Source organism: Strongylocentrotus purpuratus, unplaced genomic scaffold, assembly GCF_000002235.5.
Source record: "Strongylocentrotus purpuratus isolate Spur 01 unplaced genomic scaffold, Spur_5.0 spur5_scaffold_20, whole genome shotgun sequence".
NCBI lineage: Eukaryota > Metazoa > Echinodermata > Echinoidea > Camarodonta > Strongylocentrotidae > Strongylocentrotus > Strongylocentrotus purpuratus.
In genome coordinates, this window is record NW_022145606.1 from 17,069,192 (window position 1) to 17,141,280 (window position 72,089).

The 72,089-nt window shown below is 37.6% G+C and overlaps 1 protein-coding gene and 1 long non-coding RNA gene across 2 annotated transcripts; both read right to left on the reverse strand.

Moving 5' to 3' along the window:
• Window positions 1–12,591: 12,591 nt before the first annotated feature.
• LOC115927613 lies at window positions 12,592–58,964 on the reverse strand. The gene is made up of 17 exons (XM_030993710.1): window positions 58,949–58,964; window positions 58,305–58,427; window positions 54,422–54,544; window positions 53,115–53,309; window positions 48,235–48,432; window positions 43,920–44,042; window positions 42,613–42,807; window positions 37,732–37,929; window positions 30,701–30,819; window positions 27,336–27,493; window positions 22,288–22,451; window positions 20,543–20,631; window positions 19,532–19,698; window positions 17,052–17,173; window positions 16,369–16,451; window positions 14,814–14,962; window positions 12,592–12,719 (listed from the first exon to the last, which is right to left on the reverse strand). The coding sequence occupies exons 1-17, from the start codon at window positions 58,962–58,964 to the stop codon at window positions 12,593–12,595; spliced, it is 2,349 nt and encodes a 782-aa protein (XP_030849570.1). The 3' UTR covers window position 12,592.
• Window positions 58,965–66,891: 7,927 nt separating this feature from the next.
• LOC115927260 lies at window positions 66,892–68,629 on the reverse strand. Its single transcript, XR_004065530.1, has 3 exons — window positions 68,520–68,629; window positions 67,576–67,730; window positions 66,892–67,081 (listed from the first exon to the last, which is right to left on the reverse strand). It is a non-coding gene; the product is annotated as an uncharacterized LOC115927260 (long non-coding RNA).
• Window positions 68,630–72,089: the final 3,460 nt, after the last annotated feature.

Sequence of the window (72,089 nt, forward strand, 5' to 3'; positions counted from 1 at the left end):
CAAATGGTCACTTACGTCACTTAAAATTGTTCCACACCAAACTTCTTCTAAATTATTCGTAAAAATATTATCAATTAAAGTACAAGACCTGTCAGTTATTCGGGTTGGACAATGAATCATGGTATATAAAAAATGAGTCATCAATAATTCTAAAAAATCATTAACAGATTGACAAGAGTTAACATCAAATAAATTAATATTAAAATCGCCCATAAGATATATGTCTTTATTTTCCTTATGAACAACATTCAAAGTATCTTCTAAAATATCTAAGAACGATTGTACTGGTTGATTTGGAGGCCGGTAAATAACACCAATTAAAACATTTTTCTTTACCTTTTCAATTTCTATAAACATTGACTCAAAACATTCATTATTTACATCTAAATCCTTACGTTGTTTATATTTTAAATTATTATTTAATAAAAGCCCTACACCTCCTCCTTTCTTACCTTGTCTTACATTCAATAAAAAAAAATTTATTAAAATTGTAGAATGGGTCAGCCTCTTTAATCCAAATGTCAGTAAAACCAATTGCAGAAAATTGCACATCAATAGCATCTAAAAGCGAACATATTGCACTATAATTCTTATTTAAACTACGACAATTTTTATGAAGGTAACTTGATGTAAAATATACTTTAGAATGAGAATTAAAAGTGTTTAAACGTATAACAAAAACTATTTGGTCCATATTCTTCATCCTCCCCTGTAGTTGGACTCAATAACTGATGAATATCTTGGGGTTCTATAGGCATTTGTATTTCACATTCATTCCGGTCATTTTTACTGGCATTTTGACATAAAAAATAAAGAGATAGTAAAAAAACGTGTACTTGACACAGATAATATAAACGAACATTCAAAACTAAGGTTTACGAAACCAAAGCCTAAAACACACACAATTAAAACCAATAACTTAAAACAATTCTACAACTTAAACAAACTACACAAAAGTTCAGAGATTTAAAATATTGTTGAAATAAAAGAACAATTCATAAATGGAAGAAAAAATGAACTCAAAAATTAATGACAACAAGTAACATTCAAAATTTACTTATAATAAGAATACAACACGAAATATTAAAAGCAAATCAGGACTAATTTAGTAAATTGTGGGGAAAATGCTAGTCAGAGAAGTGGAATGTATCATCGCATGCATGTGTCCATTTATTTATTGTGGTAGTTTATTCAGATCATGTAATTTCATTTATTATTAGAGAAAGAAGACGATTCGTTGTACCGTTCTCGACTTGTCAGAATTTCCAAAAATGTTGCTTTGTCTGCTCCTTTTTCGTCCTATGTCCTCTTACTGCCCCTACCGCCCCTAGCTACGCGCCTGCTTTAAAGGGAAAATGTAACAATCATGATTGTGATAGCACATAATTAGGTTAGTAAAAATGAAAGAAAAAAAAAACAGATCTATTACACCAACCATGGATAAATCACGGCCCGGGAGCGTTATACCATAGTTTTGTGTTATCGGGCGAGGGCCGGGGGTATGTAGCGACCAAGCGAGATTTTGCAATGTTGAATGCTGAAATCATGCATTCTAGAAAATCCCTAAGCCCAATATGTACGTCCTTTTTGCTAGATTTCTTTCTAGCTATATTTCTAAATTTCCTGGGGGACGTGTCCCCCTATCGGGTCCAGGATTGCCGCCCCTGTCCATGATTACTACCAACATGAGTTCAAATACAAGCACAAGCGAGTTGGTGTGAGCTGAATCCAAATGAAGGGCAAAATAAGAGTTTTGAAAGCGACCCTACCGTTAATTAAAAATTTGACTGTTGAGTATATAACTTCTATTTAAAAGACATCCAAAATATTGTGCCCTTTTCAAATTTCTCACTAAAGAGTGATGACCGCAGGGGCTGTTCTTAACGTTTAACTTTGAATCCGCGGCTCGAGATTTAATGCGGCCGGCCCCCCCTCTATTTAATAACGTTTGCCAAGCCTTCTGGAATGACCCCAAATCTCCCGATTACAGTTTTCCCTTATTCGTCGTTACTGTCACTTAGCGCCATTTCCTTGTCTTTCCCCCTTTCTCACCCGACTTTTCTTTTTCCCCACCCCCCCCCCACCCACTTAGTGTTATCTAGGGTACGCACATGTTCCCTCTCTCTGAAAGCACCCCTCTATCTCCGGTTTGTAAAGTCAGTACGGGCCGGATTTTTGTGTATTACGGGCCGGACTTTGTTGCGTGAAAAGTAACTCTTTATCGGAAATTTTGGGAACACAAATTCGGTTCCTCCGACCCCGGAGTGGGAGGGAGGGGGGGGGGGGGTGGAGGGGCTTTCTTCTTTATCTTTTCTCTTCTCTTTTCTTTTCTCTTCTTTTTTTCCTCTATTTTTTCTTCCTTTTTTGCGCCGCCAATAGGGGGGCCGCGGCCGTTTCGGCCCCCTGGATCCGTCACTGCTATGACAACGGAAAAGGCGCAATTATCAGAAGGAAAATGGTACTAATTAACGAGGATATTAAATGGGCACGTGTCAAAAAAGAAGGGCAAATTATCATAGGAGAAAAGGGGCACTTATCACAGAGTTAAAGGAGGCATCTCTCAAATTTGAATAAGGGCACTCATCTGGACTTGAGAAATGGTGGAAAGATGCCCCAGATAAATATGATGACAACCCCAACCAAACAAAACCATGGTTAGGAACAACAGTCTAAAGACTGAATAATCCTGGATCAAGGGAGTAAGATAAATAGGGGCACTTATACGAGAAAAAAAAAATCCCTCGCACAAATTATGTAAAAGCGGTAAGTAATAGCGTCCCGCAGGACACAACAAAATTCCCAGGTTGGTTTCCGGAAGCTGGAGAAGAATCATTTTCGCATTGTTTACTGATTATATCCATCTTGTTTAACAGTAACGACCCATATGTGACACTGATAAATGATATGCATGAAACTAATTTTGTTAGGCATAATTTTGCAGATTGAATGCGCAGATTGAAAAAGAAAAATGTTGACTGACAGTTCATCTTCTGAGCACCTGTACAACTGAATGGAATATTTTTACCCAGATTCTTGCGATAAAAGTGTGTAATTTTTTGAACAAATTTGGCTTTTACGATCGCCTTTATGGAACTGATTTTATGAATTCACAAACTGCCGAACTCGAAAGCTTTGCTGACGTCCTTGACGATGCCCCACTTCTAACTCGTTTTGTTTTACCCTTCTTTCTTCCCTTTTCCTTTCCTTTCCTTTCCTTTCCTTTTTTTTAGAGGGGGGGGGGGGTGCTCCTGGACCCGTTGTCTACCCCCACCCCCCGTGTATCCGCGCCTGGTGACAGGAGTAGTATAAGAAGTCTGTTTAAGTCTGTTAAGTCTATGTAAATACAGGGTCAATGACAACGAATGTTTAGAAAACAGGATTTCGTGTAAAAGTGGAATATATGACAAACGACTGACTTTTAATGTATAACACGTGTGTCTGTGGGATTTTGACGTTTTTAATTAACATAGCGAACTTTCATTATCCTCTTGACATTGTTTTTTTAGAGCAAAAAATGACTTTTCACATGTGTGTTTCCCATTTTTCGTGTGCATGTATGATTGAGAAAAAACACGAGGGAAAGTCGAAATTTCAGATATTTTTCTTTATTACATGCAGAGGCCAAAGCAATATTATCACAGAGTTGCCAATTTGTGTTTGACGGATTGCAACTTAACAAAGTCAACTTTCTTATTTTTAATCCGCGAATTTTTTCATAACTCTTATTGATCTGTCCCTCTCATTTTTCTGTCTCTATTAAATTAAAATCAACTTAATATCAGGGTGGACTTCCCTTTTAGTGGATCCTAATTACCTAGGGGTTTAAGTATTGTGTAATATAGTTATGGGTTGTAAATAAGGAGGAATTTGGCCTTTTAAACATTTTCTTAGAGATTTTTCATCCTACGGACTTATTTTTTTTTCTCGAGCAAATAGTTACTTAAAACACGTATTTCTATGGGAATTTTAACGTTTTGAATTTCACTCGTGTGTTTTTTTATGGGAATATTTGACGTTTTGAATATTGGATAGGCATTTTCTTGTAGGACTTAATTATAACACATGATTGTATCTATGGAATTCATTCATCAAATATCATACCTCTTTTCATTCATCTGATTTTAAACCCTTCTCCCTCTCCTTTGAATTCATACCTCTATATTTCTTCATCGAATTCATACCTCTATTTTTCTCAATCGAATTCATATCTCTATCTTTCTCAATCGAATTCATATCTCTCTTCTACATCAAATATCTTACCTCTCTTCTTTCATCGAATTTCATACTTCTCTTCATTCATCGCATCTTTACCCCTCTCCCTCTCCATCAGATTCATACCCCTGTCTCTAGTCTTCCTCTCTCTATCGAATTCATACCTCAGCTTCATTCACCGAATATTATACCCCTAGCTCTCCCTCTCCATCGATTGAATTCTTACCTCTTTTCATTCATCGCATAATTACCCCTCTTTCTCTATCAAATTCATACCTCTCTTCATTCATCGAATATTATACCCCCTCCCTTTCCATCGAATGTCTATACTTTGTGTTTGACTTTCTGAGGAATGTTTACGCCGTTGGAGGTTGGACCAATATCTAATGTTCGATCAACTAAATAAAGGAACAAAGGGTATAGGTCTAGGTGTCTTTTGTATTTACAATACCTCTTTTCAGACTCATTTCTCTCTTAAGACTTCTGCCCAGTTTGATTTTTCCAATGTATGACGACGCATTGACTCCTGTCTCCAAGGACGCTCTGGATCCATCTCAACAGGTTTCCGCTAACGCCATGAGCTCTGATCTTCTTGAGTAGTCTCTGGTGCGGTACAGAGTCGAAAGCCTTGCCACATCAACGCCACCTTCTTCATCAATCATGCCAGTCCACTCATTTAACACTTCTATCAATTGTGTTACCCACGACCTGCTGGGACCGAAGCAATGATGGTGATCACTCAAAAGCTGATTAACATCCATAAAATCCATAATCTGGTCACGTAGAATAGACTCCATCATCACCTTACACACAATTGAGGTAAGGCTTACAGACCAATAGATTCCCGGAGATGTAGTTTTTCCTTTTTTTGTAGATAGCCCTTACATGAGCAACCTTCCATGAACCAGGAAGTTTTCCCTCCTGGAGTGACTTGTTGAAGATGGTGGTCAATGGATCAGCGATACTATCTGCAGTCTCCTCCAGTACTCTGGGGTGTATGCCATCTGGTCCAGGAGACTTTGATAGGTTTATTTTTTTTAATTTCTTCTCCACTTCAGTAATACTTATGTCGTATTCTTCTAGGGCTGCACCTTCAAACTTTGATTCGACATCATTATACACCACTGCATTATTTGCACATGCCATTAAGTAGGGTCGCTATAGGCACAATCAGGGTGCAACTATTTTACCTACAATGTTACGCATCTCTCCTGGAAACACAAAGTCATTTAATCAAATGTTTGTGGCCTGAAATGTTGGACCATATGAGTTTTCATCAGGCAGCAACTTTTGTTGGAATCATATTGCTCCGATTGTCTCATTTTCGCTCGCGTGAACATTGCCAGCACAAACCACTGACCTCTACCTCCTGAACGGATCATCGCCCATTCCCATTCACTATACGTTACGTACTAAAAGGCTGTATTGTCTGACCGTTCATGAATATTCATGTTTTTGCTAAACTCGGCAAAATGTTTGCTTTTACTAAATGGAAAAATTACGGTGGGGGGGGGGGGGGGGGGGGGGGGGGGGGGGGTTGGATGAAATGGACATAATGAAATAGGCAGAAGTGATCCATGATAATTCATGCTTTTTATGTTTCGTGTGCTCGACATGTGTATTATAGGCAATGACGAGCTTGCAACCTATTTTGAAAAATTACGGTGGGTGAACTTTCAAAAGTCAATGAGACATGAGGGCTCCAATGAAAGAGCTAGTGATAACATACGTCGGGGTGGATGTGCTTTTCGTTTAAAAAAAAAAATGAATTTTTAACGATTTTTAAAAAGTCCATAGGCTAACATGTTAGGCTGCTGACTCTGATCATGCTCTGACGATAGGGGGCGTTGTGAAATGAGACTAAACGGAGCCATATGTTAACTTGTGTTAGCTGTGGAAATAGAGGGCCAAAATACCACTTTTTGGCTGTTACCCATTTGTACTTTGAAAATGGGTCTTTTTTCATCAGTTGTTAAATATGCTATGTCTTTCCATGTCTATGACGGCTTGAGAATTGACCCAAGAAATTGCGATACAGTGGTTATTTCTGTAAAGAGACAAGCGTAACACTTTTTTGAAAAACAGCTAAGTGCATAATTTTGCCTCTATGATTAATATATTTCAGCTTTATATTAATTGGTTATTGGTTATATTTTCTGGGTTACATATTGTCCTATCATCATCAGAAAAAAAAATCGAACATAGATACAAACTTTACAAAAATATATCCCCCATTGCGAGCATAAATTTTGTCCGGAATTTCCTGTAGTGTCCGTAACGGTGTCATTCCTGCTATATGAAAATGTTTTCAAAGTTCTTATATAGTTTGCTTCGTGTAACTACCCCGGGGACTAGCTGTGGTAGAATAATATTCAAAATATATTGCACCCTGATTGTTGCAATACCGAGTACGTACACAGACCCCAAATCCAGAGTTTCCATTGCCTAATATTGTTTTCCATTTTCCTTTCTTTGTTTTTTGTTTTGTTCTTGTTTATCATGTATGTGTGTGTGTGTGTGTGTGTGTGTGTGTGTGTGTGTGTGTGTGGGGGGGGGGGGAGGGGGTACAACTTAGTTTTTTTTATAGTGCTTGCTATATTCCTAAATGTCTCTAAAAGAATTGGCACCATTTGTATAGCTTGCAGTGTGAGGGTTTTATGATTACAGTAATATATAATCACAAAACGAAAAACAACGTTGTGGGTCACAGAAAAAGCTTTAGTGATAGCCACTTCAACTCTTCCATGGTTTTGAAAATAATAAAAGCAACAACAGTAGGCCTACTGGAATACATAATTCATTTTATAGATATAAGAAACGATAATTATAATGATAATAATAAAACAAATAATAATGAAAAATATGATAATATAATGATGATATTTACGAAATGATATTTACAATTTCTGATTTTCAAACTGAAAGATATAGGCCTGCATCGTCATCACTATTTATATCTCGCTCTCCCGTCTCTCCTTTTCCCTCGTCCCCTCTCTCCTCTCCTCTCTTTCACACACCAATACATAAACACCAACTCGGCCCTTTCCCCCTTCCCCTTAAAGGTACTATGTCCCATTTGCAGGCCAAAAAAATGAAAAAGTTAAATTCCAACTGCATTTGAAAGATAATACTAATTTAGAACTTCCCTAAAAAAGGTGGGGCTTGAAAATGTCTTCAAGTGGGAAAATAACGACTATTAGTTGTCAAATCGACTTTAGGGCTATAGAGCCCAAAAGTAATAGTCTTGATTTTTAGACAATTGTACCGAATGGTCATACGTTTTATGCTGCGCAAAGATTTAATCAGTTTAATCTTGGCCATCACAAGAAGTGGATTATTGATGTAGACAAATGCTCATGTACCCTTTACAACTCTTTTCATATATGTTATTACCAAAGAAGAAAAAAGCCAGTCAGTCACTCAATAGTCTCTGACAGTGAAGTGTAGCAAGTAAACGGGTTTCCTTGCATAATTTGAATATAAGGACACTGCTAACGTTTAAATTTCACAGATAGGACATACATGACATATTCGTAATTCCTGCAAAGTTCTACAGAATTTGAGGTTGGCTGCAAAAGGGACATAGTACCTTTAACACTCTTCATTTCCAGTCATATTTTGTTCCCTTCTATGGTAAACCAAGTCTCTTTAGAATAGTACTACAATAAATCATTATTATTATTGTCATTATATTGGTTTGGTTGTTTGTTTGTAAATGTGTATTTCTATTGTACTTTGTTTTTCTGTCTTGCTTTCTTGTATTGCCTCTTATTGGTTTTGGAAAGCATATTTCCAGATTTGTGGACAAGAATAAATAAATGATGATTGATCAATGAATCCAAAGGGTTCTTGCTATAGCCCTGTTTACTGGCGACTCACAAATATGGGTCTTACTCGAACTAGGATGTCTCTACCGGGACCTGGGGGTGTTTCACAAAGATCCTAAGTTGATCTTAACTCCATGTTGGACTTAAAAATTATGGAGAGCCATTTGTAGCCTTAAAATTTAATATATTCAAAAGCAAAAGTTATTCTAGACTTTTTATAAATTGCACATTAAGAACATGAAATCTCCTTGATATTAGAAAATATGAATGATTTGAATCAACATTTTATGCCTTTTAAAATAACTTTTACGAAATATTTTCATAGATGCTAACGGCTTCCCATGACTTTTAAGTCCAACTTAGAGTTAAGTTCGACTTAGAATCTTTGTGAAACACCCCCCCCCCCTGATCTCATATGTCCCGGTAAACCCCAGTGCTTTCTTCGTTAAACAAATATATATATATATATATATATATATATATTATCTTCTTGTTACGTATAAAATGTGATAACCAAAAAGTGAGAAGACTAAGAACTTTTCTTATTTTGTTTTGCTTAAATTTGTTATTCATTTCAAAGAAGAAAAAAAAAAGCAAAAAAAAAAAGCAGAAATTACAATAATCTGAAGGAAAACAATGCCGCAGTTTCCCGAGGCATATTTGAGGGAGCCGTTATTGAAATCGAAATGAAGTGTATGTACTATTAGTAAATAGTGATATCCATTGAAAAAAGATGCTATATAATATTGGATTTTATACATCTACCTTGATTATAAATAACATGAATACTGAAAATGAAACTTCAAAGAAAAGCAGAACCATGATATTTGTTTAACACCAAGAATTAAGTTTATTGCACATTGCCAAAAAAGTTTTATAATGGTACATTTCAAGTAATTTATGACTGTCTTGTTTTACAGTAGAACATGTGTTAGAGCCTTTCAATTCTAGATAGATGTGATCATCTTTCCAACTATTTGAGTTGAACATTTCTGCCGCTCTTCACTATGGCAAATAACCAAGATTAATGCTGTTTAAATTCGTTGTGACGGCAAACAGAACGGGTGGCACGTAATAGAGATAGCTGACACAGTGGACAAGGTTGCTGGTTCTATACAAGTTTGTGCTAAACAATGGCGTGGTGATCACACCAGCGCTAAACACTGAATTTGCCCCAGTCTAGTCCGTTGCTTGAATGAATGAGTTCGAAGTTTTATAGAAGTGACAAGAGTATTGCCTCAAAATATTGATGATTTTATGAGCAGCATACTTTTTAACCATAATGCTATCAATGTTTCCGATCAAGATCATGTTAATGCCTTTAATATAAACACATTATTCCTTTGCTTCTCGTCGGTAATGAATGATTTTTATTTAAATTACTGAATTGGTTGAGATTTTAATTTCGGAGCAACAACTCCAATGGAATGTGCACATTCCGGACCAGCCAAAGATATGTGCAGATTCCATGCGAGAACTGTTGCTCTATCCAATTAACTTAAAAGCTCTTGAGTTATTTTTATTTTTTCTTGTTTAGGGATGGCATCAAGTACCATCTTATCATTGCGTGACATTTGAATCAATGGAAATACTTCAATCATGTAAAGGAAGGAAAACGTAATGGATGTCAATTATATACATGATTAAGCATTGACATAATTAAGTATATGACATAAATATCATAAAATAGAGGTTGAAGATTTTTCCACCAATTAACACATTATAATGACTGTGTGCTTATAGATATATACAACAGATTCAAATTCCTTCGAATAGAAGGTTTGTTGAAAAAGAAAAAGGAAATTTCCCCCACATTCAGTTCAATTTTAAAAACGGATGTCAGTAAAGATTGCTTTGAATGTTAAGTTTATCTCAGACACAATGTTAACCAGATTGAATCTATAGTTTACAGTTTAATAGTGTGTATATTGCACAATAATTGGACAGAGTTCCAATAGAAAATGGTAATGCTGATAACTATACAACGTTCACAGACCTCCTCAGCGAATCTTCAAATAACATGAAGTGCTTGGATGCCAACGTAATTGATTCTTTGTCTAGAAAGTATAATTGAAGTTTACAGCATTAATACCTTAAACTACATAGCGACAGTAAAGTATACTTTAGTGTGATAGTTTCTTCAAAATGGCGGCAGGTGAACCAAAACGTAATGACAGATATTTGAAGATCTTTGTATTATCATTCCAATATAAACACTATGCCCTTTTGCGAACAGAGATTTCAATTTATGTGTCTAGTTTGAGGAGAGTCACTTCCGTTTGTATATATATATATATATATATATATATATATATATAAGGTGACGAGAGTTCATAGGTCACAGGTCAATTGTGGACAGCTTTTCCCCGCTCCTGCGTTGAGGTTGAAAAGGGCCATTTCCATATAGGCGTCAAAGGTGAGAAGAGTTTAAAGGTCATAGAAAAGAGTCGGGTCTGCACACCAAAGTAAGTCAAGTGTTTCAAATGTCAGCTGGAAAAAAAAAGAAAAAAGGAAAAGAAAAGGCAAACACTTTGGTTAGAATAGAGTAGGATACTGAATGTAATAAATATTTGTGAGCTATCCATTACTATTTTTCTTTATTTAAGTGAACCGGTAACATTGTAAAAGGTTGAACAAAGAAGTGCGTAAGTATTGTACGACATGTTATTTTTATATTCCTTTTACTGTACAGGCCCTCTAACATAACAATTATTAATTATAGGTATTTCTATAGCGCCGTCTATCTAGAAATTCTATTCCGAGGCGCATTAATTATTACCCCGGCTTTAGCCTAGCTGCCATTACAGCGCTCCAGCATTTCAAGGAATAATTCTTGCTAGGTACCCATTTACCTCACCTGGGTCGAGTGGACATTAGTGCCGTATCGGGGATCGAACCACGACCTTTGAATTTCAAGTCAAGTGCTTAAACCACTCGACTACAACACTTCTACAACATGCAAAAAATCCCGAAAACAATTATTGAACCCCAAAGATATTTATGGTTTTCTTTGAAGGCTTAACAGTACATTCCTACCAGATTCAACCTTTTTCCAAACCGTTTTTCAATGAAAAAAAGAATTAATGCAGGCATTTAATGATCTTGTTCACACTTTAAAGTTTGAAATGGTATATAGATGAAATTCAGTGCTATGTGACGATTTACATTAACCTAATATTAATTTTATGTGAAGTATAATAATATAGTTCGAAGAATTTAGGAATCGATCAGATAATTGTTTCCAATCGTTATCAGTGATAGTGGTCTGTTTTCACTTAAATTGTCAGATTATCTTTGATTGTACATCTAGCACTGAAGTCACTACCTTAGTACCACTTTCTCTTATCTGAACAATGTTACCAAATCCCTTAAATGATAGAACAATCTTTGATTGTATATCTAGCACTGAAGTCACTACCTAAGTACCACTTTCTCTTATCTGAACAATGTTACCAAATCCCTTAAATGATAGAACAACGTTAAAGCAATGCACATTATAAGAATCTACCTAGCAGTGGTATCACAAAAAGCCAGTTTGTAAATACATTATGCGCATGAGCACATAAAGGTCATTTGTCCAAAATTGTAAAACCAAGCGATACGAATACTGGATACGTGCGCATGAAAGATTGAAATGTATGTACTTATTATTCATTAAAGACCGTCAATACTACTTGACCAGAAGGGATTAGACCACACAGCGAGGTCACTGACAGGTGGCTATCTCATTAACTCAGCTCTCAACTAACATAAGAAAAAGAGGATCATGGGGGACCAACAGGCACCGATTGGGGAAATTTTCTTTATAGAGGGAGCAAGTAGCTACAAGTAGGACAGTGGGGCTTTAAGCACCGACAGTACATGTTTTTGTACACAGGTGCATAGAGTTGGACTTCTCTATGGACGTGTAAAAGATCTTTGGATATTTGGGGTCACTTTTACTATGTGCTAACTGTTAGCAAGGCATAATATAAAGGAAGTAGGATAGTCCACATGGCAGGATTAAATATTCAGTATTCACAAAGTACATGCAGGTTCGGATAATTTTGGCCGCCTGTTTGGGTAGTTTCTTCCTGACTATGTGCATTCATTTTTTTTAAATATAAATAATGCAATGTTTTTGTTAAGAGCCAAACCGTGCAAAGGTATGCCTATATACATGTCTATTAAAAAAGCGACGTGCTTTGTACATGCTAAAATATTTCCCCATTAATTCTTAAGCTATATTTAAACACTTTAACGCTTTGTTTCTCATCACATTTGCAAGACATTCCTGGTGGATACTGCGGTCCTTTTAGGGCGCAAATACTAGGGTTTTACCACCCAACACTATAAAATCGGTAAAAGATAAATGACTAAATAAAAATGAAAGTACCTAAAAGTGTTCTATATGAGACACTATATGTGTATGCTTTCATAGAACACACAGCAGGTTTGAAACAGATGATTATACAAATGAAAACAAAACTACCTAATATTGCTCCCTGCTTTCGGGTCGGGAAACATGGTTAAACAGGTGAAAATGAAAGTACCTATTGTGCTCCCTGGGGACGCTACTTCTTTAATGGCAAAGAGCATATAGCACGTAGCTTCTCGTAGCAGCATTCCATGGAGACTCCATCGGAATTCAGAACGCAGCAGTCTCTCTCTGCGTTATTTCTGTTGATCTCAACGCCGAGTCTAAGTAAACAATGAGAATTGAGAAGACATGTATTTCAAAACTCATAACTACAGATTCATATTTGGGAATATTTCCTACTTTTTTCATTAACGTACACTGTAATACACACAAGAGTACTATGATGTTTATTTCTAATTTGTCTATTTTTTATTTTTTATTTCAACAATAATCTGGGTTTAGTTTTTTAGGTCACTAGTGCTTAGTACGGGAATGATGTGTAGGAAATCAGCCGCAGGAAAATTATTGCTGAGCTTGTGTCATTCAACCCCAGACGCAAGTGCACGTAGGCGTGTCACAAATATTACTACTTCTCAGGCGCGTACACAGGGGGTGGGGGGGTTAACCCCCCAAACCCCCCCCCCTTTGGTAATTTTTTGTGTGTAAACCCCCCTAAATTTCTCTAAAACCCCCCCCCCCCCCCCTTTTGGATTTTTTTATTTTTTTATTTTTTATTTAAAAAAAATAAAATAAAAATAAAAAAAATATTCCCATGGTTGACCTAAAAAAGCTGACCTTACCCCCCCCCCCAACGGAGCAAAATGTCAAATTTTCAAATTTCGAGACCAAAAAAAAAAAAAGTGTCCCCCCCCCCCCCCCCCCCCCCCCCCCCCCCCTTGAAAAAATCCTGCGTACGCGCCTGCTACTTCTACTATTAATACTAATACTACTCGTCCTACAACTACTACTATTACTATTAGTACTACTACTACTACTACTACTACACTGTCGCTTATATAGTTGGAATATTTTTGTTTTACCCCAATTTACGGAATTATTTTAAAAATAATTTATTCCTAATAGATTAAGATAATAGTATACATTCTCAGATTTTATTGAATAATAATTTGCCAATAATAATAATAATAATAATAATAATATTAATAATAATAATAATAATAGCCTAATAGTCCACTCCAAACTTTATTAAACCGAAACGGAAATTCTTTTTGCCCAATTGATCGTGAGCCCGGCAGCCACTGACGCGGCCGGGGTTCGAACCCACGACCTCCCAATGTGTGTTTTGCGTGACTGCTAAAGCATGTGTATGCTACTATGCTTATCAACTAGGGGACCTACGCCCTTAAGTCATAAATGACAGTAATGAGGATTAATGCCCCACAAAAGGGCACTAATATAGCACATCGACACGGTTTTGATCCTGGGGCCTCACAGTTACGAGGCCATTGCTTTGTCACTGAACCATGACTGTACGCATCGGGGGACTAGGGTAGGGGGCAGTTTCCATAAATAAAACAAAACCAAAGAAAATGCAATACATTTTCAATAATTTATTGCATGTTACCCCGGTCCCCAACATAAACAAATCCTCTGGACGTCATGCATTATGGCTCAAGGCATGGGCACACAGAGGATTTTGTTATGTTGGGAACCGGGGTATAGTATAGCAAAGCGCAATTCAGGCATCGATTGCAACAACCCCTACCTCCTTCACACACACACACACACACACGGACACTCTCGCGTTCATGTACATGCACATTGCATGGCATAGGCCTATATATGGTTGTCTTTTCTGAACTGAATTGCCAATTTGGGTCATTAGCATTTTGACATGATATAATGTAGTACAGAAGTTGTTTATAAATTGTTCATTTTCACAAAGAGGGATTATTATTAAGCAAGTAATTTATTTCATTTGTCACATCTCTTTAATCAATTTTGTTCATGATACGTTGCTGCCTAAAGCATGTGAAATGCATGCCGATATCTTTCGGATCCATGTCCAATTGAACAAAAAACAATGCTTTACCTTTGTCAATACATTTCCTTTCTAAATTCCTAATTCAGCATCAACAATATGTTTCTCTGGCCTTGTGACTTTTAAGATGAATTAGAAATTTAAAAAGAAAACCTTTTTTGTTGCACCTGCACAGGGTGGTAATTACCTCGAACGTTCTCGCAGGTAAGGGGGTAGTATTTTCTTGAGGAGAATACAAGGCGGCCTCGTCGCAAGTCCATCGTAAGAAGGACGTGTGAATCGCAGGAGTTGGCCTACAACCCGACCGCAGCTGCGGACCTGCACTTGCAAAAAGACTCGCGGCGAGTTGTGACTGTTTTACATTAATACTTACTCCTTTAGGAATGGTGTTTGGATGTTCTCTTCCTCGACCTGGTCATGACAGCCAATCCAGGAACCTGCGCTCAAAAACTTACTGCCAAGAAGTTCTTCGAGTTGGTCGTCTCCATCTATCACTAAGCTTGCCCCGTCCTTGCGGCATTTCTGTTGGGTACATATTGAGCATCGGTTTAACATTCATTCACTTTTATTAATACTCTTTGTACAAGTTATAAATATATATATATATATTTCAAAAGCTAATAGTTATATTTCTTATTAGCGGCATATTTCTTTGTAATGATACTTGTTTGTTATGACATCTTGTATTATATATTTTATCAAGATTTTTTTCGGGGTTGCAAACGTGTAAGAGTTCTTAAAATATTTCTTTTCTCAGATATGTATTCTTTTATAAATGAATACAAATCTTAATTTTGTTGTTGATTGATGCATATTTCATTATGATTTTAAATTTATCATAAAATGACCCAAAATTAGAGAAACTTGTCTAAACTTTTGGAGTATTGCAACCTCAACTACATCCTCGATGGACAGTCACCTTAGACGTATCTATGCATTTCACGTATTTGCAGGGTTCGTAACTTATAAACCCTTGGTCATAATCTCTGGAGTTGAAACTAGCTAGGGAAGACTTTGACCCTACATTCATCAACGCTTCTAGTATAACGGGAGCTCTTTGTCTGTGCACCTCAAATTTGACTTGAAATTATACAGGATTTTCTTTTATATTCATGTATAATGCTGGATTTGATACAATTCAACATTTTCTAAAGACTTAAAGTGTGCCAAAGGTTCTGTCATTATTTAAGTAAGAACAATTTCATTTTCACAAGAAAAGGCAGTGTGACCATTCTGACATTCCAAAAAGACAGGTTCCCTTGTCAGACCACTCGTTATTTCGAGCGCAATTGTCACGTGAATTTCGAGGATTTGAAATGAAAATGTCTTCAATTATAATTTTCACGATAGACTTTAATGTTTTTTTCACGGATACTTAAAGCTTCAATAGAAATTAAAAACTTTCGTTCGGTACCTAGTTTTGTCTTCTTCTTGATCTTCTACTATGTTTACGTGTGGCGCACACAAAGTACCTGCTTCGAAGACACGGACACTTTAGCTATTTTATATCATTAATTACTTCAACAGAAACTAAGTCTCGTTCAGATATGGCACTGCAAAGCCGCTGCAGTTTTTGTTAATGATGACGTAAGGTGGGATTCATTTCGTATTTTTGTATCGAATTATATCACAGAGCTCAGTTAACACGCGCAGGACTTGGTTTACTGACTGTATATTAGGGCCCGACAGTGCCTTAAAAGGACGTCACATTGCCTTAAAAGGACGTCACATTGCCTTAAAAGGACGTCACATTGCCTTAAAAGGACGTCACATTGCCTTAAAAGGACGTCACATTGCCTTAAAAGGACGTCACATTGCCTTAAAAGACGTCGCATTACCTTAAAAGGACGTCACATTGCCTTAAAAGGATGTCACACATAGAGGTCCACGTTCTCGTCGCGTAAATCTAAAAGTTCCTATCATCTCACCTTCTCACTGGCTTCCCAGGTATCGGGTGTCTGGAGTAGACGGACACAGATATCACCGCTCTGTATGTAATGTTGTGGGCATCCTGGGAGGCAGCAAGATAGAGGGAAATATGTAATCATTTATCCAGTATTACTTTTTGTGTTTGTTTATTTTGTGTCATCTAATTATTTTCGTTCTTTCCTTATTCATTTATTTAATTATTTTACATGATTATTCAGAGGGGTGTGTTAATTACTTCAAAACTGATCCACCACAAAGACATGATTAGATAAAAGCTTACATATAAACTATCGAAAGGTCTATGCCTGAATTGAAGTAATCAGAGAAAATTCAGAAAATATTCGAAATGACAGGACAGAATATGATTGTAACATTATTATAAACACAACATAAATACACAAATGATAATAATGTATGTCAATCAGCATGTTACCACAATATTTTAAGATATGAAGGTCAACATTCTATTTCAAGAGACCTCTAAATCTGAGAATTAAATAAAAGTTAGAGAAAAGAAGAGAAGAACGATGGTAATAATGCAAACGCTACAACCAAACAGATGTTATAAAAGAGATGTTTTACGTCACAAATATGAAAATTTGTAGATTTTTTTGGTACAAATAATATGACTGTTGCTAACTATTCACTTAAGTTCTGAAGTCAAACTCGCTTATTTGCTTACGATTCAGTTCACATACTGCAGGAAGTTTATCGTGGCAACACTCTTTTCCCCATCCGCCAGACCCTATGTTCACACATCGATCACTGTCTGAAGATCTGCCAGGAAGTTTAGAGAAAGTCGACCTGGAATAGAAGAAAAAAAATCATTCAGCTTAGCTAAGTTGACGTCAGGTCACATCAGGCCATGTTAATTCAGTCAGTTCAGCCTCAGTTCAGTCAGTTCAGCCTCAGTTCAGTCAGTCCAACCTCAGTTCAGTCAGTTCAGTTGAGGTCAGTATAGGCTCATTTGAGGTATATTTAAAAGGTTAAGGTCAGTTCAGGGCAGTGCAGGTCAGTTTAAATTTAGTAGGTTGAGGTCAATTGAGGTTACTTTAGTTCACATAAATTCAGTCATTCCCGGTCAGTTCAGTACAGTCATAATTTCTTTTCACTTTTATTCAGTTCAGTACAGCAAACATAAAATGTGCATGAAAGTTTTGAGTACAGACTTACTTACAAGATTTTTGTTACAAGGTTATACGATGTAATGTATATAAAGAGCATAAGTTCCTAAGTGGGAAGACCTGATAAAGGCTACGCTTGTACTTTGATCCTCAGAATACCCCCACATACAAGTAAGGTTGATCGTAGACCTAAGCCTAAGGTCAAACAACCCTTAATCCACGCCAAGGGCTTAAACGTGATCCCACCTCTGATCCCAACCCCAAAGGTTGATCGTAGACCTAAGCCTAAGGTCAAACAACCCTTAATCCACGCCAAGGGCTTAAACGTGATCCCTCCTCTGATCTCAACCCCAAAGTTTGATCGTAGACCTAAGCCTAAGGTCAAACAACCCTTAATCCACGCCAAGGGCTTAAACGTGATCCCACCTCTGATCCCAACCCCAAAGGTTGATCGTAGACCTAAGCCTAAGGTCAAACAACCCTTAATCCACGCCAAGGGCTTAAACGTGATCCCACCTCTGATCCCAACCCCAAAGGTTGATCGTAGACCTAAGCCTAAGGTCAAACAACCCTTAATCCACGCCAAGGGCTTAAACGTGATCCTACCCCTGATCCCTACCCCAAAGGTTGATCGTAGACCTAAGCCTAAGGTCAAACAACCCTTAATCCACGCCAAGGGCTTAAACGTGATCCTACCCCTGATCCCAATCCCAAACCTCACCCCAGGCATTTTCTTTATTATGTCACTTACCATGCCCCCTATTCCTTTAACTCCGAACCTAATGCGCTCGTATGGTTAAAGGGAAAAAAAGCCTTCATACTAAGTTACTTTTATTGTTAAGTTCAAGATATTTGAATAAAATCAGTGAAAATTTGAACAAAATCGGGCAAGGAATAAGGAAGTTAAAGCTTTTTTAAATGACTGGTCACTAGAGGGCGATATTCAATTTTATGACATCATCTGTGGACAACTCTCCATGCCTTTTGTACATCAAATTTCATGTTTATCCTTCTTTCTTATGATAATCTATTCCCTGAAAGCAAGGTATAGAATGCAAAATGATATTCTACTTCACATGTTATGAAGTCGGATCAAGAATACAAATAAATACGAAGAAAACGAAAGATTTGTGAAATTTGATGTACAGAGCTTTTGAAATTTACAGGATTTCCTGCAGATACGCTGATAAACTAACATGAAAGTAATATTTAAGTAACAATTCAATGCAAATAAGTAGCGCAAAGATTAAACATCAGTACATGGTGCGGTGAATTTTTAATTTGCCCTTTTTATAAGATAAGAAGCATTTATAGGTCTCTTGTAAACTCACAAGAAATTTGTACTGGACAATTTTTTGTTCTAAAAAAAGAAGAACACATAAAATGCTTAAACTGGTTTCATAATTGAGAGCAATATTACATGAAGGAAAACAATACACAAAGAAGAACAACTAATAATTTACTGTATAACCCAAATTTTCTTTGAGTTGCAATGACATTTTAACAGAGAGAAGGGATGGTATTTAAATTATCTCATTCATATCTTGTTATTTTTATGATAATGATAATTATTATTATTATTATTATTATTAACATCGTTATCATCAAAAACATCATTATTATTTATTTGTATTACTATTATTATCATCATCATCATTATTATAAATATTATTATTATCATTTTTATTATCATCATTATTATTATTATTATTATTATTATTATTATTATTATTATTATTATTATTATCATTATTATCATTGTTATCACTATTGTTAACTTATCATTAATATTAATACTAATATCATTACCATTACTTCCATTATTATTATTATCATAACTATTATTGTTATTGTTATTATCATTATTATTGTCATTATCACCATCATTAGTTTAAATCGTTTATTGTTATCATCACTATAATTCTCATCATTATCACTACTATGATTGTTATTGTTATTATCATTATTATTATTATAATTATCTTATTATTATTTTCATCAAATGAGATGGAATCAAATCGAATCATATCAAACTTACGTGAGAAGTTCAGTGGTTTGATAGTTACTACTCGAGATGAGATTGTGTAGGTTAAACCATGCTGGCTTGCCGTTGGCTGGCGATTCAGATTTGTAGAATGCAAGCAGAGCTTCATTTTGTGCTTCGTTCAGAGATAGGGCTAGGCGACCTTTGAGCCTTCTGCATTCCTTCAAATTTAGTGGAAAATGCGTGGTTATTATTATTTATTAACCCTACAACTACTGCAACTACTACTACTACTACTACTACTACTACTACTGCAACTAATACTACTACTGCAACTACTGCTACTACTACTGCAACTACCACTACTACTACTACTACTACTACTGTAACTACTACTACTACCACTACTACTACTACTACTACTGCAACTACTACTTCTAACACTACTACTACTACTACTGCAACTACTACTACTACTACTACTACTACTACTGCAACTACTACTACCACTACTACAAATACTACTACTACTGCAACTACTACTACTACTACTACTACTACCGCTACTACTACTACTACTACTACTGCAACTACTACTACCACTACTACTACTACTACTACTACCACTATTTAAAGGTATTAAAAGGTACTCATGAACTATACCTCCTCCTCGTTTTAATGATTTGTGGATACTTGAGATTAGTTTAACAAGTGCTGCCTCTGAAGTGGTCCTATGTAAACCTTCATTTGTCCACATTGTGGTCTTGTCACAAGAGAAACCATGATTCTAGATTATCGCTGTCAGTAAGATGTCCTTCAAATATGCCTTTCCAGTGGACATGCACAGAGCGATCAAAATGCCTTTACCTAATTTGCCGAACCTTCATCTAGCTGGCTATCATATGGCGAATACTACTACCAAATAAAAGAATAATTTTGATGCACCATGTTTAATATGACTATTAAACCGAAACCAAGTTGGCCAGACTCTGTAAATAGATCGCTGTGGTCATGTGCAAACATTTTATTGTTGAGTGAATATTAGAGGTCAAAGGTCAAACTTACATGGCATTGGGCTTCAAAGGAATCCGGATTGGTTATAAACCTCAGGCAACGATCTTGGAAGAAGATGTACCCGCTAACATCATCGCACTCTTATGTCACAAACAAGAGAACAAACAAAGAAATTCAGCATGAATTTACAATTGACAACTTCCTAATGTCATTGCATTTTGCCCCGATCCCCTACATTATGTGGGCATGCCTTGAACCATAATGCATGGGCTTTTTCTAGCTGTTGGGTACCGGGGGAAAGTGCAATGAATTATTGATCATTTATTGCATTTTCTTTGTTTTTTGTATTTGTGGGGGCGGCGACGTACAGTGAGTGAGCTGAATGAGAAATGACGCTACAAACCTTCAAATACTCTAGATGCAGATATGGGAGGGAGGAAAGTGACTAAGCTGAATGGGAAATGACGCTACAAACCTTCAAATACTCTAGATGCAGATATGGGAGGGAGGAAAGTGACTAAGCTGAATGGGAAATGACGCTACAAACCTTCAAATACTCTAGATGCAGATATGGGAGGTAGGAAAATGAGTGAGCTGAATGGGAAATGACGCTACAAACCTTCAAATACTCTAGATGCAGGTATGGGAGGGAGGAAAGTGAGTGAGCTGAATGGGAAATGACGCTACAAACCTTCAAATACTCTAGATGCAGATATGGGAGGGAGGAAAGTGACTAAGCTAAATGGGAAATGACGCTACAAACCTTCAAATACTCTAGATGCAGATATGGGAGGGAGGAAAGGGAGTGAGCTGAATGGGAAATGACGCTACAAACCTTCAAATACTCTAGATGCAGATATGGGAGGGAGGAAAGTGACTAAGCTAAATGGGAAATGACGCTACAAACCTTCAAATACTCTAGATGCAGATATGGGAGGGAGGAAAGGGAGTGAGCTGAATGGGAAATGACGCTACAAACCTTAAAATACTCTAGATGCAGATATGGGAGGGAGGAAAGTGACTGAGCTGAATGGGAAATGACGCTACAAACCTTCAAATACTCTAGATGCAGATATGGGAGGTAGGAAAATGAGTGAGCTGAATGGGAAATGACGCTACAAACCTTCAAATACTCTAGATGCAGATATGGAAGGGAGGAAAGTGACTAAGCTGAATGGGAAATGACGCTACAAACCTTCAAATACTCTAGATGCAGATATGGGAGGGAGGAAAGTGACTGAGCTGAATGGGAAATGACGCTACAAACCTTCAAATACTCTCGATGCAGATATGGGAGGGAGGAAAGTGACTAAGCTGAATGGGAAATGACGCTACAAACCTTCAAATACTCTAGATGCAGATATGGGAGGGAGGAAAGTGACCGAGCTGAATGGGAAATGACGCTACAAACCTTCAAATACTCTAGATGCAGATATGGGAGGGAGGAAAGTGACTGAGCTGAATGGGAAATGACGCTACAAATCTTCAAATACTCTCGATGCAGATATGGGAGGGAGGAAAGTGACTAAGCTGAATGGGAAATGACGCTACAAACCTTCAAATACTCTAGATGCAGATATGGGAGGGAGGAAAGTGACTAAGCTGAATGACACTAATAGTATGCACTTTGCCCGCTATTCGGGCACAAATCATCAAAATTATCAATTTTAACTTTTCTCCCATAGCTCTTTCCATCTTTTGCATGTCGGCGCCCTATGTCACCCCAACCCCTCTGTCATCCCCACCCCCCTGTCACCCCACCCCCTATGTAGATACACAATTGAGAACATCCATACCGGGATCGCCGATGGGCCCAATTTCACAAATAGCAGGATGGCGGGTGTAACAACATTCGTTGGTCCATTTGCCGTTCTGCGCACTTACAGACACACAGTCGGGTCCTTGTCCTTTGCCACTTGCTCGTTCTGGCTTCTTGTTCTTAAAGTAAGTGAAGGAAAGCCTGGACAACAAAAATAATACAATGATTACAGAACTCTCTGTAAAAGAAGTTTTTTTTTTTTAAACTACCCTGTATGAAGAACAAAAACTAAATAAATAAGTAAATAAATCGATGAACATTTTGTTTAATGAATGCATAAAAAAGTTGTCTGAATAGCTGAATAAATTTAAACATGAATTAGAATACATTTTTTTTTTTAAATACCTCTCTACAGTATTTTGAATAAAATTAGTCATCTAATTGGTCAAAATTGGAGTCATGATTTTAGTCAGGCTCACAAAGAAACGAACCATGCCCGTTGCCCTGGCGAAAGGGGATAGTCAATTAAAAATATGCCCGTTGCCCCGGGTATAGTTAAATTTGCTGAGATCCCCATTGGTTTACGTGAAAAAAGTTTCTTTATGCGAGCGCGGATACCATACAGTGTGTGTACGATTCCCAAATGATCTTAAAATTCAGGCAACTTTCCATCGAAGATTAACATACAGTGTCTCAGATTATTTGTGATGTTTGAACCAATCTTTACTTAAGAAGAGGATAATAAGGCAAGTATATTTTGTAGACTATATTGTGAATTTGGTATATAAAAGTTAAATAGACTACTGACTCTCGGGGCGTTACATCCTGCTAAGAACCCTTGGCGCACCGAGGGGGGATTGGGGTGGACATTGGGGTGGTGGACATTAATGCACCAAATGTGGTTCTCAAATGAAGTGCCTGAAAATGCGCCTAATGTGGTTCTAAAATTGCAAATGCTTCCTACTCAGGGAGGGGGTTCTGAACGTATCATTTTAAAGAGTAACTAATATAATAATAATAATAATATTTTAAAGTCCACTCCAAATTGTAATTGAATTAAAGCGAAAATGAAAATTCTTTTTGCCAAATTGATCGTGAGCCCGGCAGCCACTGAGCAGCGCCAGATCGACGTTGCTCTATCCCCTATTGTTGAACGCCAAACAAGGTAGCAGCAACTCCCGTCTTTTAACGTCTTTTGGTGTGACGCGGCCGGGGTTCGAACCCACGACGTCCCGGTTGTGAGGCGGACGCTCTACTGACTGAGCCAACACCCCGTCTAATGATACCTTATTCATACCTCTGCGGTCCAAGATGACAATACATTTTTTCTTCTTCAAACATTATTTCACCAAGTTATGTCCGTCCAGTAAGAATTGCTGATTTATGTATATTAACTTTTGTCCATTTTCAATAGAAAAGGTGTCAATGTCAACTCAGACTGAAGATTGGTAATGATATTCCGGTCAATCGAATCACAACATTTAATTTCGACGATATGTCTGGGGACAAAGCCACTGGCGATGACCTCATTTCTTGTCGCCTTCTAAAAATGACGAAATAGGTGATTGCAGAATCGTTGACCGATATCACAAACAAACCTTTGACCACGAGACGTGTACCCAAATGGCTGGAAAGCAGCTCGAGTAATTCTAATTTTTAAAAGCTGGTGATATGTCTGATCAAAGCAATTACCGCCCAATTTATATTTTGTCTGTTGTTAGCAAAATCATAGAGAGGGCTGTACATCACCAACTTTATGAGTTCATTAACGATAATATTATCTTGAATTAATCAATCTGGGTTTCGAGCGAAGTATTCTACAACAGCACTCAGGAAGTTATTTATCTTGGAACATTGAAAACATAAAGATCTCTGATGTCGCTTTTATCGACCTTCGTAAGGCATTTGACACCGTTGATCACAATCTTGTATGAACAAAATTAACTACTATTGGATGTTCTCATGAATGTGTGAAATGGTTTAGATCCTACTTAACACGCCATAAACAGACTGTTCATTTTAATAGTGCTAAATCTAATCAATTAACAGTATTGATGGGCGTATACCACGGGGATCTATATTGGGTCCTTTATTATTTTTCAATCTATGTGAATACTTTACCAAGTTTTATATATGGTGGTAATGGGGATATGTATGCAGACGATTCCACTTTAATCGTAAATGGAAGCAGTGTAGCTTTGCACTGCAAGCATTATTGGTTTGGGATAATCAACTAAACACAAACAAAACATGGTCATGGTGATAGCTCCGCGTGCAAATTTAAACAAAATAACAACCTTCAACGTTTCTATAAATCGAAAGGTACTGATAAGAGTAAGCGTCGTCAACTTTCTTGGTACAATAATTGGTGAAGAATTGAATTGGCCCAAACACGTTGACAAAGTAACAAAAGTAATGCACAGAAACACCATCCTTTCAAAACGAGCTATTAAGGACTGTTTACCAATAACTTCTTTAAAGTTGTTGTATAATGCACTCGTATCGCCTAACTTTGCTTATTGTTACTATGTGTTGTCAAATAGGTATCGGGAACAAACGGATAAACTCAAGAAGTTCAAAATCGATCTGCTATGATAATTTCAAACAGAAGTTACGAGACTCCATCAAGTGAATTGATTAGCAATCTAAAATGAATGCCAATTGAGAAACGTCTTTAATTTCAGCGTGTAAATATGATGTACATGCAAACATAATTTGGCGCCATCCTATTTACAAGAAAGGTTTATTAAAGTAAGTGACATTCATCGGTATAATACGGGGCACGCAGTTGAAGGTTTTCTTTCTGTGCCAAAGTAGACAACAGAATGTTTTTTAAACATAGCCCCCTCGTTTCTTCAATTATAGCATGGAATCAGTTGGACAGATCATTGAAAATTACAAGCCTTTAATACATGTCTAAACAGTCTTGCAATATCGATTCCCATTAAGATAAAATGACAAAAGGAATTTTGTTTAGTGTCTTAACACAAGTTTTACTTTGATTCCTTTTTTTTAATTTTTTTTTTTTTTAGCTTTCTAGCACATTTCTCTTGTAAAAATCAAACGATTGGTTAATGATGCGCTTGCAGAACAACATGATAAAATTTGGTTTTCATATACATCCTCATTGCTAGGAAAATGTCACTTGATGCTTTTTATCAAAAATTAAAAAAAGTTAATTGAGATGCTAGCTGTATCTCTTTTTAATGGAAATCCTCTGTCATTATATTTGGTAGGTATGAACATGTGTTCTTTCTTGCATTTCCTAAATCAATGAGGGTGGTCAACCTCAATCTCATTATGCGTATGAAATGGTGCAACAGAGACCTTATATATCGTGAGACAAGAAGTTGGTGGGCTAAAGATAATTTAAGGTTATCCTGTTGACTTATACAAGACAAGAAGTTGGTGGGCTAAAGATAATTTAAGGTTATCCTGTTGACTTATACAAGACAAGAAGTTGGTGGAATAAAGATAATTTAAGGTTATCCTGCTGACTTATACAAGACAAGAAGTTGGTGGGCTAAAGATAATTTAAGGTTATCCTGCTGACTTATACAAGACAAGAAGTTGGCGGGCTAAAGATAATTTAAGGTTATCCTGTTGACTTATACAAGACAAGAAGTTGGTGGGCTAAAGATAATTTAAGGTTATCCTGCTGACTTATACAAGACAAGAAGTTGGTGGGCTAACGATAATTTAAGGTTATCCTGCTGACTTATACAAGACAAGAAGTTGGTGGGCTAAAGATAATTTACGGTTATCCTGTTGACTTATACAAGACAAGAAGTTGGTGGGCTAAAGATAATTTAAGGTTATCCTGCTGACTTATACAAGACAAGAAGTTGGATGGCTAAAGATAATTTAAGGTTATCCTGTTGACTTATACAAGACAAGAAGTTGGTGGGCTAAAGATAATTTAAGGTTATCCTGTTGACTTATACAAGACAATTAGTTGGTGGGCTAAAGATAATTTAAGGTTATCCTGTTGACTTATACATAACAATTAGTTGGTGGGCTAAAGATAATTTAAGGTTATCCTGTTGACTTATACAAGACAATTAGTTGGTGGGCTAAAGATAATTTAAGGTTATCCTGTTGACTTATACATAACAATTAGTTGGTGGGCTAAAGATAATTTAAGGTTATCCTGCTGACTTATACAAGACAAGAAGTTGGTGGGCTAAAGATAATTTAAGGTTATCCTGTTGACTTATACAAGACAAGAAGTTGGTGGGCTAAAGATAATTTAAGGTTATCCTGTTGACTTATACAAGACAAGAAGTTGGTGGGCTAAAGATAATTTAAGGTTATCCTGCTGACTTATACAAGACAAGAAGTTGGATGGCTAAAGATAATTTAAGGTTATCCTGTTGACTTATACAAGACAAGAAGTTGGTGGGCTAAAGATAATTTAAGGTTATCCTGTTGACTTATACAAGACAATTAGTTGGTGGGCTAAAGATAATTTAAGGTTATCCTGTTGACTTATACATAACAATTAGTTGGTGGGCTAAAGATAATTTAAGGTTACCCTGTTGACTTATACAAGACAATTAGTTGGTGGGCTAAAGATAATTTAAGGTTATCCTGTTGACTTATACATAACAATTAGTTGGTGGGCTAAAGATAATTTAAGGTTATCCTGCTGACTTATACAAGACAAGAAGTTGGTGGGCTAAAGATAATTTAAGGTTATCCTGTTGACTTATACAAGACAAGAAGTTGGTGGGCTAAAGATAATTTAAGGTTATCATGTTGAGTTATACAAGACAAGAAGTTAGTGGGCTACAAGACAAGAAGTTGGTGGGCTAAACATAATTTAAGGTTATAACAAGGTCCTGTGAAAGCTTAGATACACATGATTCGCTTAGGCATGAATCTGAATTCAACATTTAAAATGATTTAAGAACAAAGTAACACGTGTATAATCATCCTTGACCCATTACAATCAGTGCATCATCCTGCACAAGGGCAATTAGACGGCACTGTTTAAAAACCAGTTTGCTCAGTCACCCGTTGCGAAAATTATGAATAGGGTAACGTTAGATAGAATACAAGTTACACTGTACATGTTTTACAAACCTGTTTAACTCAAAGTCAGTAAAGACATTGCTGACAACAAGACATTGGGGTCCAATCCACACGTCGTTTCTGAGGTTCTCTGTGTGATATCTTTGTAGAACTTCGGCTTTGTCTTCGGAGCGAGGTATTGCAAGTTGTCCCTTCTTGGCCTTGCATTTCTAGAAGGTAATGTTTGAATCTGATATTATTACCAAAAACTATATGTGGATAAAAGGGTTAAGCTTATAAAGCGTTTGGGGAGCTGCGAATTATATGTTTACTAGAAGAATGCTGAGGATGCCGTTGACAGATAGAGTGAGTAATGAGCAGAAGAGAGAGATGATATGTAAGAGATGGATTCAGCAAATGAGATTAATGGGATATCCGATACGAAAAGGAGGTTTGGGGAATGCTCAATTTCAATCTCAAATTTTGCCCTGAGCCAATCAAATGCCACGATTTCAGTAGCTACTAAGAGTTATTGATGACAACTTTTATTAAAACAGGGCCCTCACATTGATATCAAGGATGGGGGAAGAGGCGGGTAGTGGAAGGAGTGTAAGTGGAGTCAGCAAAGATGGGGCAATTAGGATCGAGAGAGGAATGAAAGGCCAGGGAATGAAGCTGTTGGCAATGCAAGAAACAAGGAGTTATAACGCAAATAGGTAAAGAGAGATATATCTATATATATATATATATAGAGAGAGAGATAGACCAATAACTTACAGCGCTCATATATACAACAATTTTAACTCACTAACGGAATTTCTTGCATTTCTAGCTTATGTATGAAATAAATTTGTTCAAAAAGAAAGACATTACCAACAAATAAACAATGAAATAACAACATGCAAACAAACAAAAATAAAATAACTTTTTATCAACAACAACAAAATAAATTAACTTTTTATTAACAATAACAATCAGTCAGAGTATCTTAGTATGACGGAATCACCTCACACACTGAATTGCTTACGCTATTACTATGTTTAATATACAGACAACTAAAAATAAGAGAGCGTTTTTGTATGAATCAATAAAGGTTATTGACTAGATTTCATAAATGTCGAGAAAAGAGCTATGTTTAAACAAGTTCAGATTGTTTCGAATTTACGATTACTCAATCATAGGCTCATTCACATACCACTGAACATTCAACAACCTTTGTGCACGGTAAATTCGATACAAGAATTGGTTGAGCCTCGTACAGACATGACGCGGCAAAACCACGGCGGTTTTGTATGATTACATAACGTGTAATACGTTTCACATTTAGTTTCTGTATCTTATATCACATCAGAGCTCAGTGAATACACGCGGGACCTTTGTTGTGCGCAATTGCCATACATGTACAGAAACCGCGTCATTTTGTAACAAGCCTTTAAGCTGCCCATCACTCTTCCTTTAAGCCCCTTCCACACCGGGCCATGCGTAGAGTTGCGAAGTGTTGCGTACCGACTACGCCGAGCGTACGCTGCCCTACGTGGCCTACGTAACTATACGCGGCTGGACGCAAAGGGGAACGCGAGATGGACGCACACAATTAAACATGTAAGCAAGAACCTCAGTAAGCGACTTCGTTGAAATAAAACATTGCACGGGACAGTTTGCATCATTCGGGTCGTAATTTGATGCTATTGATATCCATGGCCCTGTCCTATAACAGAGATGCGATTGATTACAAGTGACTTTCAATTCATATCGATCGCAAATCTTTAGTACACACGGTTGACATCAATTTATTGTAATGTATCGCTAATTCTCTTTCGAAGCAGGACCCAGAGCATTCAATTAATATATGCATGTTTATTCAATTTTCATATAACAATTTCTTCGTGTACAGAGCATCATTATTTCTTCTACTTTTGTGTATTTTCTTGAACTCCAAGCGGAAATCTAGCCTTTCTTAAAGTGCATGTTCATAATACATATATTTATATAACACCAAAGACAAGGAAGAAGAAAAGTTTTATCATACAGTTTTCATGTTCCCCTTTCCCGCGTGGTGTGTAAATGAAATATTAAACCAAGCCTCCCCTTTCCCGCGTGGTCTGTAAACGAAATATTAAACCAAGCCTCCCCTTTCCCGCATCGTGTGTAAACGAAACATTAAACCAAGCCTCCCCTTTCCCGCATCGTGTGTAAACGAAACATTAAACCAAGCCTCCCCTTTCCCGCATCGTGTGTAAACGAAACATTAAACCAAGCCTCCCCTTTCCCGCACGTGTGTAAACGAAACATTAAACCAAGCCTCCCCTTTCCCGCATCGTGTGTAAACGAAACATTAAACCAAGCTTCCCCTTTCCCGCACGTGTGTAAACGAAATATTAAACCAAGCCTCCCCTTTCCCGCATCGTGTGTAAACGAAAAAAAAAAATTTGGATTTTATTTCATTTCTGCATTTTTCCACATAAAATATAACTGAATAACAAAGAACATATAAATGTAAGGTATAATACAACATAAATAAACAATAATTTCTTCATGTCAAAATGTTTTTTTTACATAATATATGTACACATAATAACGAAACCTAATATTTCCATAACATATAATCATAAATTTAAAGTATTAACCGAACTATTCTGTTGGAAAAGTGCAGGAGACCGCAATCATAAGCAAAGCTTGACAAGGATGGCGGCCTAAAAAAAAAAAACAACAAAAAAATATTAAGGTAAACCTTAAAATGAAAAAGTGTTTAAACGACCTTTGTGTATGAGTTGGTGAGGGTGTTGTGCAAATGTATATGTATATATATATATATATATATATATGTATTGTGTGTGTGTGTGTGTGTACGCGTTTGCGTGCGTGTGTGTGTGTGTGTGCATGTGTACGCGAGCGTGCGTGGTTGTATGTGTTTGTAACGAATATATGAAAGTGCACGTAGCTCTGTGTGGTATAGAGGAGTGGAAACCATTAAACCAAGCCTCCCCTTACCCGCATCGTGTGTAAACGAAACATTAAAGGGATTGTTTAACAATGTTAAATCTGAGATACACGGTCCTACATGTTACCAGTGTCTGTGATATGGTGTAATATTGAAGCCCTAAAAAAATCGCGCTTCAAAATGATCAAGAAGTGCAAAAAAAAGTAAAAATCTTTGAGTGACAGGTTTTACCATACTCGTTTTCCCCAATAGACTAGTGTTATGAAAACCGTTCGGCGAACGGTTTTCGAAATTTGTAATTCCAATCATTAATATATTGATAATCAGACAGGCGATCGGCTTGCAAAAGTCATGGAGTACCTGACTGACCTAAAGGTTTATAATTATCATTGCAGCATGAGCTAAATCAAGGATTATTTCTAAAGGATCTAAGACAAAGTTACCGGATCCCTTTAAACCAAGCCTCCCCTTTCCCGCGTTGGTGTAAACGACTTACCCGTGCCTGTACTTCCCATATGTCGGCCTTGCTTATTATGAGGAAGCAATATTTCCCTTCAAAAAGTTCAAAGCCTCTTGGACATCTGAGGGGAGTTCCTTGGGTTGAACTTCTTTCCGCTATAGGGATGCGCAATAGAAAATAAAATGAAAAGAATATGACTCGTCAATTCTCTCCCCATATTTATAATATCACCAAAGTCAACGAAGGTCCGCGTATTACAACAGTTAGACTTTCTGTAGATAAGTACAAATATTTGGTTTTAAAGGTAGTTTAAGTCCAACTCCTGCGCTTCCTATTACACTGTAGCTAAGGAGCAACTATGAAATATTAGGCTGAATTCTCAGGGATCTGCCCGAATACAGGAATATAAATTGTGTACCATGAAAACACAGAGTAACACAACGAAAGACGGAAAACAAAAACGATAAGAACGCAGAGTAGCATAGCGAAAGACAGAAAGTGAAAAATGGTAAAAGTATATTAACAAAGAGTAACATAACGAATGTTAGAAAGGGAAAATGATAGGACGGTATATATAAGGAATATATCAGGGAAGGAAAAAAGAGAGGATATCAACACAAAGTAACAGAACGAAAGACAGAAAGCAAAAACGATAACAACACAGAGTAACATAGCAAAAGACAGAAAGTGAACATAATAAAAATATAACAACACAGAAGAACTTAACGAAATACAGGAATAATAGTGATAAAAGGGTAACGAAACAGAATAACATAAGGAAAGGTAGAAAGCAAAACTGATGAATTCATAACAACACAGAGTAACATAAATAAATGTAGAATTAAAAAATGATTAAAAGATACCAACAGAGAACGACATATGTGAATGGGACCTTGGCTTTTAACACAATACATACCTGTGCAAGTGGGTGCATCATTAGACCACTGTCCAGTGCTTGCGCCGACGTTTACTGTACAGACGGTCTCAAGTTCACCAGAGAGTAGGATGTTGCCGGGTATGCAGGAATAGGTAAAAACCTCGTCACGATCCCTTGGTCCACTAGGCACTGCTTCTGTATTAGTTCCTTCTTCAGGCTTATCACAAGTGATCGCTGTATTGGGTAAAGAATAATGTGGAGGGCTCATGTAGTTCAGCAGTTCAATAAAGATACACAATAGAAAATAAAATTAAAAGAATATGCCTCATCAATTCTTTCCTTAAAATTTATCATCTCACCATACTGAACGAATGCCCGCGTATTACAACAATTAGCTTTTCTGAGGATAAGTACAACTACATGTATGTGGCTATAAAAGCACTTTAAGTCCAATCCTTGCCATGCCTATTCAGGCGCGTACGCAATGGGATGGGGGGGGGGTGAACCCTCCCCTCCATTTTGTTTGTATGTGTGCGAAATTTTCGGCGGGATTTAAAAATGTTAACCCCCCCCCCCACACCCTTGAAAAAATCCTGCGTACGCCACTGTGCCTATTACACTTTAAGTAAGAAGTAACTATGAAATATTAGGCTGAATTCTCAGGGATCTGCCCAAACACATAAATAATTTTGCACCATGAACACGGTTAAAAAATATGCTACATGTACAGGTCCTTCCACGCAAAGGAATGAATCGACAAAAGAGGATTGAACCAACGTTCATTTTTTTCTTTACGTCACTACAGGATTCATTTGTGAACCATGACAAGATAGCCGAAATACAAAATTTCAATTCGAAATGAATACACATGGGGGGAAATAGAATCACTATGTCTTCCCCATTGGACGGACCTCCCGAACAACAGAGTAAAATAGCGAAAGACAGAAAGTGAACAAATCATGAAAGGATACCTACACAGAGTAACGCAACGAAAGTTAGAAAGGGACAATGATAGCATGTTATATATAAAGAATATATCAGGGAAGGAAAAAAAGAGAGGATATCAACATAGAGTAACACAACGAAAGACAGAAAGCAAAAAGGATAACAACACAGAGTAACATAGCGAAAGACAGAAAGCGAAAGTGATAAAAGGATAACAATACAGAACAACTTAACGAAATACAGGAAGAATAATGATAAAAGGGTAACGAAACAGAATAACATAAGGAAAGGTAGAAATCCAAACTTTTGAATTGATAAATACACAGAATAACATAAAGAAAGGTGTGGTATGTGGGCAGAAGGTGGAGAGAGGATGATTGGGTTCAGATACACTTACCAGTGCAGGACTTTCCATTGCCTACAAATCCGTCATTGCATTCACACTCATAACCTCCTTCCGTGTTGTCACATTGTGCGTTAGGATCGCAGGAGTCCTTTCCGGACGTGCACTCATCGATGTCTGAAAATAATAATGATAATAATATTACTACGTCTACTACTAATACTCAGACGCGCTGGAGGCAGTTTAAGAATTGGAGGGGGGGGGGGGGGGAGATGGGCAAACATTCCAGAGGCTCACCCTTCAGGAGGATTGGTGTAATGAGCATAAACGTTTAGGGGGGAAGAAAAAGATGCATCACCATCACTTCTACATGTAACATGCAGGTCGAGCGGAACGTTTTTCAAAGCGGAGTATTAGGGACTTTTAGATTTGCACGTTGACAGCTTTGACTGCAACGTGTGACGTCATTTTAAGGCACTGCGCATGCTTCACGTCGTCTCAGTCGGCGATCGAGAATGCGTCAACCTTGATTTTCCTAAATCTAGTACCGGTACTAGTATATGCCGCGTGCGCATAAAATATACAGTTCCTCAGGTAGACAAAGGAACATCCCTTCCCTGCTATTATGTAAAGAAGTGTAGAACAGGTGTCACATGCATATTCACCTGTTTACAAATAGCAGTGGAGGGATGTTTTACCACAGCAATAGGCCATTTTCGCAATGTAACCAAATTTAATGCATAAGTCTTTGTGTAGTGCCTCAATACAAATTATTTCATTCACTTGATAAGAATAATAGTATTTCAATAGATAGAATCCGAACTGCATACATAAGTTGTTGCAAGGTTGGACAAACATGATGGCTTGGCCTACCTAGCAACACTATATGCAGTTGCATTCTGACTATTGAAATACTATTATTCCTAACAGGTGAATGAAATAATTTGTATCGAGGCACTTCACAAACACTTATGCATTAAATTTGGTTACATTACGAAAATGGCCTATTTGTTGAGGGTAGAATGAGGAACTGTATATTTTGTCCTCTTTCTTTGTCATCTGCATGTATGTATATCGTCGAGCAGGCGCGTACGCAGGGGGTGGTTTTGGGGTTAAACCCCCCCCCCCTTTGAGTTTTTTTTATGTGTATGTCTTATGTATGTTATTTTTGCAAAACCCCCCCCCCCCCCCCCCCCCCCCCCCCCCTTTTGAGATTTTTTTTTTTTTTTTTTTTTTTTTTTAAATAAAAAAAAAAAAAAAAAAAAAAAAAAAAAATTGCCGATGGTTGACCTTAAAAAGGTGACCTTACCCCCCCCCCAACTGTACAAAATGTCAAATTTTCAAAATTCTAGACCAAAAAAAAAAAAAAAGTGTCCTCTTACCCCCCCCCCCCCCCCCCCCCCCCCCCCCCCCCCCCCCCCCCCCCCGCTTATTCAGCGGCTGGCTGAGACGTTGCGATTTTTTTGGGACTCTAAAAAAAAAAAAATGTACGCTTACCCCCCCTCCCCCCCCCTCCCCCGCTTATTCAGCGGCTGGCTGAGTCGTTGCGAAATTTTGGGCCCGATTTGAACCCCCCCCCCCCCCTTGAAAAAATCCTGCGTACGCCACTGTCGTCGAGTGCAATCTAAAAGATTTCTAATTGTAGTCAACATGAGCAGTTGAGTACGTTGACACGCATGATCAGTCGGCGTTCGTCGTGTTCTCGTCCACTCAATCTAAAAGTCCCTATTAATGATAAAGGTAGAGCGTAGCGAGTGGAGCGTAGCGATTTGGAGCGGGGTCCATGGAATTTGCACTGCATGGCGGGGGTCAAGGGAAGGAGCCCACTAAAGCTCAGGGGTAGGCATTAAATTATGGTCCGATAAGCATATTTAGATACCTTATTCGTGACATTTAAAGGTCACTAATTGACGGAGGGGGGTCAAGGGGGCTGAGACCCCGGAAGCTCAGTGGTTTTAGGCATTTAATTACGGTCAGATAAGCACCCAGGGGCCCGCCTACACTGTACAAAATAATTTGTTCATTGGTAATTTTTACGTATTTTTTCCATGTAGAATTTACTTGAAAACATTAGTTTTGCCACTTACGCACTAAATTTAAGTCTTGCTAACTCAAACTTTCAATTTAGTAGAACATACGTGAAATATTTAAGTAAAATCAAATACATAAGAACTTTAAGTAATTTCAGCTTGTATTAATTTAGTAATTTTAACTCAAAGTCAGAAATTATACGTATTACTCAAACAATTAATGTTGATTATTCTTATCTTTTTAAAGTAAGGACCGATGCAGTGCGTAATAGAAATATTTACATAATTTATGAATATTCATTAAGACCAAATTAAACTCTTTTTTAAATAAAACCATTCTTTTGTGTGGTTGAATGAAAATTTAAGGACTTTAAAACATTTACTAATTCATTTAACATGGCTAAGCAAAGACAAGACAATTTTTAATTGTTACCCAGTTCAAAACAAATTAAAACTTGATATTTCAGGAAATTGTCAACCAATTTTCCTTTTAAGATGCTACGATCAAGTATATATAAAATTTGGAGCCTTTCAATATGTGTCGAATCTTAATCTTAAATAGAAGTAGTGTTAGTGATTAGTGATTAATCTTAAATAGAAGTAGTGAATGATTAGTGGATGTTACTTGTTAGATTAGATGGGTACCAAATCGTGCAATATGTAATCCTATCATAGCTTTTTTTTAATTATCTAAAATGATTACAATACTTAAATTATTTACGTTAATGCAACTCGATTTAACTGAGTAAAAATTTATTCAGCAAAATAAGTAAATTCTACTTAAGATGCCGTAGGTAATATTTACTTAATAAAAATAAGGCAATTCTTTTCCTCAATTTTATTTAGTTGTTTCGACTATTATTTTTTTACAGTGTATAGGCCTCGCGAGAGTGCAAAAATCGACTTGCGAAACTCGCTCGCATTCTTACAACAGTGCTGCAAGCTTGTAGGCAAAGATCTGCTAACTCTCAGGCAGAGAGAATATGCCCTGCGAGCTTACAGGGGCGCAATCTAAAGCCCTTCCCCAGCACGAAGGCGCAATTTTTTATTTGAAGAATTCGATGAGAGGTCATATTCTATTATCAAATGCACTGTGCCATCCGTGACATGACTATAGTTATGTATATGTATGTGAATTTGTAGGGAGTGTGTCGTGGTGCGTGTGCGTGTGTGTGTGTGTGTGCGTGTGTGTGTGCATGTGTGCGTGTTTGTTAGAGAGAGAGTGAAGGGGGCTGGAGAGATAATGATAAAATTGGAGGGGTGTGAGAGATAAAGAGAAAGGAGAGGGTAAGAGAGATATGGAGAAAGAGAGCGTTGGAAGATATGACAAAGCCTCTGTATGCTTCCTTCGTCCACTAGGCATTTTTTGTGTATTAGTACCTTATCTAGGCTTATCACAAGTGATCGCTGTATTGGGTAAAGAATAATGTGGAGGGCTCATATAGTTCAGCAGTTCAATGAAGATACACAATAGAAAATGAAATTAAACGAATATGCCTCATCAATTCTTTCCTCAAATTTATCATCTCACCAAACTGAACGAATGCCCGCGTATTTCAACAGTTAGACTATCTGAGGATAAGTACACAACATGTGGCTGTTAAAGGTAGTTTAAGTCCAATTCCTGCGCTTCCTATTACACTGTAGCTGAGGAACAACTATGAATTATTAGGCTGGAATCTCAGGGATCTGCCTAAACACATGAATAATTGTGCAGCGTGAAGACGGGTTGAAATTATGCTACATTTGCAGGTCCTTCCACGCAAAGGAATGACTCTACAAAAGAGGATTGAGACAACGTTCATTTTATTTCTCTACGTCACCAAAGGATTCATTTGTGAACCATGACGATATAGCCGAAAAACAAAATTTCAATTCGAAATGGATACAAATGGGGAAAAATAGAATCACTGTCTTTCCCGTTTGACGGACCTCCCGAATAGCATAGAGTAACTACCGAAAGACAGAAAGTGAAAAATTATGAATGTATATCAACACAGAGTAACATAACTAAAGTTAGAAAGGGAAAATGATAGCATGTTATATATAAAGAATATATCAGGGAAGGAAAAAAAGAGAGGATATCAACACAGAGTAACAGAACGAAAGACAGAAAGTAAAAATGATATCAACACAGGGTGGCTTAGCGAAAGACAGAAAGTGAACAAGATAAAAGGATATCTACACAGAGCAACATAGCGAAAGACAGAACGCAAAAATGATAAAAGGATACCAACACAGAGTAACACAATAAAGAAGTAGAAAGAGACAATGATAGCACGTTATATATAAAGAATATATCAGGGAAGGAAAAAAGAGAGGATATCAACACAGAGTAACACAACGAAAGACAGAAAGCAAAAACGATAACAAAACAGAGTAACATAGCAAAAGACAGAAAGTGAACAAGATAAAAGGATATCAACACAGAGTAGCATAGCGAAAGACAGAAAGCGAAAGTGATAAAAGGATAGCAATACAGAACAACTTAACGAAATACAGGAAGAATAATGATAAAAGGGTAACGAAACAGAATAACATAAGGAAAGGTAGAAATCCAAACTTTTGAATTGATAAATACACAGAGTAACATAAAGAAAGGTGGAATTACAAAATAATAACAAGATACCCACAGAGAACAACATATGTGAATGGGACCTTGGCTTTTAAGCTTATCTGACATAATTTATAGGAGGGATTAGACCGCCCTGCAAGGTCACTGGACAGATGGTTATCTCATCAACTCAGCTCTCAGTTAACATAAGAAAAAGAGGATCATGGGGGACCAATGGTCACCGATTAGGCATTGGTTGTCATATAGAGGACGCAAGTAGCTACAAGTAGTGCAGTGGGCCTTTAACACAATACATACCTTCGCAAGTGGGTGGATCTTTAGACCACTTTCCAGCGCTTCCTGTTTTGTCTTCAACACACACGACCGCCAGATCATCAAGAGAGGCGGTGTATCCGGGTTTGCAGGTATAGGGATAAGTACTGTAAAGGTACCATGGTCCACTAATAGGCACTTCTAGTGTATTAGTTCCTTCTCTAGGATTATCACAAGTGATCACTGTATTGGGTAAAGAATAATGTGGAGGACTCATGTAGTTCAGCAGTTCAATGAAGATACACAATAGAAATTAAAACTAGAAATGCAATCGTGTCAGAACGATGTGCGTGCAATGACGCCGTGTGTCTACGTGTCAAACGAAAGAGCTTCTCTCGGACTATCCAGAGCAATTTGCATGAAGTCTGTAGCTTCTGTGATATTGGAGATAGGTAGGGCGAAAGAAAGGCATCAACAGTGACCTTGATGGGATGGTACTATGCCTACGAAGTTTGAAAGAAATTGGGATAGGGGAAAGAACCTAGAAAGGGCTCGCAAGCACTGCGTGCACAAACCAATGGGATTTGGTGCATGTTTGACATTGCAATCAAGTTCGTTGTGGGGGCCAAAAGCGTGAACCCGATATGCCCCATAGACAATGCGTGTAATGAATGGGCGGAAAACGTGCAGGATCTGTATTATGGCCGGAGTTAAATTGTTTTTTTCTCTCTCTCTTTACGTCTCTTTATGGGCCGTATTTGGTATCATTAGAAAGAGAATTTCATGGTTGTTATTGTAAACCACTCTCTTTTTTTCTATGATAATCCTATCGAAACACGTGATGTAAAATAGATGTATAGGACAAAATGGCGTCTTGAATGGCCCCCTTGACCAATTTCAAAAATCCGGCCAAGAGGTGCCCTGCGTATTGGAACTCGGCATGTCACTGCAAATTTTCAAGGAAAAAAAAGGACGTTTAAGGGGCGAAAAGCAGTCTGAAAAAATGACGTCATAGCCGAAACGTGTTAGGTTCGGGCGGAAACTCGGCGGAATTCGTGTAGTGATCTTTGTTCAAATGCGATTTACTCACAATTTTCTGTGTGAACATATATAATACTTGGTATCATCCGAAAGGGCTCTTCATTGCGGTCAGTTTGACACCATTGTTAACTGCGCGCAATGTATTGCGCGCATTGAACGCGCTATTACGTAATCCATAGTAAATACATCATTTTTGGCGATAACTTTGCGCTGACATATTTGAATTTTACCAAACTTGGTAAACAGTTGTCACGTATATGGATACATATATCTGCCAAGTTTCATTGATGTAGGTATAAAGATCGCCATTTTAAAGCAAGTTGAAGTTATTTTGGAATTTTTCTCGAAAATGGCAAATTTGGAGGGCATTTTTCTCAAATTTGGTCAGTGTAAGGGTATATAATTTTGTATAAGGCTGGAAAGGGCATATCTTCAAGTATCTAAATCCAAAAAAGGGTACGGGTTTGCCAAGCCATTATGGAGATACGGCCACAGAAAGAAAGCCAATTCCCAGAACTTTAGAGGGCGCTATTTATGTTTTGCATAGTCATTGGAGCATGAAATTTGGCATGGCTATGTGCAATTATAAGATAAGGATAATGTGAGATTTAAACACAAAACGGAATTTATATGAGAAAGTTATGGCAGTTTTAGATTTTTAGGGGTCCATTTTTCAAGAATTTGAGAGATTTTTGACGGAGTCAGTTTCAGATTTGAATTTTGAGTACGAAGATGGCATTTTGAAGGTCAGGTCATACGTCGCAGATGAAAGAACATCTATTAGACTATCTAGAGGAATTTGTTAGAAGTTTGTAGAATCTAGGATAGTGGAGATAGGAAGGAAGACAGAAAGGCCTTAAAATGGACCAAAAACGGACAAAATGGCGCCTGGACGGTTATGCATGAGTGATTTCGAAAATCAAAGAATGTAGTGACCTTGATGAGATGTTAGAGACCATGCCTATGAAATTTGAAAGGAAAAGGACATGATGAAAGCACCGAACCAGGAATAACAAACACTACGTGCAAAACGAATGCGATTTCCTGACGATAAGGATAAGGAACAGGAAAAGGAGGAAAAGGAGAATATTAATGGGGCAGAATGTGAACGAAAACAAGGCAATGACGAAGGTTCGTCATTGCAATTAAAAGAATATGATATGCCTCATCAATTCTTTCCTCAAATTTATCATCTCACCAAACTGAACGAATGCCCGCGTATTTCAACAGTTAGACTATCTGAGGATAAGTACAAACATGTGACTGTTAAAGGTAGTTTAAGTCCAATTCCTGCGCTTCCTATTACACTGTAGCTGAGGAACAACTATGAACTAGAAATGCAATCGTGTCACAACGATGTGCGTGCAATGACGCCATGTTTCTACGTGTCAAACGAAAGAGCTTCTCTCGGACTATCCAGAGCAATTTGTACGAAGTCTTTAGCTTCTGTGATATTGGAGACAGGTAGGGCGAAAGAAAGGCCTCAATAGTGACCTTGATGGGATGGTAGTGACTATGCCTGCGATGTTTGAAAGAAATTGGGATAGGGGAAAGAACCTAGAAAGGGCTCGCAAGCACTGCGTGCAAAAACAAATGGGATTAGTTGCATGTTCGTCATTGCAATCAAGATCGTTCTAGGGGTCAAAAGCGTGAACCCGATTTGCCCCATAGACAATGCGTGTAATGCATGGGCGGACAACGTACAGGATCTGTATTATGACCGGAGTTAAATTGTTTCTTCTCTCTCTCTTTATGTCTCTTTATTGGCGTATATGGTATCATTGGAAAGAGAATTTCAGGGTTGTTATTATAAACTACTCTCTTTTTTTCTATGATAATCCTATCGAAACATGTGATGTAAAATAGATTTAAAGGACAAAATGGCGTCTTAAATGGCCCCCTTGACTACTTTAAAAAATCCGGCCACGAGGTGCCCTGCGTATTGCATCTCGGAATGTCATTGCAAATTTTCAAGGAAAAACAAGGATGTTTAGGGGGCGAAAAGTAGTCTGAAAAAATGACGTCATGGCCGATAAGTGTTATAATCGGGCGGAATTCGTATAGTGACCCTTGTTCAAATGCGATTTACTCACAATTTTCTGTGTAAACATATACCATACTTGGTATCATTCGAAAGGGCACTTCATTGCGGTCAGTTTGACACCATTGTCATCTGCACGCAATGTACTGCACGCATTTAAGGCGCTATTACGTAATGCATAGCAAATTCATCATTTTTGGCGATAACTTTGCGCTGACGTTATTAAAATTTACCAAACTTGGCAGACAGTTGTCACGTATGTGGATACATGTGTCTGCTAAGTTTTAACGACGTAGGTATAAAGATCGCCGGTTTAGAGCAAGTTGAAGTTATTTCGGAATTTTCTTGAAAATGGCGAATTTGGAGGGCAATTTTCTCAAATTTGGTCAGTGATAGGGTATATAATTTTGTATATGGCTGGAAAGGGCATATCTTCAAGTATCTAAATCCAAAAAAGGGTACGGGTTTGCCAAGCCATTATGGAGATACGGCCACAGAGAGAAAGCCAATTCCAAGAACTTTAAAGGGCGCTATTTATGTTGTGCAAAACCATTGGAGCCTGAAATTTGGCATGGCTATTTGCAATTATGAGATAAAGATACTGTGAGATTTAAATACAAAACGGAATTTATATGAGAAAGTTATGGCAGTTTTAGATTATTTAGGGGTCCATTTTTTAAGAACTTGAGAGATTTTTGACGGAGTCGGTTTTAGATTTGAATTTTGACTATGAAGATGGCATTTTGAAGGTCAGGTTATACGTCGCAGATGAAAGAACATCTCTCAGACTATCTAGAGGAATTTGTTAAAAGTTTGTAGGATCTAGGATAGTGGAGATAGGAAGGAAGACAGAAAGGCCTTAAAATGGACCAGAAACGGACAAAATGGCGCCTGGACGGTCATGCATGAGTGATTTCGAAAATCGAAAGAGTAGGTGACCTTGATGAGATGCTAGAGACGATGCCTACGAAATTTGAAAGGAAAAGGACTTGAGGAAAGTACCTAACTAGGAATCACAAGCACTACGTGCAAAACGAATGTGATTTTTGGACGATAAGGAGAATATTAATGGGGCAGAATGTGAACGAAAACAAGGCAATGACGAAGGTTCGTCATTGCAATTATTAGGCTGGAATCTCAGGGATCTGCCTAAACACATGAATAATTGTGCAGCGTGAAGACGGGTTGAAATTATGCTACATTTGCAGGTCCTTCCACGCAAAGGAATGACTTTACAAAAGAGGATTGAGACAACGTTCATTTTATTTCTCTACGTCACCAAAGGATTCATTTGTGAACCATGACGATATAGCCGAAAAACAAAATTTCAATTCGAAATGGATACAAATGGGGAAAAATAGAATCACTGTCTTTCCCGTTGGACGGACCTCCCGAATAGCATAGAGTAACTACCGAAAGACAGAAAGTGAAAAATTATGAAAGTATATCAACACAGAGTAACACAACGAAAGGTAGAAAGAGAAAATGATAGGACGGTATATATAAAGAATATATCAGGGAAGGAAAAAAGAGAGGATATCAACACAGAGTAACACAACGAAAGACAGAAAGCAAAAACGATAACAACACAGAGTAACATAGCAAAAGACAGAAAGTAAACATAATAAAAGGATAACAACACAGAAGAACTTAACGAAATACAGGAATAATAGTGATAAAAGGGTAACGAAACAGAATAACATAAGGAAAGGTAGAAAGCAAAACTGATGAATTCATAACAACACAGAGTAACATAAATAAATGTAGAATTAAAAAATGATTAAAAGATACCAACAGAGAACGACATATGTGAATGGGACCTTGGCTTTTAACACAATACATACCTGTGCAAGTGGGTGCATCATTAGACCACTGTCCAGTGCTTGCGCCGACGTTTACTGTACAGACGGTCTCAAGTTCACCAGAGAGTAGGATGTTGCCGGGTATGCAGGAATAGGTAAAAACCTCGTCACGATCCCTTGGTCCACTAGGCACTGCTTCTGTATTAGTTCCTTCTTCAGGCTTATCACAAGTGATCGCTGTATTGGGTAAAGAATAATGTGGAGGGCTCATGTAGTTCAGCAGTTCAATAAAGATACACAATAGAAAATAAAATTAAAAGAATATGCCTCATCAATTCTTTCCTTAAAATTTATCATCTCACCATACTGAACGAATGCCCGCGTATTACAACAATTAGCTTTTCTGAGGATAAGTACAACTACATGTATGTGGCTATAAAAGCAGTTTAAGTCCAATCCTTGCCATGCCTATTCAGGCGCGTACGCAATGGGATGGGGGGGGGGGGGTGAACCCTCCCCTCCATTTTGTTTGTATGTGTGCGAAATTTTCGGCGGGATTTAAAAATGTTAACCCCCCCCCCCCACACCCTTGAAAAAATCCTGCGTACGCCACTGTGCCTATTACACTTTAAGTAAGAAGTAACTATGAAATATTAGGCTGAATTCTCAGGGATCTGCCCAAACACATAAATAATTTTGCACCATGAACACGGTTAAAAAATATGCTACATGTACAGGTCCTTCCACGCAAAGGAATGAATCGACAAAAGAGGATTGAACCAACGTTCATTTTTTTCTTTACGTCACTACAGGATTCATTTGTGAACCATGACAAGATAGGCGAAATACAACATTTCAATTCGAAATGAATACACATGGGGGGAAATAGAATCACTATGTCTTCCCCATTGGACGGACCTCCCGAACAACAGAGTAAAATAGCGAAAGACAGAAAGTGAACAAATTATGAAAGGATACCTACACAGAGTAACGCAACGAAAGTTAAAAAGGGACAATGATAGCATGTTATATATAAAGAATATATCAGGGAAGGAAAAAAAGAGAGGATATCAACATAGAGTAACACAACGAAAGACAGAAAGCAAAAAGGATAACAACACAGAGTAACATAGCGAAAGACAGAAAGCGAAAGTGATAAAAGGATAACAATACAGAACAACTTAACGAAATACAGGAAGAATAATGATAAAAGGGTAACGAAACAGAATAACATAAGGAAAGGTAGAAATCCAAACTTTTGAATTGATAAATACACAGAATAACATAAAGAAAGGTGTGGTATGTGGGCAGAAGGTGGAGAGAGGAGGATTGGGTTCAGATACACTTACCAGTGCAGGACTTTCCATTGCCTACAAATCCGTCATTGCATTCACACTCATAACCTCCTTCCGTGTTGTCACACTGTGCGTTAGGATCGCAGGAGTCCTTTCCGGACGTGCACTCATCGATGTCTGAAAATAATAATGATAATAATATTACTACGTCTACTACTAATACTCAGACGCGCTGGAGGCAGTTTAAGAATTGGAGGGGGGGGGGGGGAGATGGGCAAACATTCCAGAGGCTCACCCTTCAGGAGGATTGGTGTAATGAGCATAAACGTTTAGGGGGGAAGAAAAAGATGCATCACCATCACTTCTACATGTAACATGCAGGTCGAGCGGAACGTTTTTCAAAGCGGAGTATTAGGGACTTTTAGATTTGCACGTTGACAGCTTTGACTGCAACGTGTGACGTCATTTTAAGGCACTGCGCATGCTTCACGTCGTCTCAGTCGGCGATCGAGAATGCGTCAACCTTGATTTTCCTAAATCTAGTACCGGTACTAGTATATGCCGCGTGCGCATAAAATATACAGTTCCTCAGGTAGACAAAGGAACATCCCTTCCCTGCTATTATGTAAAGAAGTGTAGAACAGGTGTCACATGCATATTCACCTGTTTACAAATAGCAGTGGAGGGATGTTTTACCACAGCAATAGGCCATTTTCGCAATGTAACCAAATTTAATGCATAAGTCTTTGTGTAGTGCCTCAATACAAATTATTTCATTCACCTGATAAGAATAATAGTATTTCAATAGATAGAATCCGAACTGCATACATAAGTTGTTGCCAGGTTGGACAAACATGATGGCTTGGCCTACCTAGCAACACTTAATATATGCAGTTGCATTCTGACTATTGAAATACTATTATTCCTAACAGGTGAATGAAATAATTTGTATCGAGGCACTTCACAAACACTTATGCATTAAATTTGGTTACATTACGAAAATGGCCTATTTGTTGAGGGTAGAATGAGGAACTGTATATTTTGTCCTCTTTCTTTGTCATCTGCATGTATGTATATCGTCGAGTGCAATCTAAAAGATTTCTAATTGTAGTCAACATGAGCAGTTGAGTACGTTGACACGCATGATCAGTCGGCGTTCGTCGTGTTCTCGTCCACTCAATCTAAAAGTCCCTATTAATGATAAAGGTAGAGCGTAGCTAGTGGAGCGTAGCGATTTGGAGCGGGGTCCATGGAATTTGCACTGCATGGCGGGGGTCAAGGGAAGGAGCCCACTAAAGCTCAGGGGTAGGCATTAAATTATGGTCCGATAAGCATATTTAGATACCTTATTCGTGACATTTAAAGGTCACTAATTGTGGGAGGGGGGTCAAGGGGGCTGAGACCCCGGAAGCTCAGTGGTTTTAGGCATTTAATTACGGTCAGATAAGCACCCAGGGGCCCGCCTACACTGTACAAAATAATTTGTTCATTGGTAATTTTTACGTATTTTTTCCATGTAGAATTTACTTGAAAACATTAGTTTTGCCACTTACGCACTAAATTTAAGTCTTGCTAACTCAAACTTTCAATTTAGTAGAACATACGTGAAATATTTAAGTAAAATCAAATACATAAGAACTTTAAGTAATTTCAGCTTGTATTAATTTAGTAATTTTAACTCAAAATCAGAAATTATACGTATTACTCAAACAATTAATGTTGATTATTCTTATCTTTTTAAAGTAAGGACCGATGCAGTGCGTAATAGAAATATTTACATAATTTATCAATATTCATTAAGACCAAATTAAACTCTTTTTTAAATAAAACAATTCTGTTGTGTGGTTGAATGAAAATTTAAGGACTTTAAAACATTTACTAATTCATTTAACATGGCTAAGCAAAGACAAGACAATTTTTAATTGTTACCCAGTTCAAAACAAATTAAAACTTGATATTTCAGGAAATTGTCAACCAATTTTCCTTTTAAGATGCTACGATCAAGTATATATAAAATTTGGAGCCTTTCAATATGTGTCGAATCTTAATCTTAAATAGAAGTAGTGTTAGTGATTAGTGATTAATCTTAAATAGAAGTAGTGAATGATTAGTGGATGTTACTTGTTAGATTAGATGGGTACCAAATCGTGCAATATGTAATCCTATCATAGCTTTTTTTTAATTATCTAAAATGATTACAATACTTAAATTATTTACGTTAATGCAACTCGATTTAACTGAGTAAAAATTTATTCAGCAAAATAAGTAAATTCTACTTAAGATGCCGTAGGTAATATTTACTTAATAAAAATAAGGCAATTCTTTTCCTCAATTTTATTTAGTTGTTTCGACTATTATTTTTTTACAGTGTATAGGCCTCGCGAGAGTGCAAAAATCGACTTGCGAAACTCGCTCGCATTCTTACAACAGTGCTGCAAGCTTGTAGGCAAAGATCTGCTAACTCTCAGGCAGAGAGAATATGCCCTGCGAGCTTACAGGGGCGCAATCTAAAGCCCTTCCCCAGCACGAAGGCGCAATTTTTTATTTGAAGAATTCGATGAGAGGTCATATTCTATTATCAAATGCACTGTGCCATCCGTGACATGACTATAGTTATGTATATGTATGTGAATTTGTAGGGAGTGTGTCGTGGTGCGTGTGCGTGTGTGTGTGTGTGTGCGTGTGTGTGTGCATGTGTGCGTGTTTGTTAGAGAGAGAGTGAAGGGGGCTGGAGAGATAATGATAAAATTGGAGGGGTGTGAGAGATAAAGAGAAAGGGAGAGGGTAAGAGAGATATGGAGAAAGAGAGCGTTGGAAGATATGACAAAGCCTCTGTATGCTTCCTTCGTCCACTAGGCATTTTTTGTGTATTAGTACCTTATCTAGGCTTATCACAAGTGATCGCTGTATTGGGTAAAGAATAATGTGGAGGGCTCATATAGTTCAGCAGTTCAATGAAGATACACAATAGAAAATGAAATTAAACGAATATGCCTCATCAATTCTTTCCTCAAATTTATCATCTCACCAAACTGAACGAATGCCCGCGTATTTCAACAGTTAGACTATCTGAGGATAAGTACACAACATGTGGCTGTTAAAGGTAGTTTAAGTCCAATTCCTGCGCTTCCTATTACACTGTAGCTGAGGAACAACTATGAATTATTAGGCTGGAATCTCAGGGATCTGCCTAAACACATGAATAATTGTGCAGCGTGAAGACGGGTTGAAATTATGCTACATTTGCAGGTCCTTCCACGCAAAGGAATGACTCTACAAAAGAGGATTGAGACAACGTTCATTTTATTTCTCTACGTCACCAAAGGATTCATTTGTGAACCATGACGATATAGCCGAAAAACAAAATTTCAATTCGAAATGGATACAAATGGGGAAAAATAGAATCACTGTCTTTCCCGTTTGACGGACCTCCCGAATAGCATAGAGTAACTACCGAAAGACAGAAAGTGAAAAATTATGAATGTATATCAACACAGAGTAACATAACTAAAGTTAGAAAGGGAAAATGATAGCATGTTATATATAAAGAATATATCAGGGAAGGAAAAAAAGAGAGGATATCAACACAGAGTAACAGAACGAAAGACAGAAAGTAAAAATGATATCAACACAGGGTGGCTTAGCGAAAGACAGAAAGTGAACAAGATAAAAGGATATCTACACAGAGCAACATAGCGAAAGACAGAACGCAAAAATGATAAAAGGATACCAACACAGAGTAACACAATAAAGAAGTAGAAAGAGACAATGATAGCACGTTATATATAAAGAATATATCAGGGAAGGAAAAAAGAGAGGATATCAACACAGAGTAACACAACGAAAGACAGAAAGCAAAAACGATAACAAAACAGAGTAACATAGCAAAAGACAGAAAGTGAACAAGATAAAAGGATATCAACACAGAGTAGCATAGCGAAAGACAGAAAGCGAAAGTGATAAAAGGATAGCAATACAGAACAACTTAACGAAATACAGGAAGAATAATGATAAAAGGGTAACGAAACAGAATAACATAAGGAAAGGTAGAAATCCAAACTTTTGAATTGATAAATACACAGAGTAACATAAAGAAAGGTGGAATTACAAAATAATAACAAGATACCCACAGAGAACAACATATGTGAATGGGACCTTGGCTTTTAAGCTTATCTGACATAATTTATAGGAGGGATTAGACCGCCCTGCAAGGTCACTGGACAGATGGTTATCTCATCAACTCAGCTCTCAGTTAACATAAGAAAAAGAGGATCATGGGGGACCAATGGTCACCGATTAGGCATTGGTTGTCATATAGAGGACGCAAGTAGCTACAAGTAGTGCAGTGGGCCTTTAACACAATACATACCTTCGCAAGTGGGTGGATCTTTAGACCACTTTCCAGCGCTTCCTGTTTTGTCTTCAACACACACGACCGCCAGATCATCAAGAGAGGCGGTGTATCCGGGTTTGCAGGTATAGGGATAAGTACTGTAAAGGTACCATGGTCCACTAATAGGCACTTCTAGTGTATTAGTTCCTTCTCTAGGATTATCACAAGTGATCACTGTATTGGGTAAAGAATAATGTGGAGGACTCATGTAGTTCAGCAGTTCAATGAAGATACACAATAGAAATTAAAACTAGAAATGCAATCGTGTCAGAACGATGTGCGTGCAATGACGCCGTGTGTCTACGTGTCAAACGAAAGAGCTTCTCTCGGACTATCCAGAGCAATTTGCATGAAGTCTGTAGCTTCTGTGATATTGGAGATAGGTAGGGCGAAAGAAAGGCATCAACAGTGACCTTGATGGGATGGTACTATGCCTACGAAGTTTGAAAGAAATTGGGATAGGGGAAAGAACCTAGAAAGGGCTCGCAAGCACTGCGTGCACAAACCAATGGGATTTGGTGCATGTTTGACATTGCAATCAAGTTCGTTGTGGGGGCCAAAAGCGTGAACCCGATATGCCCCATAGACAATGCGTGTAATGAATGGGCGGAAAACGTGCAGGATCTGTATTATGGCCGGAGTTAAATTGTTTTTTCTCTCTCTCTTTACGTCTCTTTATGGGCCGTATTTGGTATCATTAGAAAGAGAATTTCATGGTTGTTATTGTAAACCACTCTCTTTTTTTCTATGATAATCCTATCGAAACACGTGATGTAAAATAGATGTATAGGACAAAATGGCGTCTTGAATGGCCCCCTTGACCAATTTCAAAAATCCGGCCAAGAGGTGCCCTGCGTATTGGAACTCGGCATGTCACTGCAAATTTTCAAGGAAAAAAAAGGACGTTTAAGGGGCGAAAAGCAGTCTGAAAAAATGACGTCATAGCCGAAACGTGTTAGGTTCGGGCGGAAACTCGGCGGAATTCGTGTAGTGATCTTTGTTCAAATGCGATTTACTCACAATTTTCTGTGTGAACATATATAATACTTGGTATCATCCGAAAGGGCTCTTCATTGCGGTCAGTTTGACACCATTGTTAACTGCGCGCAATGTATTGCGCGCATTGAACGCGCTATTACGTAATCCATAGTAAATACATCATTTTTGGCGATAACTTTGCGCTGACATATTTGAATTTTACCAAACTTGGTAAACAGTTGTCACGTATATGGATACATATATCTGCCAAGTTTCATTGATGTAGGTATAAAGATCGCCATTTTAAAGCAAGTTGAAGTTATTTTGGAATTTTTCTCGAAAATGGCAAATTTGGAGGGCATTTTTCTCAAATTTGGTCAGTGTAAGGGTATATAATTTTGTATAAGGCTGGAAAGGGCATATCTTCAAGTATCTAAATCCAAAAAAGGGTACGGGTTTGCCAAGCCATTATGGAGATACGGCCACAGAAAGAAAGCCAATTCCCAGAACTTTAGAGGGCGCTATTTATGTTTTGCATAGTCATTGGAGCATGAAATTTGGCATGGCTATGTGCAATTATAAGATAAGGATAATGTGAGATTTAAACACAAAACGGAATTTATATGAGAAAGTTATGGCAGTTTTAGATTTTTAGGGGTCCATTTTTCAAGAATTTGAGAGATTTTTGACGGAGTCAGTTTCAGATTTGAATTTTGAGTACGAAGATGGCATTTTGAAGGTCAGGTCATACGTCGCAGATGAAAGAACATCTATTAGACTATCTAGAGGAATTTGTTAGAAGTTTGTAGAATCTAGGATAGTGGAGATAGGAAGGAAGACAGAAAGGCCTTAAAATGGACCAAAAACGGACAAAATGGCGCCTGGACGGTTATGCATGAGTGATTTCGAAAATCAAAGAATGTAGTGACCTTGATGAGATGTTAGAGACCATGCCTATGAAATTTGAAAGGAAAAGGACATGATGAAAGCACCGAACCAGGAATAACAAACACTACGTGCAAAACGAATGCGATTTCCTGACGATAAGGATAAGGAACAGGAAAAGGAGGAAAAGGAGAATATTAATGGGGCAGAATGTGAACGAAAACAAGGCAATGACGAAGGTTCGTCATTGCAATTAAAAGAATATGATATGCCTCATCAATTCTTTCCTCAAATTTATCATCTCACCAAACTGAACGAATGCCCGCGTATTTCAACAGTTAGACTATCTGAGGATAAGTACAAACATGTGACTGTTAAAGGTAGTTTAAGTCCAATTCCTGCGCTTCCTATTACACTGTAGCTGAGGAACAACTATGAACTAGAAATGCAATCGTGTCACAACGATGTGCGTGCAATGACGCCATGTTTCTACGTGTCAAACGAAAGAGCTTCTCTCGGACTATCCAGAGCAATTTGTACGAAGTCTTTAGCTTCTGTGATATTGGAGACAGGTAGGGCGAAAGAAAGGCCTCAATAGTGACCTTGATGGGATGGTAGTGACTATGCCTGCGATGTTTGAAAGAAATTGGGATAGGGGAAAGAACCTAGAAAGGGCTCGCAAGCACTGCGTGCAAAAACAAATGGGATTAGTTGCATGTTCGTCATTGCAATCAAGATCGTTCTAGGGGTCAAAAGCGTGAACCCGATTTGCCCCATAGACAATGCGTGTAATGCATGGGCGGACAACGTACAGGATCTGTATTATGACCGGAGTTAAATTGTTTCTTCTCTCTCTCTTTATGTCTCTTTATTGGCGTATATGGTATCATTGGAAAGAGAATTTCAGGGTTGTTATTATAAACTACTCTCTTTTTTTCTATGATAATCCTATCGAAACATGTGATGTAAAATAGATTTAAAGGACAAAATGGCGTCTTAAATGGCCCCCTTGACTACTTTAAAAAATCCGGCCACGAGGTGCCCTGCGTATTGCATCTCGGAATGTCATTGCAAATTTTCAAGGAAAAACAAGGATGTTTAGGGGGCGAAAAGTAGTCTGAAAAAATGACGTCATGGCCGATAAGTGTTATAATCGGGCGGAATTCGTATAGTGACCCTTGTTCAAATGCGATTTACTCACAATTTTCTGTGTAAACATATACCATACTTGGTATCATTCGAAAGGGCACTTCATTGCGGTCAGTTTGACACCATTGTCATCTGCACGCAATGTACTGCACGCATTTAAGGCGCTATTACGTAATGCATAGCAAATTCATCATTTTTGGCGATAACTTTGCGCTGACGTTATTAAAATTTACCAAACTTGGCAGACAGTTGTCACGTATGTGGATACATGTGTCTGCTAAGTTTTAACGACGTAGGTATAAAGATCGCCGGTTTAGAGCAAGTTGAAGTTATTTCGGAATTTTCTTGAAAATGGCGAATTTGGAGGGCAATTTTCTCAAATTTGGTCAGTGATAGGGTATATAATTTTGTATATGGCTGGAAAGGGCATATCTTCAAGTATCTAAATCCAAAAAAGGGTACGGGTTTGCCAAGCCATTATGGAGATACGGCCACAGAGAGAAAGCCAATTCCAAGAACTTTAAAGGGCGCTATTTATGTTGTGCAAAACCATTGGAGCCTGAAATTTGGCATGGCTATTTGCAATTATGAGATAAAGATACTGTGAGATTTAAATACAAAACGGAATTTATATGAGAAAGTTATGGCAGTTTTAGATTATTTAGGGGTCCATTTTTTAAGAACTTGAGAGATTTTTGACGGAGTCGGTTTTAGATTTGAATTTTGACTATGAAGATGGCATTTTGAAGGTCAGGTTATACGTCGCAGATGAAAGAACATCTCTCAGACTATCTAGAGGAATTTGTTAAAAGTTTGTAGGATCTAGGATAGTGGAGATAGGAAGGAAGACAGAAAGGCCTTAAAATGGACCAGAAACGGACAAAATGGCGCCTGGACGGTCATGCATGAGTGATTTCGAAAATCGAAAGAGTAGGTGACCTTGATGAGATGCTAGAGACGATGCCTACGAAATTTGAAAGGAAAAGGACTTGAGGAAAGTACCTAACTAGGAATCACAAGCACTACGTGCAAAACGAATGTGATTTTTGGACGATAAGGAGAATATTAATGGGGCAGAATGTGAACGAAAACAAGGCAATGACGAAGGTTCGTCATTGCAATTATTAGGCTGGAATCTCAGGGATCTGCCTAAACACATGAATAATTGTGCAGCGTGAAGACGGGTTGAAATTATGCTACATTTGCAGGTCCTTCCACGCAAAGGAATGACTTTACAAAAGAGGATTGAGACAACGTTCATTTTATTTCTCTACGTCACCAAAGGATTCATTTGTGAACCATGACGATATAGCCGAAAAACAAAATTTCAATTCGAAATGGATACAAATGGGGAAAAATAGAATCACTGTCTTTCCCGTTGGACGGACCTCCCGAATAGCATAGAGTAACTACCGAAAGACAGAAAGTGAAAAATTATGAAAGTATATCAACACAGAGTAACACAACGAAAGGTAGAAAGAGAAAATGATAGGACGGTATATATAAAGAATATATCAGGGAAGGAAAAAAGAGAGGATATCAACACAGAGTAACACAACGAAAGACAGAAAGCAAAAACGATAACAACACAGAGTAACATAGCAAAAGACAGAAAGTAAACATAATAAAAGGATAACAACACAGAAGAACTTAACGAAATACAGGAATAATAGTGATAAAAGGGTAACGAAACAGAATAACATAAGGAAAGGTAGAAAGCAAAACTGATGAATTCATAACAACACAGAGTAACATAAATAAATGTAGAATTAAAAAATGATTAAAAGATACCAACAGAGAACGACATATGTGAATGGGACCTTGGCTTTTAACACAATACATACCTGTGCAAGTGGGTGCATCATTAGACCACTGTCCAGTGCTTGCGCCGACGTTTACTGTACAGACGGTCTCAAGTTCACCAGAGAGTAGGATGTTGCCGGGTATGCAGGAATAGGTAAAAACCTCGTCACGATCCCTTGGTCCACTAGGCACTGCTTCTGTATTAGTTCCTTCTTCAGGCTTATCACAAGTGATCGCTGTATTGGGTAAAGAATAATGTGGAGGGCTCATGTAGTTCAGCAGTTCAATAAAGATACACAATAGAAAATAAAATTAAAAGAATATGCCTCATCAATTCTTTCCTTAAAATTTATCATCTCACCATACTGAACGAATGCCCGCGTATTACAACAATTAGCTTTTCTGAGGATAAGTACAACTACATGTATGTGGCTATAAAAGCAGTTTAAGTCCAATCCTTGCCATGCCTATTCAGGCGCGTACGCAATGGGATGGGGGGGGGGGGTGAACCCTCCCCTCCATTTTGTTTGTATGTGTGCGAAATTTTCGGCGGGATTTAAAAATGTTAACCCCCCCCCCCCACACCCTTGAAAAAATCCTGCGTACGCCACTGTGCCTATTACACTTTAAGTAAGAAGTAACTATGAAATATTAGGCTGAATTCTCAGGGATCTGCCCAAACACATAAATAATTTTGCACCATGAACACGGTTAAAAAATATGCTACATGTACAGGTCCTTCCACGCAAAGGAATGAATCGACAAAAGAGGATTGAACCAACGTTCATTTTTTTCTTTACGTCACTACAGGATTCATTTGTGAACCATGACAAGATAGGCGAAATACAACATTTCAATTCGAAATGAATACACATGGGGGGGAAATAGAATCACTATGTCTTCCCCATTGGACGGACCTCCCGAACAACAGAGTAAAATAGCGAAAGACAGAAAGTGAACAAATTATGAAAGGATACCTACACAGAGTAACGCAACGAAAGTTAAAAAGGGACAATGATAGCATGTTATATATAAAGAATATATCAGGGAAGGAAAAAAAGAGAGGATATCAACATAGAGTAACACAACGAAAGACAGAAAGCAAAAAGGATAACAACACAGAGTAACATAGCGAAAGACAGAAAGCGAAAGTGATAAAAGGATAACAATACAGAACAACTTAACGAAATACAGGAAGAATAATGATAAAAGGGTAACGAAACAGAATAACATAAGGAAAGGTAGAAATCCAAACTTTTGAATTGATAAATACACAGAATAACATAAAGAAAGGTGTGGTATGTGGGCAGAAGGTGGAGAGAGGAGGATTGGGTTCAGATACACTTACCAGTGCAGGACTTTCCATTGCCTACAAATCCGTCATTGCATTCACACTCATAACCTCCTTCCGTGTTGTCACACTGTGCGTTAGGATCGCAGGAGTCCTTTCCGGACGTGCACTCATCGATGTCTGAAAATAATAATGATAATAATATTACTACGTCTACTACTAATACTCAGACGCGCTGGAGGCAGTTTAAGAATTGGAGGGGGGGGGGGGGGAGATGGGCAAACATTCCAGAGGCTCACCCTTCAGGAGGATTGGTGTAATGAGCATAAACGTTTAGGGGGGAAGAAAAAGATGCATCACCATCACTTCTACATGTAACATGCAGGTCGAGCGGAACGTTTTTCAAAGCGGAGTATTAGGGACTTTTAGATTTGCACGTTGACAGCTTTGACTGCAACGTGTGACGTCATTTTAAGGCACTGCGCATGCTTCACGTCGTCTCAGTCGGCGATCGAGAATGCGTCAACCTTGATTTTCCTAAATCTAGTACCGGTACTAGTATATGCCGCGTGCGCATAAAATATACAGTTCCTCAGGTAGACAAAGGAACATCCCTTCCCTGCTATTATGTAAAGAAGTGTAGAACAGGTGTCACATGCATATTCACCTGTTTACAAATAGCAGTGGAGGGATGTTTTACCACAGCAATAGGCCATTTTCGCAATGTAACCAAATTTAATGCATAAGTCTTTGTGTAGTGCCTCAATACAAATTATTTCATTCACCTGATAAGAATAATAGTATTTCAATAGATAGAATCCGAACTGCATACATAAGTTGTTGCCAGGTTGGACAAACATGATGGCTTGGCCTACCTAGCAACACTTAATATATGCAGTTGCATTCTGACTATTGAAATACTATTATTCCTAACAGGTGAATGAAATAATTTGTATCGAGGCACTTCACAAACACTTATGCATTAAATTTGGTTACATTACGAAAATGGCCTATTTGTTGAGGGTAGAATGAGGAACTGTATATTTTGTCCTCTTTCTTTGTCATCTGCATGTATGTATATCGTCGAGTGCAATCTAAAAGATTTCTAATTGTAGTCAACATGAGCAGTTGAGTACGTTGACACGCATGATCAGTCGGCGTTCGTCGTGTTCTCGTCCACTCAATCTAAAAGTCCCTATTAATGATAAAGGTAGAGCGTAGCTAGTGGAGCGTAGCGATTTGGAGCGGGGTCCATGGAATTTGCACTGCATGGCGGGGGTCAAGGGAAGGAGCCCACTAAAGCTCAGGGGTAGGCATTAAATTATGGTCCGATAAGCATATTTAGATACCTTATTCGTGACATTTAAAGGTCACTAATTGTGGGAGGGGGGTCAAGGGGGCTGAGACCCCGGAAGCTCAGTGGTTTTAGGCATTTAATTACGGTCAGATAAGCACCCAGGGGCCCGCCTACACTGTACAAAATAATTTGTTCATTGGTAATTTTTACGTATTTTTTCCATGTAGAATTTACTTGAAAACATTAGTTTTGCCACTTACGCACTAAATTTAAGTCTTGCTAACTCAAACTTTCAATTTAGTAGAACATACGTGAAATATTTAAGTAAAATCAAATACATAAGAACTTTAAGTAATTTCAGCTTGTATTAATTTAGTAATTTTAACTCAAAATCAGAAATTATACGTATTACTCAAACAATTAATGTTGATTATTCTTATCTTTTTAAAGTAAGGACCGATGCAGTGCGTAATAGAAATATTTACATAATTTATCAATATTCATTAAGACCAAATTAAACTCTTTTTTAAATAAAACAATTCTGTTGTGTGGTTGAATGAAAATTTAAGGACTTTAAAACATTTACTAATTCATTTAACATGGCTAAGCAAAGACAAGACAATTTTTAATTGTTACCCAGTTCAAAACAAATTAAAACTTGATATTTCAGGAAATTGTCAACCAATTTTCCTTTTAAGATGCTACGATCAAGTATATATAAAATTTGGAGCCTTTCAATATGTGTCGAATCTTAATCTTAAATAGAAGTAGTCAGCATCAGCATCATCAGCATCAGTATACGGAAGTGTGAGGTGATCCTGTTGAAACTTCCGGTCGGTAGTGTTAGTGATTAGTGATTAATCTTAAATAGAAGTAGTGAATGATTAGTGGATGTTACTTGTTAGATTAGATGGGTACCAAATCGTGCAATATGTAATCCTATCATAGCTTTTTTTTAATTATCTAAAATGATTACAATACTTAAATTATTTACGTTAATGCAACTCGATTTAACTGAGTAAAAATTTATTCAGCAAAATAAGTAAATTCTACTTAAGATGCCGTAGGTAATATTTACTTAATAAAAATAAGGCAATTCTTTTCCTCAATTTTATTTAGTTGTTTCGACTATTATTTTTTTACAGTGTATAGGCCTTGCGAGAGTGCAAAAATCGACTTGCGAAACTCGCTCGCATTCTTACAACAGTGCTGCAAGCTTGTAGGCAAAGATCTGCTAACTCTCAGGCAGAGAGAATATGCCCTGCGAGCTTACAGGGGCGCAATCTAAAGCCCTTCCCCAGCACGAAGGCGCAATTTTTTATTTGAAGAATTCGATGAGAGGTCATTTTCTATTATCAAATGCACTGTGCCATCCGTGACATGACTATAGTTATGTATATGTATGTGAATTTGTAGGGAGTGTGTCCGTGTGCGCGTGTGCGTGTGTGTGTGTGTGTGCGTGTGTGTGTGCATGTGTGCGTGTTTGTTAGAGAGAGAGTGAAGGGGGCTGGAGAGATATTGATAAAATTGGAGGGATGTGAGAGAAAAAGAGAAAGGGAGAGGGTAAGAGAGATATGGAGAAAGAGAGCGTTGGAAGATATGACAAAGCCTCTGTATGCTTCCTTCGTCCACTAGGCATTTTTTGTGTATTAGTACCTTCTCTAGGATTATCACAAGTGATCTCTGTATTGGGTAAAGAATAATGTGGAGGGCTTATGTAGTTCAGCAGTTCAATGAAGATACACAATAGAAATTAAAATTAAAAGAATATGATATGCCTCATCAATTCTTTCCTCAAATTTATCATCTCACCAAACTGAACGAATGCCCGCGTATTTCAACAGTTAGACTATCTGAGGATAAGTACAAACATGTGGCTGTTAAAGGTAGTTTAAGTCCAATTCCTGCGCTTCCTATTACACTGTAGCTGAGGAACAACTATTAATTATTAGGCTGGAATCTCAGGGATCTGCCTAAACACATGAATAATTGTGCAGCGTGAAGACGGGTTGAAATTATGCTACATTTGCAGGTCCTTCCACGCAAAGGAATGACTCTACAAAAGAGGATTGAGACAACGTTCATTTTATTTCTCTACGTCACCAAAGGATTCATTTGTGAACCATGACGATATAGCCGAAAAACAAAATTTCAATTCGAAATGTATACAAATGGGGAAAAATAGAATCACTGTCTTTCCCGTTGGACGGACCTCCCGAATAGCATAGAGTAACTACCGAAAGACAGAAAGTGAAAAATTATGAAAGTATATCAACACAGAGTAACATAACTAAAGTTAGAAAGGGAAAATGATAGCATGTTATATATAAAGAATATATCAGGGAAGAAAAAAAAGAGAGGATATCAACATAGAGTAACACAACGAAAGACAGAAAGCAAAAAGGATAACAACACAGAGTAACATAGCGAAAGACAGAAAGCGAAAGTGATAAAAGGATAACAATACAGAACAACTTAACGAAATACAGGAAGAATAATGATAAAAGGGTAACGAAACAGAATAACATAAGGAAAGGTAGAAATCCAAACTTTTGAATTGATAAATACACAGAATAACATAAAGAAAGGTGTGGTATGTGGGCAGAAGGTGGAGAGAGGATGATTGGGTTCAGATACACTTACCAGTGCAGGACTTTCCATTGCCTACAAATCCGTCATTGCATTCACACTCATAACCTCCTTCCGTGTTGTCACATTGTGCGTTAGGATCGCAGGAGTCCTTTCCGGACGTGCACTCATCGATGTCTGAAAATAATAATGATAATAATATTACTACGTCTACTACTAATACTCAGACGCGCTGGAGGCAGTTTAAGAATTGGAGGGGGGGGGGGGGGGAGATGGGCAAACATTCCAGAGGCTCACCCTTCAGTAGGATTGGTGTAATGAGCATAAACGTTTAGGGGGGAAGAAAAAGATGCATCACCATCACTTCTACATGTAACATGCAGGTCGAGCGGAACGTTTTTCAAAGCGGAGTATTAGGGACTTTTAGATTTGCACGTTGACAGCTTTGACTGCAACGTGTGACGTCATTTTAAGGCACTGCGCATGCTTCACGTCGTCTCAGTCGGCGATCGAGAATGCGTCAACCTTGATTTTCCTAAATCTAGTACCGGTACTAGTATATGCCGCGTGCGCATAAAATATACAGTTCCTCAGGTAGACAAAGGAACATCCCTTCCCTGCTATTATGTAAAGAAGTGTAGAACAGGTGTCACATGCATATTCACCTGTTTACAAATAGCAGTGGAGGGATGTTTTACCACAGCAATAGGCCATTTTCGCAATGTAACCAAATTTAATGCATAAGTCTTTGTGTAGTGCCTCAATACAAATTATTTCATTCACCTGATAAGAATAATAGTATTTCAATAGATAGAATCCGAACTGCATACATAAGTTGTTGCCAGGTTGGACAAACATGATGGCTTGGCCTACCTAGCAACACTATATGCAGTTGCATTCTGACTATTGAAATACTATTATTCCTAACAGGTGAATGAAATAATTTGTATCGAGGCACTTCACAAACACTTATGCATTAAATTTGGTTACATTACGAAAATGGCCTATTTGTTGAGGGTAGAATGAGGAACTGTATATTTTGTCCTCTTTCTTTGTCATCTGCATGTATGTATATCGTCGAGCAGGCGCGTACGCAGGGGGGTGGTTTTGGGGTTAAACCCCCCCCCCCCCTTGAGTTTTTTTTATGTGTATGTCTTATGTATGTTCTTTTTGAAAACCCCCCCCCCCCCCTTTTGAGATTTTTTTTTTTTTTTTTTTTTTTAAATAAATTTAAAAAAAAAAAAAAAAAAAATTGCCGATGGTTGACCTTAAAAAGGTGACCTTACCCCCCCCCCAACTGTACAAAATGTCAAATTTTCAAAATTCTAGACCAAAAAAAAAAAAAAAAATGTCCTCTTACCCCCCCCCCCCCCCCCCCCCCCCCCCCCCCCCCCCCCCCCCGCTTATTCAGCGGCTGGCTGAGACGTTGCGATTTTTTTGGGACTCTAAAAAAAAAAAAAATGTACGCTTACCCCCCCTCCCCCGCTTATTCAGCGGCTGGCTGAGTCGTTGCGAAATTTTGGGCCCGATTTGAAACCCCCCCCCCCCCCTTGAAAAAATCCTGCGTACGCCACTGTCGTCGAGTGCAATCTAAAAGATTTCTAATTGTAGTCAACATGAGCAGTTGAGTACGTTGACACGCATGATCAGTCGGCGTTCGTCGTGTTCTCGTCCACTCAATCTAAAAGTCCCTATTAATGATAAAGGTATAGCGTAGCGATTTGGAGCGGGGTCCATGGAATTTGCACTGCATGGCGGGGGTCAAGGGAAGGAGCCCACTAAAGCTCAGGGGTAGGCATTAAATTATGGTCCGATAAGCATATTTAGATACCTTATTCGTGACATTTAAAGGTCACTTATTGTGTGAGGGGGGTCAAGGGGGCTGAGACCCCGGAAGCTCAGTGGTTTTAGGCATTTAATTACGGTCAGATAAGCACCCAGGGGCCCGCCTACACTGTACAAAATAATTTGTTCATTGGTAATTTTTACGTATTTTTTCCATGTAGAATTTACTTGAAAACATTAGTTTTGCCACTTACGCACTAAATTTAAGTCTTGCTAACTCAAACTTTCAATTTAGTAGAACATACGTGAAATATTTAAGTAAAATCAAATACATAAGAACTTTAAGTAATTTCAGCTTGTATTAATTTAGTAATTTTAACTCAAAGTCAGAAATTATACGTATTACTCAAACAATTAATGTTGATTATTCTTATCTTTTTAAAGTAAGGACCGATGCAGTGCGTAATAGAAATATTTACATAATTTGTGAATATTCATTAAGACCAAATTAAACTCTTTTTTAAATAAAACCATTCTTTTGTGTGGTTGAATGAAAATTTAAGGACTTTAAAACATTTACTAATTCATTTAACATGGCTAAGCAAAGACAAGACAATTTTTAATTGTTACCCAGTTCAAAACAAATTAAAACTTGATATTTCAGGAAATTGTCAACCAATTTTCCTTTTAAGATGCTACGATCAAGTATATATAAAATTTGGAGCCTTTCAATATGTGTCGAATCTTAATCTTAAATAGAAGTAGTGTTAGTGATTAGTGATTAATCTTAAATAGAAGTAGTGAATGATTAGTGGATGTTACTTGTTAGATTAGATGGGTACCAAATCGTGCAATATGTAATCCTATCATAGCTTTTTTTTAATTATCTAAAATGATTACAATACTTAAATTATTTACGTTAATGCAACTCGATTTAACTGAGTAAAAATTTATTCAGCAAAATAAGTAAATTCTACTTAAGATGCCGTAGGTAATATTTACTTAATAAAAATAAGGCAATTCTTTTCCTCAATTTTATTGAGTTGTTTCGACTATTATTTTTTTACAGTGTATAGGCCTTGCGAGAGTGCAAAAATCGACTTGCGAAACTCGCTCGCATTCTTACAACAGTGCTGCAAGCTTGTAGGCAAAGATCTGCTAACTCTCAGGCAGAGAGAATATGCCCTGCGAGCTTACAGGGGCGCAATCTAAAGCCCTTCCCCAGCACGAAGGCGCAATTTTTTATTTGAAGAATTCGATGAGAGGTCATATTCTATTATCAAATGCACTGTGCCATCCGTGACATGACTATAGTTATGTATATGTATGTGAATTTGTAGGGAGTGTGTCCGTGTGCGCGTGTGCGTGTGTGTGTGTGTGTGTGCGTGTGTGTGTGCATGTGTGCGTGTTTGTTAGAGAGAGAGTGAAGGGGGCTGGAGAGATAATGATAAAATTGGAGGGGTGTGAGAGATAAAGAGAAAGGGAGAGGGTAAGAGAGATATGGAGAAAGAGAGCGTTGGAAGATATGACAAAGCCTCTGTATGCTTCCTTCGTCCACTAGGCATTTTTTGTGTATTAGTACCTTCTCTAGGCTTATCACAAGTGATCGCTGTATTGGGTAAAGAATAATGTGGAGGGCTCATATAGTTCTGATGGATCTGCCCAAGTACATGAATAATGGTGCACCATGAAGACGGGTTGAAATTTTGCTACATGTGCATGAATGAATCTACAAAAGAGGATTGACCCAACGTTCATTTTATTTCTTTACGTCACTACAGGATTCATTTGTGGACCATGACAAGATAGCCGAAATACAAAATTTCAATTTGAAAAGAATACACATGGAGAAAACAAAAGAATCACTATGGCTTCCCCATTGGACGGACCTCCCGAATAACATAGAGTAAACTAGCGCAAGACACAATGTGAAAAATGATAAAAGTATATCAACACAGAGTTACATAACTAAAGTTAGAAAGGGAAAATGATATGACGGTAAATATAAATAATATATCAGGGAAGGAAAACAGAGAGGATATCAACACAAAGTAACAGAACGAAAGACAGAAAGTAAAAAAGATATCAACACAGAGTAACATAGCGAAAGACGGAAAGCGAAAGCGATAAAAGGATAACAATACAGAACAACTTAACGAAATACAGGAAGAATAATGATAAAAGGGTAACGAAACAGAATAACATAAGGAAAGGTAGAAAGCAAAACTGATGAATTGATAACAACACAGAGTAACATAAAGAAAGGTAGCATTAGAAAATGATAAAAAGATACCCACATACATGGGTGTCGATCCCTGGGGGGGGGGGGTGGGGGATATATCCCCCCGCCCCACTATTTCAGGTGGGGGGATGGCCTGTACAATCACACCCCCCCCCCCAATAATTCACCATCCCCCAAAAAAATGAAGAGAAAAATTAATGATGAGAGCCCGATGAGAGTAGTTAATGGTTATTACTCGCAAGATGACCATCAGTATACACATTTTGCTATCTCATTTTCATAATACATACATATATAAATAGAAAACAAAGTAAATGAGAAAAGAATAAATTGAATTCGCGCTCATACGGCTCCATCAGGAATTGATGCATTTATTCAATTTATTCAATCAACAGCATCATAGAAATGCAATGCGCCAAATGTAAAGCTGCAGCGTTAAAAAGCAACGAGCTAAGCGCGAAGCGCAAAAGTGCAAAAGTGCAAAAAAAAAAGTAGCGAGTGGGAGAGAGAGATAATGAGAGACAGAGAGGATACAGGCGCGTAGACAGGGGGCGGTGGGGCAGTCGCCCCCCCCCCCCCAAACAAAAAAAAAAAAAAAAAACGCCGGAGAGAGAGAGAAAGAAGAAAGGAAGAGGACGTACACTCTTAATTTCACCCAGGTCGAAAATCCCATAGAAACCAGTAGAGAAAACCAGTACAGATTTCTAACGGTTTCTAGTGGTCAATTCTCTACTGGTTTCAATATGGAAAGTGGCGCTTTTTCCATTAGAAACCAGTAGAAAAAAAATCGTACTGGAACCAGCAGAAGACCAGTAGAAGACCATTAGCAAAACCTAATGGCACCATTAGGAGACCAGTAGGAATCCCAACTGGAACCATTAGGAGACCAGTAGGAAACAAGTACAAATCCCCACTGGAACCAGTAGGGGACCAGTAGAAATCGATATAAAAACCATTAGAAGACCAGTAGAAAAGAAGTGCTGGAACCATTAGACAAGTAAAAAAGAAGTCATGGAACCATTAGGAGACCAGTAGGAATCCATACAGAAACCATTAGGATACCAGTAGAAAACCAGTAGAAAACCCCAATGGAACCATTAGGAGACCAGTAGGAATCCCAACTGGAACCATTAGGAGACCAGCAGGAATCCATACAGAAATCATTAGGATACCAGTAGAAAACCAGTAGAAAACCCCAATGGAACCATTAGGAGACCAGTAGGAATCCCAACTGGAACCATAAGAAGACCAGTAGGAATCCATACAGAAACCATTAGGATACCAGTAGAAAACCAGTAGAAAACCCCAATGGAACCATTAGGAGACCAGTAGGAATCCCAACTGGAACCATTAGGAGACCAGTAGGAATCCATACAGAAACCATTAGGATACCAGTAGAAGACCAGTAGAAAACCCTAATGGAACCGTTAGGAGACCAGTAGGAATCCCAACTGGAACCATTAGAAGACCAGTAGGAATCCATACAGAAACCATTAGGATACCAGTAGAAGACCAGTGGAAAACCCTTATGGAACCATTAGGAGACCAGTAGGAATCCCAACTGGAACCATTAGGAGACCAGTAGAAAACAAGTATGAATCCCCAATGGAACCAGTAGAAGACCAGTAGAACACAAGTAGGAATTCTCAATTGAACCACAGCATTGGTTACATTACATGGTTGACATTTTTTTGATCAGTTTAAATTCTACTACATCAATGCACTTCCAACACAGTACTCCTCACAAAATCTGCCAGCCCTTGTTTGTTTTTTTGTACTTTAAAAGGGCATGCTGGTCTGCAAAGTAGACACGAAAATGACAGAAGCTGGCATGAAGTTTGCTTCCAACACAATTAACTATCTTCTCGAGGTTCAGCCATTTCTCTCGCAAACGTCTGTTAACAAAAGACATCACAATCATGTTGGTTCATCTATATCATATTTAACACTTAACAGTGTATCCTTTAATTATCTGTCAGAATATCATACATCATTATAGTGATTACAATGACATGAACGTTTAAAAGCAAGGTTAACAGCTTAAATGAAAAAGGATTATTTTACACATTTCAACAACAAAGAAGAAATATTAAAAAAAAAACAATGTTAAATTGGCTTATTATTGTCTAGAAATTATGGCCAGTTTTAACAAAGAGAAATCAATCTTGAAAATTTGGAGTAGATGTTTAAAAGAGTAGGTTTGGCAATTTGCAATAGTTATCTTACGGTAGCCATCATGAGTAGAAACAATGAGAAATAGTTTTTGCTGAGAAATTTCGTTTGTAATTTTCCACCATGGAGAATAAGTTCATTTGCACAAATTTAAGTACTTCATTCATGTATATTAAATAGAGAATAATTCACAAATGATTACGCAAAGCATGATTTTGACCTGTAGATTGTCATAGTACATGTAAAAGATTGATATGAAGTTGCAGCAATTGGAAATGTAATATTGTGTACTACATAATATAAGCCTACTACATTAACAAGCAAAACAAATTCATTTACGGTCTTACTATTTTGACAAGTGCTGTGATATGCTGTTCATCAATAAATGTAACTTGATAGTACAGTGTATTATGACAAATTATGACAAATCGATAAACAAATGAAATATGGTCCATATTTAAGAAGGGTTTGAATTTAAAAATGAAATAGATTTCATAATTACGAAAAATATAAATGGTGCATAATTCTGGAATTGAAAAAGGGGCGTTAATAACGATATTGAAATAGGGTTCATAATTCGGCAAATGAAATGGTATTATTTTGAATATGAAATAGGATTCATTATATTGACGGTTCGTAATTCCAAAAAGGATAAAGGGTTCTATTTGCATTTTCAGAATAATAAACTTTTGGAAGTATATTGAGCCCTATTTAATTTTCTGAATTATGAACCATATTTCATTTTTGGAATTACAAATCCTAGTTCATTTTCAGAATTAGGAATCCTACTCCATTTGTAGAATTATGAACCCTTTAGAATTTATAAAATTATGAACCCTCAGAAAACGACATATAACAGTTCAAAGATTTCCTATCCATATGAATACATGTACTGTACGTAGGTCATTTTCGTATTGTAATCAAATTTAATGAATACGGTAGGTCCTTGTTAAGTGCCTCATTACCAATTATTAAATTCACCTGTTACGAATAAATGTATTTAAATAGTCAGAATACAAATTGAATACATTACGTGTTGCTAGTACTATAGGTAGGACAAACATTATGTCTTGCCCTACCTAACAACACATAATGTTTGCATATCGCATTCTGACTATTGAAATACAATTATTCTTAATAGGTGAAAGAGATAATTTGTTCCGCAGCACTTTGATTTGATTTATAACGAAAATGGCCTAATCACATTATGTTACATAGGGCTTACCCTTTACACTTTTTAAAGGGAAATCCAACCTTAACAGACAACTATACTTTTAAAAAATTGCAAATTAAATCTGACAGAAAATAAGGTGGTTATGGATTGTTGAAAGCTGTAATCACTAAACCTAAGGGCATTTCAAATTGGCTGAATCGGTAATGTCACTATGACGAGCTGCTGGACTACTTTCCCATTTATTTCAACACACAAAATGATTTTAAAAAAATTTTCTTCAAAATGTATGATTCACGAGTGGCTTTTCTATGTAGAGGACCTGTAATAATGTGCTATTCATAATATATTTTGAGTAGTTCTCAAAGGGAGAAGGCACTTAAAATAAAAAGAGAATTTATTATATTTCATTAACAAATGGGAGAGTTGTCCCATGACTACAGGTGTAATAATAATAATAATAGTGGGTTCTTGAGTAGCGCTCATGTCAGTCAGATTTGACCCTCCTGGCGCTCCCGATTATTACCCTGGCTTTAGCACGGCTGCCATACGGCGCTCTAGCATTTCATTGAGATATGCATGGATTTAGTGATCTCATATTTATATATTATCACAACTCCCTTTATATTGGCCCGATTTATTTCAAACTTTCGCCTTTCTATTTCTCTTATTTTTCAGCTTCCATTTCAATGAACTTATTACAAGGGTTGGATTGTCTTTTAAGGCTCGTTCAGATATGATGCTGGAGTTGACATAAAGTTCTATATGTTTTACATTTCTATATATTATAATACAGAGATCACTGAATATGCGCAGTCCAAAATATACAAAAACATGTAGGTCCTTTGTTACCGTTTACTTTAAACATAAAACAAAACTGCAGCATTTTTGGAATTTTTTGGGCGGTTCACGTGCCATACCTGAATAAAGTCTTAAGTGCTTAAGATTGGAATCGATTTGTATTGCATCTACCTCATTCAATTTTTCTCTATTACCAACTTATATAATTTGCCACAGGTTTTAGGAATTGACATTGTGATATGAAGGGGGTGGGGTCGAGTATGAGACTGATCTACTACATAAGCATTATGAAACAGGTCTACTTCATAAATAGTAATAACAAATTTATGCAAATACAGAGATCTTTTACCCAAAGTGTTAATATGTATGTTTGTAAACCCTGGAATTCATTAAAATGGCAAGTGACATTAATGGGCATCTCAGTTCTACATCTAAGCTATTCAGGTTCGTGGCTATAACTCACTCCCCCCCCCCCCCCCACCCATCTCTCTCTCTCGATATCTCTATAATGAAGGGGAAAGTAACCTCTGTGTGTGTGTAGACCTCATTTTGGAAATATTCCTCTTCAGCTTGGACTCATGGTTTAGATTTTGGGTGGAATGTCCTGTATAATGCAAGTGCTGCTTGATCCAGGGTACATACCGGTACACGCAAAGAATTCTAATGCATGAATATAGAGCAAAGAGAAAGGAAAACAAGTTAAGAAAAACTTTTATCCATTTTAAAACTAGAATGTAAACAATGAATTAAATAATGAATTCTGTCAGAAAAGTGCAGTTTCAAAGATTTATCAGAAATAAAATAATCTCTCATTGCTCACAAACATAATAAAAAACATACCTTTGCATTGTAAACATTTGTTGTCAATGCAAACGTGAATCAAGATTTTTTTGCAAATAATTATCAATACAATTCTAGTTTGCTGATGAGAGTAGAATCAAAGCTCTATTGCTAAGGAGGGAAAAGAACACTGTTTGAAACTCACAAAATATGGTCGGTTATTGCAATATACCTGCAGGTTTTAGTGATCTAAAATTAATTGAATTTTATATATTTGAAACTTAGGAAAAATAAGCATTTCGAATCAGTGTCATGATCAGGGAAAAATTAAAAATATATGCACAGAAATAATACAAGTACATCTACACAATTACCGATAATGGCTTCAACTGTGTCACGAGGCTGCTGAATGCTGATCCAGGAGGTTGAGAGAAAGTAGCATTTTCTGCATGTTCTCACGTCAATATAGGCCTACTGTGTCCACAATATGCTTTGAATCCACTGTTTGGCAAAAGATGTCAAAAGATGCCTACAATTAATAAGAACAAAAATAAAGTTAAAACAAATTGAACGGTTGATGCATGTGCAACACACATACATGTAGGCCTACTACAAACTTCTTTGTACAGCCTGCGGGGAAGGAATTTTGTTTACCATTTACAGGTCTAGCTGTTTATTTCCAGATGAGGGCTTCTGTTTATATTGTGCGAAACTGCGAACACACCATAAAGTGAATAAAGCCCCCTTCCCCGCTTGTCTTAAAATTAGGGTGCGTTGCAGAAACGGAGTACCGCCTTAACGCACTCTTTCGGGATAAGGGGGGGGGGGGACGGCGGCTTGTCTGATTATCAAGATATTTATGATTGGCATTCAAAATTTCCAAAAACGTTTTCCCCAATGGTTTTATAACACTACAGTCTATTGGGGAAAATGAGTATGGTAAAACCGGTCACTCAAAAGTCAAAGATTTTTTACTTTTTTTAGGCACTTCATCAAGTTCATGATCATTTTGAAGCGCAATTTTGTTAGGGCTTCAATATTACACCATATCACTGACACTGATAATACGTAGGGCCATGCATCATAGATTTAACATTGTTAAACGATGCCTTTAAAGCCATGTGTAGGTGAATGCACAAACTTGCATCAAGATCTAACATAAAAATACATGGATGGGACAATACAATACATTTCTCGTCTTTGCGGCAGGCGTTGAAAGCACTCCTAGTAGACACGATCATACATTAATTACTACGTTTCAAAACAGAAAACAGTTACTGCACATATTGCAAATAAATTAGGTAAATCTAAGACTTACCCATATTGAAGAATAGCAGGGGAAAACAAAGTAATAAAAAGATTTTGTCTCTCTGCTCTGGTAGCTGTTGAGGATAGGAATGGCTGTCTTGCTGTCTTGTGTGTGTGTGTCATATGGCATGGCCTGGCTGGGTACACGCACACACTGCATGCATTGATTACATGTGCACACACACACAGTGCTAGTGTAGCCCAGAGAGATGCCAGCTGTGTAGCCGTTTAAAAAAGGCGGCAGTCGCATTTTGGGGTTTTGGGGCTTGTATAATCTTGATCAATATTGCAGACCTTACAGGGCATATGTCAAGATGTTGCACAATCTGTAAAATAAAACTATTAATATAATGACTAATGACATTTTAGAGTTTTTCATCCCTGTTTTGGGGTTTTAAATAAATATAGTCAGACTGATTCAGAGGCGGCGCTAGATCTTACTGATTTCTATTTGTTTCAACTGGTTTTCAAATCCATTGACATGCATGGGCTCGATCTGCTGGTTTGTAAAGGTTTCAATGGTAATTGACTTAAGATTTTTATACCCATGTTCAAACCATTAGAATCTACTGGTTTCTATCAGATTCTAGTGGTCTTCGAAACCATTAGGCTCTACTGGTTTTGTAAAGGTGTCTAATGGTTTGACTTAAGATTTGTGCATCCATGTTCAAACCATTAGATCTTACTGGTTTTTATTGGTTTCTACTGGTCTTCAAACCATTACAGTCTACTGGTTTGTTAAGGTTTCTAATGGTTTGACTTAGGGTTTTTACACCAATGTTAAAACCATTAGATTCTTCTGGTTTCTATCGGACTCTGTGGTCTGCAAAACCATTAGGCTCTACTGGTTTTGTAAAGGTGTCTAATGGTTTGGCTTAGGATTTTTACACCCATGTTAAAACCATTAGATTCTTCTGGTTTCTATCGGATTCTAGTGGTCTTCAAAACCATTAGGCTCTACTGGTTTGTTAAGGTTTCTAATGGTTTGACTTAGGATTTTTACACCCATGTTAAAACCATTAGATTCTTCTGGTTTCTATCGGATTCTAGTGGTCTTCAAAACCATTAGGCTCTACTGGTTTGTTAAGGTTTCTAATGGTTTGACTTAGGATTTTTACACCCATGTTAAAACCATTAGATTCTTCTGGTTTCTATCGGATTCTAGTGGTCTTCAAAACCATTTGGCTCTACTGGTTTGTTAAGGTTTCTAATGGTTTGACTTAGGATTTTACACCCATGTTAAAACCATTAGATCCTACTGGTTTCTATCGGATTCTAGTGGTCTTCCAAACCATTAGGCTCTACTGGTTTTGTAAAGGTGTCTAATGGTTTGACTTATAAATTTGTGCATCCATGTTCAAACCATTAGATCTTACTGGTTTCTATTGGTTTCTTCTGGTCTTCAAACCATTAGGCTCTACTGGTTTGTTAAGGTTTCTAATGGTTTGACTTAGGATTTTTACACACATGTTAAAACCATTAGATCCTACTGGTTTCTATCGGATTCTAGTGGTCTTCAAAACCATTAGGCTCTACTGGTTTGTAAAGGTGTCTAATGGTTTGACTTAAGATTTGTGCATCCATGTTCAAACCATTAGATCTTACTGGTTTCTACTGGTCTTTAAACCATGACAGTCTACTGGTTTGTAAAGGTTTATACTGGTTTTACTTCACAGTTCCGCCTGATCACCATTAGACTCTAATGGTTTCTTGAAAACCAGTAAAACCATTAGAACGTCTCTACTGGTTTCTACTGGTTTCTAAAGGAATTTCGACCTGGGCAGCGAGTAAATTGTGCCGAGTAAGACAAGCTGAGTAACAAAATGAGCAATTCAGTACTCAAGCTGGAGTAAGAAATCAATTTTGGTGGTACTCGTCATCCGAGTAATTTGTTACCTTCGATAAAGAGTAAATCAATGACTCAACATTGAGTAAGAACTTCGTTTGTGTTAATTTTGAGTAAACTACGGTTGGGTATTACAAGCCCTGGTATTAGCTGTCTCGTGCATGCATGTGCGCGTGCAGAAAGAAGCAAAAGAACTGAGATAGATCTGACACATTGGGAAGAAATTCTGAGCTCATGGATCGAGCTTGGAAGAGCTCCAACCGACATTTCTAGGTAAGAAATCCTTATGATAATATTAAAAGAGCTACCATGTGATATTTAGTCAAGTCTCAAGAACACTGTGTTGATCAAGATTGTGAAATTATTGTTGTCACTGTCGATGACATTAATTTGATTGTGAACTTAGCAATTCTCTAAGAGCGAGCGTGCATGCATTAATTTAGTGACCGGTAATAGCTAGCCTATTTTATTGTATTTGTATTAAACACGTATTGGCCTGGGGTAGGCCTATTGATGCAGATGGTTCTAAGGACAATTGCCCCTGGGCAATCGGCCAATTACCAGCGGGACAATTACCCCCCCCCCCCCAGAAAATAACCCCCTGAAGACAACCACCCCAGACAATTACCCCTAGAAAATTATCCCCTAGGACTCGGAGTAGAACAACTTCCCCCCGAAAAAGACAATCTTCTTTTATCAAAACCAATTAGTTCTTATCATCCTATCGAAACTTAAAGGCACACTGTCCTACTTGTAGCTACTTGCTCCCTCTATACAGAAAACTTCCCAAATCGGTGCCTGTCGGTCCCCCATGATCCTCTTTTTCTTATGTTAAATGAGAGCTGAGTTAATGAGATAGCCACCTGTCACAGTGACCTCGATGGCTCGCTGTGTGGTCTAATCCCTTCTAGCTGCAGTAGTAACGCCTACCTTTAATGCACATAAATTAACCTCTACCTTGTTAATTCCTACCATGTTAACTACATATCAAAATGTTATCATTTTATGAAGGAACTGGCTTGGACTTTTTTCTGGCCTCCTTTAGAGGAAGGAGCCAACTGTTTTTGTTGGTGCTTTGAGGAACACCAAAGAAGCCAGGACAGTGTTATATAGTCCTCGAGAGAAGCGCCTATTCATGCTCTTCATTGACAGCAGCAGTTGACTACTGCTACAAGATGTTTTAAGTACTACAGCTGGATTGCCCTGCCCATGCAGCTGTCATATGGGACTTCTTTGATCGTCTCATTTATGGAATTCGTACCAAGGACTTTATTAAACCATGGACCCTGGTACAGATGGACTAATAATGAGAGTCTTTCTTTGATCACATCATTACCACCGCCACCTGATAATGTGTATGTTGATGAGGACATTTATTTGAGGCGACAATGATTATTATGTAATCACGCATCATCACAGACAAAATAACTTTTACATTTCTTCAGATTCTTTTCGCTAGGCCAGGGCCCACAGTGTAGTTTCAGGATAAGTATCGTGATTTAAGACCAGTTAGAGGAGCAGTGAACCCCATATTATGACAATTTGTGTGATATTAGATTGATTATTAAAGAAGTGGACACTGCATGGTGGACATACATCTGGACTTGGAAATGGATAGGATAAGTTTTAAAATGAAGTTTAAAATTATTGTGTTACAGCCAAATTTACAGATTTCTCTTATTGTAAACTACTTCTAATTTTCTATTGAAGATGTAAAGTAACGTTGTTTTAAAA

Bases quoted from the DNA above. Each gene is read 5' to 3' on its own strand.
- LOC115927613 (XM_030993710.1), bottom strand. The intron at 19,699-20,542 runs GTAAGTTTGACC...CTAAATTTGAAG, and splicing joins CCTTTGAAGCCCAATGCCAT to GAATGCAGAAGGCTCAAAGG. The intron at 12,720-14,813 runs GTAAGTATTAAT...TTGTTTACTTAG, and splicing joins CAAACACCATTCCTAAAGGA to ACTCGGCGTTGAGATCAACA.